Source organism: Anoplophora glabripennis, unplaced genomic scaffold (assembly GCF_000390285.2).
Source record: "Anoplophora glabripennis isolate ALB-LARVAE unplaced genomic scaffold, Agla_2.0 scaffold113, whole genome shotgun sequence".
Lineage (NCBI taxonomy): Eukaryota > Metazoa > Arthropoda > Insecta > Coleoptera > Cerambycidae > Anoplophora > Anoplophora glabripennis.
In genome coordinates this window covers 39,384-111,472 of record NW_019416240.1, presented here as the reverse complement: position 1 = coordinate 111,472, position 72,089 = coordinate 39,384, and the positions used below count along the sequence as shown (strand labels likewise).

At 31.7% G+C, this 72,089-nt stretch overlaps 5 protein-coding genes across 7 annotated transcripts in view; 2 read left to right on the top strand and 3 right to left on the bottom strand.

Moving 5' to 3' along the window:
• The window catches only part of LOC108905965 (rab11 family-interacting protein 4), a gene marked incomplete at its 3' end in the record, with an annotated part of 22,091 nt that extends 9,408 nt beyond the window's left edge, over nt 1-12,683 (bottom strand). Inside the window, 5 exon segments of the mRNA XM_018709055.1 lie at nt 439-483; nt 537-614; nt 1,631-1,850; nt 12,432-12,556; nt 12,626-12,683. Coding sequence (XP_018564571.1) covers nt 439-483; nt 537-614; nt 1,631-1,845 — 338 coding nt within the window.
• Nucleotides 12,684-18,211: 5,528 nt separating this feature from the next.
• Nucleotides 18,212-31,982, bottom strand: LOC108905972 (protein lifeguard 1). Of its 3 annotated transcripts, none has more exons than XM_018709081.1 (4): nt 31,784-31,982; nt 30,745-30,784; nt 26,623-26,835; nt 18,212-19,460 (listed from the first exon to the last, which is right to left on the bottom strand). In XM_018709081.1, the coding sequence occupies exons 2-4, from the start codon at nt 30,776-30,778 to the stop codon at nt 18,748-18,750; spliced, it is 960 nt and encodes a 319-aa protein (XP_018564597.1). In that variant the 5' UTR covers nt 30,779-30,784; nt 31,784-31,982; the 3' UTR covers nt 18,212-18,747. The 3 variants fall into 3 exon arrangements, with proteins under 3 accessions (XP_018564597.1, XP_018564598.1, XP_018564599.1); XM_018709082.1 differs by having other exon boundaries at nt 26,653-26,835; XM_018709083.1 differs by lacking the exon at nt 26,623-26,835.
• A 752-nt stretch (nt 31,983-32,734) lies between these two features.
• On the top strand, nt 32,735-37,011 carry LOC108905960 (ras-related protein Rab-10). The gene is made up of 4 exons (XM_018709046.2): nt 32,735-32,861; nt 32,995-33,194; nt 33,749-33,838; nt 36,287-37,011. Exons 1-4 carry the CDS (start codon nt 32,735-32,737, stop codon nt 36,476-36,478), a joined length of 609 nt encoding a protein of 202 aa, XP_018564562.1. The 3' UTR covers nt 36,479-37,011.
• Nucleotides 37,012-40,376: 3,365 nt separating this feature from the next.
• On the bottom strand, nt 40,377-50,280 carry LOC108905958 (intracellular protein transport protein USO1-like). Its single transcript, XM_018709044.1, has 6 exons — nt 49,611-50,280; nt 46,776-47,388; nt 44,241-44,695; nt 43,411-43,643; nt 42,022-42,612; nt 40,377-40,488 (listed from the first exon to the last, which is right to left on the bottom strand). Exons 1-6 carry the CDS (start codon nt 50,278-50,280, stop codon nt 40,405-40,407), a joined length of 2,646 nt encoding a protein of 881 aa, XP_018564560.1. The 3' UTR covers nt 40,377-40,404.
• A 5,507-nt stretch (nt 50,281-55,787) lies between these two features.
• On the top strand, nt 55,788-70,953 carry LOC108905975 (myophilin). The gene is made up of 4 exons (XM_018709085.2): nt 55,788-56,047; nt 63,571-63,707; nt 70,419-70,623; nt 70,673-70,953. The coding sequence occupies exons 1-4, from the start codon at nt 55,994-55,996 to the stop codon at nt 70,841-70,843; spliced, it is 567 nt and encodes a 188-aa protein (XP_018564601.1). The 5' UTR covers nt 55,788-55,993; the 3' UTR covers nt 70,844-70,953.
• Nucleotides 70,954-72,089: the final 1,136 nt, after the last annotated feature.

Below are 72,089 nucleotides of genomic sequence, written 5' to 3'. Positions count from 1 at the left end.
CAAATACATGTGTCATTCCAAATATCTAGATGAAAATGAATTAAGTGCTCTAGAAAGTCCGGCTAAATTTAATAAGGTATTTGTTCAACCACATATTTCACATTTAAAAGAAACATATACATATAATTGAATTATGTTAAAAATCTAACAGATGTAGAAGGTCCCAACAGTTGTGACACAATTTTTTTATAAATACCTATAAGATCGATTTAGAAACTTTCCATATTTCTGTTAATAAAAATGTTAAAATATTTGTAAATTCAATAAATTTTAAGTTAGTTACATGACACAACACATATAGAAATCTAAAAGACAGTGACATGGGATAGGAGGCTCTATGTGCCCAAACTTCCCATGGAAAGCAATCTCTGATGTATATTTTTTGTAAAAGCAATAGTAATAATAAATAATAATAACAATAAAGACATAGCTACTCACTGTCTGAAAGATCCCCATCTCCTAGAGTTCAGATTATCCTGATGGCTAGAGAAAAAATAAATATAAAGTAACTATCAATAAATTTAATTTTTACTTACTTTGGTGACCTTCGTAGACTTGTCCTTAACCAAGAATTTCTATTTATTCCGTTAGGGGGACTTGTAGGTTGAAGAGCGCTAAAAATTAAATGTTTTATAGGCGTAAGTTACATAATAATGCTGGCAACATAACTATATTTTGTATAATCGTACTTCAAAACATAGTTTATAATTATTTTTATTCCAGCTCCAACCTTTAGAAAGGAAGAACAAATAGTTACAGTAAAAGTAACAGCGAGAGTAACAAGTCCTAATAAAAATAATGTGCAATGTTTTACGGTCTAGAAAATACATATGTATACATAAGTAGGTACAGAAACATTTTTAAAATATGTACATATTTAAATATTATTTTTGTTCCAGAAAATTATTCGGCAGGATTAAATAGCAATTCACAAGACATTATTAACTAAAACATTAAAAATAGCAGGTGAAATCGTTGTTGTGTTTCGGAAAAAGCATCACAAATTTAGGAACCTAAAGTTTATCAAAAAATAATATTAAAGGGCCATTCTTTGATACCTTGTATTTCAAAAACAAAAAACCATGGTCCTTATGAAAATATAGCTTATTTTTTATATTCTATCAGTATCTCTGAATGTATGGTACGTTTTTCAAAAACACCCTGTACATAGCAACAGTGTTTATATTTTATTCAAGCAGACAATATTCATGTTTAATTCTAAGGAAAATCTACCTATTATGACTTTTCGACATTACAAACAGTCAAAAATAAAAAAACGCCTTGTATCTTTTAAATGAACCAGATGCTGTTATCACGATTCAATTTTTTTCGAAAATCGAACCCGAAATATCTAAATTACTGTTTGTCTATCTCCGGGAAAATGAGAAACCTCTCAAAGAGGTAAAAATTGGCCATTTAAAAGTAGTTTCTACTAGGACGAAACAATGATCAAGCATGATACACGCTTGATAAAGACTTGCTTATTGTTTACGTCGTTGGAATATGTAAAGTAAACGTAGTATAAGCAAGCAGATATAAGATCTAAAATACATGGTGAAGTAAAAAAATTGTGCTTCTGACAATAAACACTCATCTTAATGTTGAAAGTAGTAACTATGAATTTACATACTTGTTATTTCCATTAACACTGGCGCTAGTATCTGGATCTACGTCAGTATTCTCTCCTGCCCATTCGTAATTTTCAGCATCCGAAAGAGAAGAGCATTGACTTTTGTTTTGATCAACAGTTCGTAAAACATCAACAGGCGATATCACAAAACTGGGGTTGTGGCTGGCGGTACTATTTTCTGTTACTGTTTCTGCTGTTGTTGTTGGTGTCATCATAGTCTCTGTAAATATAAGTGCATGTTCTAATGAATTGTTAATATTATAATACAAACATTATTAATTATGCATTTTTTGTTTCGCTATATTCTTATTCATTTGCAGTTATGGTGGTTTATCTGTGACTACAGCTTATATAACCAATGGCAAAATCATTAGTTTTACAGGATAAGAGAGTCTGGAGTCTGTCTAATTCTTGACATTGTTCCACAGTTTCAGGGAAGCTTAGGAGGCTGATTCAGTTAGTTCACTGTCATTGTTAGAAGGTAATAATGGAGAAATACGTAATTTGGCAGATCTGAAGGTGTCCATCGCACTGCTCTCTTTGTATTTTTCTATAAGTTTTTTAATATTTTAATATATATTTTCCATAATGCGAAAACAGACTAAAATAAGTTAATATCGTTAAAATAACTCGCTCACTGAGATTGAGATCTAGTGATTTTAAAAGCAAATTATTTATTTGTTTTTCGAGAACTATACATTCAAATTTCCATCTTATTAATATACATTATTGTTATAATGCAACAGTCGTCAATGATGATATATGTATACGCAAAGAACTTTTTAAAATATACCGCGTTATTCTAGAGCAGAAATAAATGAGATTTCACATTCGAGTTCCTACAATTCATCTATAGCCTAGCCATATATCAAGTGGGAACAAAGGAAATCTACATAAATTTTATATATTTGCATGTTGTTTTATGACTGACAAGTAATAAAATATGTTTGACTTTCTTAGTAGAAGCCTGAGAAATGACCATCACACTCAAGGAAAAAGACGCCGAGCGCATAATTTACTCAGTGGCAGCACTCAGAAGGCCTTAAATGTTTGTATGTAATATTATTACAATTTTTATATTTTAAAAATATTTTCATGAAAATAAATCATCCCTATCAAGTTTTTTTCTTCCAGACTTGTCATACTGTAACTGTACAGAGTATCAATGTATTTTTATTGGTATTACAATTATATGAGGATAACCTTGAATGAAAAAAAATATTTTCATGTCAACAGCAAATTATTTAAAGTAAAACATTAGCTGCCATTAGCTGGAAAGAGAAATCATTCTAAAAATATGTTTAAATGTGTTTGATGGAATTATATTTAACTGTTTATAGATAATGATAAGAAATAATTTTAGTATTAATTTTGATAGGTTAAATGTGAAACATATCATAGGAATGACTAATTTCTAAATAGTTTGGTGTATAACCGGGTTAAAGACAGATATCTCTTTCTCCGTGTTAAAACCAACTGTTGCATCGAGAATTTTCAAATGTTTTTAGATAAAAATATTTTCACTTCGTTAAATTAATAATTCGTATTACGTAGATTAATATTTTGGACTTTAATTCAGGCCTATTCTATAGTGATAACTTTTCTTAGCATGGAGATAGGCCAAACCACTAGATTTTTTATTAAATAATCCTTAAATATTATACTTTTGCAGTTCACTGCAGAAAATAAGCAGGGATAGATATAAACATAATACACGCCTAAGAAAGTAAACAGTAATATTTGTTACATCCAATTATCTAGATACTATGTATACATAGTGATTCACAACTTATCCAAAAAAATTTGGGAATAGAAATGGAGTCAATATCGTAAAAAAATTTTTTTGTAAACTCCTTATAGTTTCCGAGAAAAAAATTATTGTAGTCTGTAATCTCTAGCGTCATTTGCAATGCGCATGGAGAGCCTCGTAGCCTCAGCGACTCCGAATACTCAAATCCGATTTTACAATCGTTGTTGCGATAGTGTTAACAATAGTTTATTTGTAGTTAGTGTCAAAAATTGCTTGCGTGTATAGCAACTCGGTGTTGATGGATATCGTTTTAATTTATGGTGAAGCATTTGTGTTATGGTGAAGCAAGATGACATTTGTGTCAGTTCGTAGAAACTGAGTAAAACTGAACCTAATGTGCTTATACGTCGGTGGACAACATTTTGAACAGTTGTAACATGAGATATGTCAAATTATTTTATTATTTAAAACCACAAATTAATTTTATTAATTAATAATAATAATGGCAAAAGCAGTAGAATTTGTCGATATAAAATAGGTGCTGTAAAATTCTATTTATTTCTTTCCTTGTGAAATTCTTTCAAGTTGTGCAAGGTCAGGTTTTACAGTGGACCAGTTTCCAGTGCCGTGCAGAAGTGTATTTTTAAATCATTTTCGAACTGCCCTTTTTGATATTTTCTTTACAAAATTGCTTTTGTAAGCAATGAGTAATGTAATGTATGGGTCCTCTGTACATCCAATTTCTTTTTTTTTCTGAATCATCCTGTATAGTACTTTATATAAAACTATTGAACCGCAAACCACATACTCCTAAATCTGATGTACATATCCATTTTAGGGTTTATGGGTTTTGGTGTTTTGGGATTTATGCGTTTTAAGGATTTGAGGTTTATTTGTCTTCGGGTTTATGGATGTTAGGGATTATGGATTATGAGGTTTGTGTTTTAGGGTTTACGGGGTTTTAGGGGTTATGGGTTTTGGGGTTTATGGGGGTTTGGGATTTATGGGCTTTAGGGTTTATAAGTTGGGTTTATAGGTTTTTCAGGTTTATTTTACTTGTTTGATTTCGGGATTATGGATTTCTGGATTAATTATTTAATCATCAGATTTTGGCATTTATGGGTTTCGGTATTTATAAGTTGTCGATTCATGGATTTAGTATATACATATTTTTGAAAAATCGATGAAAAAATTTTTTCCCGACAACGAAGTTTCCTCTTCTTTTAGGATCTTTTTCAAAATGACGCTAACGCTTATATTTTTCGAGTTATTTGCAAAAAGTGAAACCCTTTTTTAAATCTTTTGTTTATAACTTGTGCAATTGCTTATGTGCGAATACGATATTTATGCACATTTTTCTAGACGTCATACCGAATCGAATGAGCCCCTCAACCATCCCTCGAATTATCAGTATTTTTCACGATTTTGAAGACGTTAGCCTAGTTACTAGGCTGCCCATCATCTTCAAAGTAGGCCCTAGTAGAAAAATATTTTTTAAGTCAATGATAAAAGTACAAAAAAATTAAATCAATTTGACTTACGCAACAGATGAAATACCTACACAATATTCTTACGGAATATAATAAATTAAAGAAGCCTACAAAATACATTGCGTTTTAAGCAACAAGATGAAGAAGCCTTAGGAATGTTAGAATTATTAGAAACCCATGAACGACAATGAATTATATTAATTAATTATATTATAGCAAGGCTATTAATAAAGACAACTTTGCTTTAGGATCCATTTGTCAGATACGTGGAGTAAATTGCTCTTCGTAGTGAGCTTTCATTTAATTGCCTTTCTTTTCCCACTGGTCAAATGTCGTTAGACAAAAATATGTATTAGAATTGAAATATAAATGACAACAGTTTAGAAAAGTTATCCCAAAAAAAACATGCATGTGATCTGTGAGCCTTTTTCCAAATTGCGAGCGGATATTAAATTTTCGCTCAACTTTCCAATCGGAACCATGAAGCTGTCTCCAACCTCTGTTCCCAATCCTAATAGAGACCATGTTCCAGGAGGCTCAAATTACTCCCCACGAGAAGCAGTTCCGAATTGCAATGATTCTAATGGACGCAAAACTACGAAATCTGTGGTGGAATTCAGATCAGACGACATTCCAGGAACGCTGCTCTAACTGCTGCACACATAGAGACATTAGCTATATAAACTGAATGTCTAGATTCAAGTGTCAACATTATCACTGCAGCAGGTCTAAACATTTTTGTATACACTTAATGTCCAGGTCTAGATGTAATTATAATAAGTAGCCTTAACGGCTAATTATACTTACTATTACTATTTATTTGAAGTCTGTTGTTACAGTTATAATTTTTATAATACATTAGTTATCACCGAACATGGATCGCGTGATTCAACTGATTATACAAAAAAAAAATAGAAAATTCAATTCTCCGGAAATGAAAGGGTATTAATTTATATGGACGTTTTTTCACGCATTTTTGAATTTATACAGCGGAAATTAAGTTATTTAAATAGCATGACATACAAGGCCATCTAAGAAATTATTTAAATATATATTTTATACTAGTTGCTTGCTTGTATTATTAGAATAATCAGTCAGAATGACGTTCACTGATATTGTTATATGTATTAGTATCGCCAACTAAATAGTGTAGATCTAAATGTAAAACCTAGTGGCGGGAAGAATATTATGATTTTTGTCGTACACCGCACCGTACGAAACCGGTAATAACGGCAGTTATTGGCTTCGCGTTTGCTTCGTGTATACGTGTTTTAATATTTTAATAATGTCGAAAGCGCCAAGGGGTAAAAAACGACCTATCGCTGATAAAATACGCAAATGTATTTATTTTATTTATACATACCCTTTTATTTATTTGTTTACGACGAACACGACTATGACTGGCCGACGAAAACCCTGAGCTTTACATATTAGTAAATACTATATTGTGGCAGCATCATTTTTAACCCAAATATGAGGAAATTCTGATTCTATCTAGCAAATTCATATCTATATAAACCATTTCTTCAGCAATATTGCTTGTTTCAAAAAATTAAATTCATAATTAAAGCGTTACTAAATGATAAGTATACTATGTACATTCGCAACAAATACTTTAACAGCATCATACTACTATGGGTCCCCAAACAATTTGTAAGTCATATTAATCTAACTCTATATCTCTATATGGTTTATGTTCTGTGGTCTGTCCTTATATTTCTTTTTTGTGACAATTAGTCACAGTTAATAAAAGTGCTGTTACCTTTTGTTGATGTGTTACTATTACCTAATACTGCGGAGGTGGATACGTTTAAATAATGTTAAATTAGCTTAATTTATTGTGTCATTACAATGTTTACAGAAGTTAGTAAGCACGAAAATGTAACAATTTTAGAATTAAGTTAACTTTTAATTAAGACAGCATTAAGTATGACGCTGATTGATTCAATTATTATTACTGTTTTTTTAACAATAAAAATACGTTATAAAGAGTAAGTATGATTTACCTACTCTTACTTTTTACTTGTCATGGATGGCAGCTGCCAATTTATATAAAAAATGTTAACGTTAATTTAAATTTTTAATACAAATGTTAGTGATTCGTTGATGAACATTCATTTTTGTTGTTTAATTCCAACATTCCTTCCTTTTTCACAATACACATAATAATTATATATGAATGTAAATAAAGTTCATAAATTTATTTTCGTGAATACTAATTTAAATACTTAATGAATACGAAATTTTTGTTCGGCTTCAATTTAATTTCACAATTTTTTTTATGTGATCCCCATAATAAGGTTTGCAAAATTGTTTGTGTACTCATAAATGAGGTTTACTTATTAAAATTCAGTTTTGCAACACAGAGAAAACTAATGTGCGGAGGCTCTTATGCGGGGTAGTTCATTAGAATGGCAACGTGCAATAGCTCTGCTATCAGGTACTCGAGAAAAAACGTTCAAATTTTTTTAACAAAATTTGTAGAGGATTGAACAGAGATTATGAAAAGTATATTTACGACATTGTATGCGAGATATTTGGAAATACTGATGATTTTTGTACTTGAACCTATAAATATTTATACATAATTATATTATATAACACATTTTTTTTTGCCATATTTATTAAGAGTACAGTTATTTTTTATGTTTTATTCGTCCTGAAATTATTGGAAGACAATTTAACACCTTGTATAATGGACATTTATTATTCTATACCATTTAAAAACCGACAATTATTGTATTAATAGGTAATCACCATTTAGAATCTACTACAAAGTTGACGAGTTTAATACTTACTATTTATATATTCGAATTCACATTGACTATATTAGAAAACAAGCACATATTACATAAATCCGACCGCAAACTATTAACAAGCAACCATTAAACACTAATAGCGGGTTTGATTTATTCACGAAAATTTCAGCTCGAAACAAAATAAGCGTAATAGGATATTGATATAAAACTTCATAATTTTGACCTCATATTTATATTTTCTTGGTTTATTTCTTATTACCATGCTAATGTAACAGACCACCGACATATGAGGAAGCTAATACGTTTGCGCATATGAAATATTGTCCCTGGTAACACCTCTAAAAACTGTTTTACATTTTCATAAAACACTTCTGTGAAGAGGCGGTTGACGACCAGTATCCAATGACAACTTTTTAATATGTGATGGTACTGATAATGATGCATGACGACCATATTTCAGCTAACCGAGTGAATAATTTCAGGAGTAATTTAGTGTGCAGGCTTGAGTAATACATCTGTAATATTTGGGTATTAATACAATTATTCAAGTTATATTTACGATTCGCGCATGCGCCATTTCCCCCTCGCCTCGGTCTCTCTATTGGTTGAGTAATACTTGAGTAAATAAATAATTAGAAAAGTATTTTAGTGTACAAATTTTAGCCAGAGGTTTCCCCCTCGAAACTAACCCTCTCAGAACAGGATATAGGAGAATTATTAGAGCAAGGTCTGGAATACATATCAATCGACATTGACATCTGGAAGTCAAAGGCGGGGAAAGAAATTTTTATAACGTATTTGGATGAGGATAATAATTTTAAAAAGTTTCCACTTTTGGTTTCTTCGATTTAAAACATATTTTTAATGACTGTATACAACGCAAAACTTATAATTCTATTCTGGGCAATTGGGAGAAGGGTTGGTATAGGGGGTGCGGATGAGTTGACAATATGCTCGTGAGCTTCATCTCATTTGAAAATGGGTGATGAAGTAGATGTGGCCGATGCAGTAAGTTAGGTTAAGTAATATTCGGGGCAGTTTTTGGCCCGTTTTGCATCGGAATCCAATGAACATATACATATTTATAAACACTTTAAAATACTTTAACTTACCAGAATGACAAAAGGTCATAAAATAGGACGTTAGCTCCAAAATATAATAAAAAAAAAAATGTGAGTTAGGACGTTTTAAACAAGGACAGTAAAAATTTACGCCAAATACGTACAGTGTTAAACACAATACTATAACAAGTTTATATATTTTTTAGTTTCTGTTTTCAAATTGATACGTTTCCGGAACTTATATACGGGGTGGCCAAATGAAAACGAAACAGAGCCATTTTCAGGAGTTGCATCAAGATTATAGAAAAACGCTCAGACCCGTCGAATTTAGATTGAAGGGGGACATTCTTTGCTGGTATCTTTGACTCCGTCACTTTCACCCCCAAGCAAGGGTAAGCATCACCCCAAAATATTTAAATGGCATTGGGGGTCGAGTAATATTTGTTTTGAAAGCTCTTACAATTATCTTTATAACAGACTTTAAATTTTATAATTTCGCTCAATACATATTAAGAATTTTGATTTTAAAGTTGAAACTTATGTACAAACAATTAGTAACGGTAAAAATGTCAGTCATTCGTGTTAAGTACGCCAATGGTATAAATTTAGTATTTCTTGTGTTACATTGGATTTTGGCGATTTGTTATCACTGTGGTAAAAAAAACACAATTGTAAAAACAGAAAAAAAATGCTTACACGCACAATGAACGTAAAATTAGTGGATTCCAAATTATTTTCTAGTATTATTTGGAAGCGTTGGTTTGGTAGTTTATTTAATTGTGTTTTTGAAAATTAAACGCTATGGTTTATTCCATTGGGGAAAGGGTAGATATCATTTCGCTTTACTTTATGAACAATAAATGTGCGAATAGAACAGCTCAGCTATTTAATGAACAACATCAAGATCGACATGTCAGGAGGAAGTATGTTCTAGAGTTAGTAAAAAAATTTCAAGAGACAGGGAACGTAGCCAATAAAAAACGAGAAATTGAAAAACCTATAGTTAATGAAGCTAGTGAAGTTGCAGTTTTGGGACAAGTTCATCTTGATCCTACATTAAGTACGAGGCAGCTGGCATCTGTGTCTGGGATCAATCGAACTAGCATACAAACCATTTTGAAGAAGAATAAATTCCATCCATACAAAATACATTTAGTCCAGGAACTTCATGAGGATGATTATGACCGCCGTTTGCAATTTTGCGAAATAATGAGTGAGCGAGCAGGGAACGATCCACAGTTCCTTTTTAACATCTGTTTTTCTGATGAATGCAGTTTTTTCTTGAACGGGACGGTAAATCGTCACAATTGCCGCTATTGGTCCGATTCAAACCCAAGAGTTTTTCACGAGGTGCATACACAGCAACCGGAAAAATTAAATGTATGGGCTGGAATTTTCGGTGACCGGCTGGTGGGTCCTTTTTTTCTACCTGGTAATTTGACTGGCCAAATGTATTTGCAATTACTGGAAGACGCTATTGACCCTGCCTTGACTGATATTATTGAAAATGTTCCAGAGTATGATGAAGATCATTTGATTTTTCAACAGGACAGTGCTCCTCCGCATTATGCGTTAATTGTCCGTCAGTATTTGGACTAACGTTTTCTACGGAATTGGATTGGGAGAAGAGACAACATTGAGTGGCCTCCACGATTACCGGATTTAATTGTAATTGTAAGAGCTTTCAAAAGAAATATTACTTAACCCCCAATGCCATTTAAATATTTTCGGGTGATGCTTACCCTAGCTTGGGGGTGAAAGTGGCGATCAAAAATACCAGCAAAGAATGTCCCCTTTTAATCTAAAATCGACGGGTCTGAGCGTTTTTCTACAATCTTGACGCAGTTCCTGAAAATGGCTCTGTTTCGTTTTCATTTGGCCACCCTGTATATGCTTTTCTATACATCAAAATTATCGTTAATATACAAGGTGTTAAGTAAGTACGTCAACGACTTCTCGTGAGTTATTTTAAGCGCAAAAGGTTATACAAACATTGATCGTAAACACTGAAATTAAAAAAGAAATTACTTTTTCTGAAAGATATCTAAAGACGTTTGATATAGAAGACGAAATTTACGCTAAGGATTTATCCAATTAAAGGGATTTTGGGTATAAATACGTTATACCTGCGGCGGGGGTACCGACAATTATATTTTAGAAAAGGTTTTAATTCAATACCTAACTATCCTATATCTCGAAAATTATCGATTTGGAAACGTACGTCTTTATAACCTTTTTGGCTTAAAACACCCTGTAAATACCTGGATATACACTCCAGGATATACCTATTCTTTCTATTTATCTATAGCGACATTATTGTTTGTTTGCATCTACGAAATTATTGAAAAATTAAGACATACTGAACTCACTATTTTGTTCAATAAATACTCTCTAATCGAAGTAAATTGACAATAATTAAGTAATTGACAATAACTATTAGCACGGAAACTGGGATATTTTCTGTGAAGAAACAACAAAAATAGTATTACCACATTAAATTTCTAAGCCTTTTAGTAAACAGTACTATTATAGGATAATGGATATTTTACCTAAACAGAAAAAGTAAAAGAAATCATGCAGACAGCAAAAGTACGTATCCTGTATATTCGATTACTTAAATAGTTCTGTAGTTTAAATTAATAACATATCAATGGCTTCTTAACTTTGATCGGTAAATATCTTAAGATTCAATTTTAATAATAGTTCTATTGGCCTTAATAATTCATCATTCGTTGAATGTAGAACAGAATTGAAAAATTTGTTTCCTACTGTTTGTATATAACAGAAAGTAATAATATAGGTACCTAATTGATATATCTTGTACTTAATTCTTTTTTAACATTTTTGTATATTGCATTAATTCCTTAAAAATACAATCCTAATTGTTTTTCAAATTTTCAAATAATTGGATTGGAATTCAATTCTTCTGCTACCGGAATTTTAAAACAATAGGGTATTAACTGACGTCGACATTGCAACATTTCTCGAATAAACAATGTCCCAACAAGTTAAAATAAAATTTGCAACATTGGTATACAGAGGACAGAGGTGCACATTCGTTAATGTCAAATGCAACCTGCGTACAAGAATGTATTGGGCTTCCGCCCTTGCTCATTGTCATGACAAGGTGAACAAAAGAGATTTAGTGGAAATATTAAACTGAATTGTTGTAATTTGATCTTTGACCTTCTCCACTACAGGTAAGTAAGTACCTGTGTGTACCTTGGTACCTGCCTACTATCTGTGACTTAAAGGTATTGCTTAGAAACAAAAAAGGTGATTTGTTAAGGCGTAAGCCCGGCCCTGTTCATAATAAGTGAAATATATTTATAAAAGTTGGTGCTTAATTAATGTATTTTTTTAATTGGTAAATAGTGCGACTTTCCACTAACCTACAAATAATAAAGAACATACTAAACTAGCAAAATTTCGCAGATTTGTAAAGTCCATATCCATAATTGGTACCTGCTCAAATTTACGATAAATAATAGTACCTACACTTGAAAACTAATAACATAATTACTGTGGGTACCTATGTAAGATATTCAATATGGAATAATTAACCATGACTTCATGTTTCCATTTCATTTGGATTAACCTTTTTACTTAAAAGATAGGTACCTACCTAGGTATGAAATTACCATTGGTTTTATAAGCTGTATATCTAATGAAATTACATAAATTCTTGATACAGTTAAACAAACACCTAATTAGATGAACATATATAGTGTTGTAACTTACCTTTTGAACTAAATAAACATCCATCAATAACTTAATAGTTATTGGCTAATGTTTAAACAACAGAGAAGGTGAAATATGGAGTTGGTTCCCACATAAAAGTCTGTTCCACTAATCATCGCACAGCCCTATTGTACGTTATAAGAAATAAATATAAAACATTTAACAATATTTCCAAGCACTCACGACAATCGCACCTGACGTAAGATAGAAGAGAAACTACCTGAAACAACAAATAACATAACCATGCACAAGCCTTACGAGCCCGAACGGAAAAGAAGGCAATGATAAAGTGAGAGCGAAATACTTACTAGTTGATGTTCCGTTGCGCAGGTTGGTATTTCACCTGTATCTACAGTGATTCTAAAAATATTTGTAGATAGTGCAGACGGGGAGCTTCGCCAGCGAAGCATGAGTACGAATTGTATCAGGGGTGGACTTATCCTTTGAAATAGATAGTAACCTCAATAAGGACGCATACTTAAATCCTGATAATGAAAGTCATAAGCTTTAAGTAAAATAGTATACAGGGTGTCCATTTTTCAATCCATATCATTGGGAACTCAGTTATCTTAAGAGATACAATGTCGGTTCAACTTACCGTAGAGAAATTTGACATACCTTTTTTTTCGTTTTGAAGTTATTGGAAACACTGAAAATTATGATGTATGTTCGTTTTAAATTTTTAATTGAAAACGGAAAGAGATTTAAGGCCAACTATTGTTAGGGCACTTTTTTGTGTGGATTTCAAATATGAATAAGTTGTATTAAAATAAAAGCGGTCATATATTGACAATTAATTATGGGACACATACAATTTTTTAGATTATTTCAACTTTCACATAGATAACTTTTATGATGAAAAAACTTCGAATAAAATTTCCGGTGCGTGCGAAAAGGGTTTATTATATACAGGGGGTCGCGCTTAAATATGACACAAGCTTGTAAGTAGCTTCTTTGTTTTTTGACCGATTTCAAAATTTTTTTTTAGAATGTAGGATAAAAAGAACTTTATCTAACTGTAATGCTGCTGTTTTTATTAATGCAATTCACGGCCAACTAGGACGCGCTTTTTTTTACATCAAAACAACTAATTGGTGTTAGCGATTTTTTTTCCAAAAAAACAGGTAACGTATATTCTCATTCAGCATCCCTTAAAATGTCTTATCGCCAAGTTTCATCAAATTCGATACATCTTCAGACGAGCACTAGTTGGCCGTGTATTAATAAAAAACAGCAGTATCACAGTCAGATAGTTTTTTACCCTACATTTCATAAAAAAAAGTTTTTAGTCGACCAAAAAATAAAGAAGTTACAGGCTTGTATTACATTTCGCGACACTATCAAGTCGCATGAGGCCTCCGTAGAGCACCTGTAAGCTTTAGGGGCTTTTTCACTGCGCCTCGTAGGAGGGTTAGTTTATAGTACACAAGCTGAGTCATTAATAATGGCACACAGCTTAATAGCAGATTGTTAACGTCAAAATATGATGATTGAGTCAAACATACCTCAGTCAATTGTTGCTCCTTTTCGTTCTACAGGGTGATAAAGTTGAAAAAATATTTTCTATTTTTTGTTATATTTTAAGTATGTAGGTATAGGCTGAAAGTTTTGAAAATTTATGGTTTTACGTTTTTTGATGTGGCAAATACGAAAATGCAAACTGTATTGGGGTCACGTTTAGAGGGCGCTAGTTATACTGTCCCATCAATGTAAAAATTTGTCAAACTTTTTGTATTTAATAATTTTGAATTTTTTTACTAGAAATTATTGAACCACATTCAATTCTAAATAAAAATGGTTTACTTGTTACAAATCGATAAACTCAACCATTTTCGAGATACAGACGTTTTAAGTTTTTGAGATTCGGCGGGAATAAAATTGGAAAATTATTTTTTCCAAAGTAGTAGGCATTGACATAATAAATTGACAACACATTATACCCCAGAAATAAGAGAATATCCTAAAAGAAATTTCCCGCACCGTTGAATTGGACGCAGTAGCGATGTAGGTACCTCTACGTAACCCCGATTTAAATCCGCTGGATTTTTACTTTTGGGGTTATCTTAAATCTCCAGTTTACAAAGACGCTATTAATAATAGTGAAGAACAACTGTGGACAAATTTCAAGAATCAGTTCATATTATCAAACAACATAGACCTTTATTTCACGTCAGAAAAAATGTAAATACCTAAAAGGCTAAGAAAGTGACAATGGATTGGGTTGACATTCATTCACATGTAAGGGCATCTCCGCTGGTGGCTCTTGTTGCGTGGTCCGGTTCAGTCGGCATCATTTCCACTAATCGTTTTCGCCTACCTTTCCATTTCTGGGATTCTGGAACCAGATCATTCTTACTTACGTTGTTAGATTTCCTAGAGCGGCTTCGTCTCCTTTATTTCACGCCGTTGTAGACTGCTGCGACGGAGCGATTCTGGGCTGTTTGGAGTGGTTTTCGGCGCAACGGCGTAAATTTTGGAAAGATCGGTAAAATTTTCTAATCTCGCACCGCGTCGTCCTGGGAATCTACATTGATGCCATCGTCACTAGCAACGTTGGCTTGAGTGCGATGACGAAATCTTCAAAGATTTCGCGCCGCGCTGGGACGCAGTATCGATTCGGAAGGCGAGTAAATTTTTGAAATCCACTTCAGACCTGTATTACCACATGTGCTATTTGGGCTAGTAAAATTCTCCAAACGTACATAAAAGAAATCATCTTGTTCCAATTTAACATATGTTTCGAAGTAATAGTTCAATAATTAAAAGATTATTTGCAGTATGTATAGGGATAGTCACTATAATATGACAAGTTATTGTGAGTTTATTATTGGAATTACAAAAAAGTTTTTAATACAAATGTTTTAGATTTTTTATGAATTTTTATAGTATTGTATTAGAAAAAACAATTGAGTAATGGAAATCACTAAATTAGAGAGAGAAAAATTTTAATGGAACACTCAATATATTAGTGTATACTTAGCTTCGTAAAATTTTTCTCTTTTCAAAAATATATAATATGTTACTGTTTGATTCGGAAGTTTTCAACATATTTCAGTTTAAAACTATTTTTCAAAAAACAGGAGGGCACGCGGCCACACGGAACAAACAAATGACTTTGCAAGCAGTTTATTTATCATCATTAATTTATTTCCTATAACCAACTATTTTAACAAAGAAATAAAGTGAGAACGAAAAATTTGAAGTTTTTACAAGAATAATAATAAAGTGAATCGTTTGCATCCCGGGTTTCCAATTCCATCTCGAGCTGCATTTTACGGCATTGAGCGACGCTTTATAGAAACAAAATCTCTTGGAAGACAGAAACGAAGTGTTATCCCAAATGAAGAATTAAAACCAACTAAGTATATTACTATATTTTTAAGGTAAGCAAATATTCATTCGAGGTTTACCGAAAATTATTAGAACATTACATAAATATAAATAAAACCATGCCGGTCCAAAAACTCGCCAAAATCAAAAAATTCAGCAAGTAGAGTACTGCAGAGAAATACTGCGCTTGAAAAATGTCGACCTAAACTATTTTTAAAAGATTTTATGAATTGATGAGGATGAGGCGACTTTTGCAACAGCTGGCAGTTATAATAGAAAAATACTGGGCAAAGACAAATCCTCAATGTAATAGGGAAATTTCAAGTCAAGGAAGCAACTTCGTTTAATGTTTGGTGCAGTATATTGAGAAATAAAATCATTGGCCCATTTTATGAAGGTGCTTTGACTGGAGAAAGATACCTGCATTTTCTTGAAAATCAAATAGAAAACAAATTGGAAGAAGAGCAGTACGAAATTATTTACATAATAGGTTTGATTTGTGGATTGGTAACGGAGGAACTGTTCGATGCCTTCAAGTAGCCCATACCTTACACCCTTGGGCAGTTTTCTGATTAGGTATACTTAAAAAAGTAGGTTTATAAGGAAACTAGTGTAAACTTAGATGAACTAAGACATAAAGTTAATCAACGTATACAAAATTTAAGTGAATTTAATTCCCATTTCATACTAAATGCAGTTCTGAAAATGAATGAGGATTATACGAAGTGCATCAATGTGGCGGTCACATTGGGCATCTGTGACCATTTGTTTTAGTTGGTTTTTATTAATTAGGTATTAAAATTCTGTTCAAGTTAAGAATTTTTATTATTACTTATTATAAAATAAACGGATAACAACATTTTTCGTTCTTATTAAACATTATTTCTTTGTTAATAATTTATTATAGGAAATAAATTAATGATAAATAAACTTCGGTCAAAGTCATTTGTTTGTTCTGCGTGTATCGTCCATAGCCACTGCAATCCGTCAGACATAAATGTGCCTCCTGTTTTTTCAAAAATGGTTTTAAACTGAAATATGTCGAAAAGTCCTGAATCAAACAGTAGCATATTACATATTTTTGAAAAGAGAAAAATTTAACGAAGCTAAGTATACACTAATATATAGGGTGTTTCATTAAAAAAAATTCTTTAATTTAGTGATTTCCATTATTTTAATTGCTTTTTCTAATACTGTATAAAAATTCATAAAAAAAACTAAAAAGCTTTTGTAGTCAAAACTTTTTTGAATTTTCAATAATAAACTCATAATACGTTGTTATATTATAGTGACTAACCGTGTACATACTGCACATCTTTTAATTATTGAACTATTACGTCGAAACATGTGTTAAATTGAAACAGGATTTCTTTTATGTACGTTTGGAGGATTTTACTAGCCCAAATAGCACATGTTGTAATACAGGTCTGAAGTGGATTTCAAAAATTCACTCGCCTTCCGAATCCGCTCCGCTCCAGACAGCCTAGCCAACGTTGCTAGTGAAGATGCCGTCAATGGAGATTCCCAGGACAACGCAGTGCGGGATTAGAAAAATTTACTGATCTTTCCAAAATTTTCGCCGTTGCGCCGAAAACCACTCCAAACTCCTTCGCAGCAATCTACAACGACACGAAATAAAGGAGACGAAGCCGTTCCAGGAAACCTAACAACGCAAGTAAGAATTATCTAGTTCCAGAATCCCAGAAATGGAAAGGTAGACGAAAACGATTAGTGGAAATGATGCCGAACTGAACCGGACCACGCTATAGAGCCAGCGGAGATGCTGTTACATGTGAACGATTGTCAACCCAATCCATCGGCAGCTCAGTAACCAGGGTCGGAGATAAAACAAATTAAAACTTTTATATTAAAAACGTTTTTATAATTTCAATAATAAACACAATAAGTTCAGATTATAGTGACTAACCCTATACATTTGTTTCAAAATTATTTTCTTGTCAAATTTTAACAAAACTACGTATTTTTGTTTTAAAACAAACTTTTAGTTACCTTTGATTAAAACATTAAAATAGTTAAATGTTTATATACAATACAATACAAACATAATAATGTTTGTATTGTATTGTCCAAATGCACAATTTGCAAAAATGTTTTCAGTTTGTAACTTTAGAGGTCTGTAACTTTACTAAATTTACTAAGAATGTTCCTATGACAAATGAATATGAAATTACATCATTAAACATTGTTGCCATCAATCATTTTAAAAAAAGTAATAGAAACCTACACCAAAAACGTCTTAAGTTCTATACTTAGGTAATCACTCTTTATGATTGTTGACGATATTAATTTTAGTATAGTGTTTTAGAATTTGTTTATTGATTTTGTGCCGCGGCAAATAATTTCCACAACATATTTTATAGAATTTATTATTAATATAGGTACAACACAGAAATATTTACAGATTTTTATGATACAATAATTTAAAATTATTTTATCCACTATGGGTCTACAAACAATATAAAAAACTGAAAAGGAACTAAAAATTATCTTTAAATATTGAAGAAAATCTTATGAATTTTCTCATAAAACAGTAATTATTGATAACATGAGGCGGGGATCTATCTAGGTGGTAAAGACGTCCAATAGGTTTAAATATATTATGACTAACATCTAACATACATGTATACTATGACTATGGTCTACCAGAGTGCCTTCTCTTAACAATTGTGTACATAATATAAATATAAATATTAAATCTTTATATACTCTACCTTAATGATTACAAAAGTAGGTAAATACTTATTTAGAATTAACTTTTATTTAATTTAATACGCTTGTTATGTTTTTTATAAATTTTGCATTTCAGGAGCTTATATATTTTCCTTGTTATACATAGCAGAGTTAATAATACAATTTTCGTACTCACGACAGAAATCTACATTTATAATTTTGAACAAATTAACTCGCACATAAGTAATTGGTTTTAAATAAAAGAAACGAAGCAACAAAAACGAAAGAGTTATTCCTAGTCTCGAGATGTCCCTATGATAGTCAAAATGTACATGAAAATGTTAACAATATCAATGTAAAGATTCAAAGCAGCAAATATGTATTCCTCTGGGGAAATAGAGTACTTGTGTTTTCCTCCCAACATTAGTTGTGTGTCATAGACCAAGTAAATAGAAAATATCAAAGCACCTAGAGAGGCGTATACCAGTTTAACAATTCTATTGTGGACGAAAATCGCGACGATACCGAAAACGAACAATATTATTACAGCAACAAATAAAATGCCGCCCATCATAGTGAAATCCCATTTTGTTTGAAATGCGAATAAGGTCAGACCCAGACAAACAGCCGCTGTAATACCTACGGCCATTATCACTTCTTCTGACTCATAAGTCGAGGAACTTACAGCTAGAATGAAAGCTTCCGCGAATGTGAAAATGAACAAGAATATGAAATTCATAGGTGCCTTCCGGCGTACCTCTCCGCAACATGCTAGAGTAATAAGAGCAACTATTATTACGATCAAGGCTATAATGAACAGAGCTGGATGGCTTTGCACATATTTTCGCGTTGGAGTATGATATAGGAACCAAGCTATGAATCCCAAAGTAATTGACAACTGGACACACAAAATCGAATAAACTTTTCGGATAAATCCCCTTCTTATACTTGCATCGCTGAAGTCAAATCCTTTCACTTCAGGATCTTCACCGCTGTAGTTCGCAACTCCTGAAATAAAAAAAAATACGTTTCTATAATGAAGTTTAAAATACTCTGATTTCCTTTCTTAATTAAACTAATAATTTACAAATATTCATTTCATACTGACAAAGATTGTTATAATAATATTTTATATTTTTTTATTTCATAATACAGAATCGGTAATACTGGAAAGGTTCAGAATTTTTTCGGCAATCTTATTTGTTTTGAAAATTACACTCTTCTCAATAATAATCATAATAAATAAAAACATGGATTTACGTAGGATTCAATTCCCGAGATACAATACAGTTGTATTTTTTTTTAAATATGACTCATGGACAGGTTCAGGCTTTCAAGGTAGTTGAAAATTACTGAATAATTAATGGGCTGGTTGTCACGAGTTTTCGAGACATATCGCTCTCCAGACAAAATCATGGTTTGGTAAAAATCGACGTTACAGGCTAGAGATTTGAAATCACGCACGGGAACAATATACAGGGTCGGAAAGTCCCCATGGTTCATCGGCCGTTACGTGAGAGCGATAAAGAAAGACATAGAAATCCATGCGATAAAGATGGCTATAATGAGGGCGTCTAATAGTCACCGCCCATTTCGCCCTTCTACAAATAAGATCCACTTCTTATTTGTGGAAGGGCGAAATGGGCGGTGACTATTAGACGCCTTCATTATAGCCATCTTTATCGCATGGATTTCTATGTCTTTCTTTATCGCTCTCACGTAACGGCCGATGAACCATGGGAACTTTCCGACCCTGTAGACTAACGCACACAGCAAATATAAATACCAACCAGAGGACGTAATGTTTATTTTTGGAGTATGGTCTTCAACTCCAATTTCCGAGTTTCTTCCGAAGAAGACAGCAGTTATATCTCCCGAAATATCAAAAAGATTTAATAAAAAAGTGTAAGATCTCGGAAAGGGTTCCACATATACGTGTAATATACCTTATTCTTCATAATCAACCGACAGATACAAATAGGCATTTTTTGGCAAAATTAAGCTTTGTAATTATGCCTATTTAAATTTTAATTTGATATAAACATCTTTCAAACTTCATAATGCTGTAACTTCACGAAAAATGAAAATTTTGAGATAATTAAAACAGGCAAAGTGTGATTTGGAAACTGAATATTCAATTACTACTACATTTCGAGTTTAGTTAAAAAAAATTTTGTAGCTGCCAATAAAAAAGTATACTACTATACCTAATATAACAAAGTTTACAGTTCAAGTCAACATTTTGCTTGGAGTAATAGCTGAATGTTTTCTTTTCAAAGCATACCGAAATATTTTTTAGTTGGTGTGGATTTAATTTGCATACAGAGTGTACCAATTGAAACAGTCCACCTGAGATATTTTCAATGTAACAGGTTTTTCCGGAAAACTCCGAAACAGTTCGATTTTGCTTTCAAGGGGGATATTTTTTGATCATAAATTGATTGATGTAAAATTGGAACAAAACTACATGAAAAATTCTAAAACCCATGACCTTATCAAGACTTCGATGATAAACCTCAGGCAGAACAAAAAAAAATCAGCATGTTCGTAAAGAGTATTGAAATACCTTTAAAATGTGCCGCTTAACCCCCTCCCCCGTGTCATTTAAGATTTTTTAAGGGGTTCCCACCCCGTTTAGGGGGATGACCCTACATCTATGAATTTATGGTCAAAAGATGTCCCCCTTGAAAGCAAAACCGACCTGTTTCGGGGTTATCCGGAAAAACCTGTTGCAGTGAAAATATTTCAGATGGACTGTTTTAATTGGGCCACCCTGTATATTTCTTTCCAATGATCAAAATATTTTATTTTAAAATGTTGCTTCTCATTATAAAACTTTATAGGTACTTTATCCTCACCATTTCACCCTATTTAGGGGACATTTTAGCTTTTTACTAAAAAACGCCCTGGTAAATCGGATTCATCATCAAAAAATACACAAGATATCTGGTACAGACCTCTTTTGTGGGGTTGTGTTATCTACAAGATAATAATGAACTAATTTTTAAATATGGAACAAACCAACAACCCCTAGATTACTTTTGTCAAAATAATAGAGACTCTGAATTGACCGAACAAGGCAATTTATTGAAAGCTGATTCTAATTCGTAGTGTAGGTAGGTATAGTATAGTTTCAATACAGGGTGTTTCTAAATAAGTGCGAAATATTTTAGGGGGTGATTGCCGAATTTATTTTGTGAAAAAAAGTTCATATTAATGTAGGTTGAAATATGCTTCTTTTCGGAGATACATAGTGTTTAAATTTAATTTTTTTTATTTATTTTTATTAATTATTTCAGTTTTAGATATTAACTTGAAATTTGAAAAACGCTTTGGAGGGATAAATGCGCATTTTTTCTTTGGAGTGATCCGAATATTTCTACATACTTACAAAAGTGGCGTTCGTACGAGAATACCACATCACAACCATTTTTAATAAAAAAAATTGGTACGCCATTGACGTTTTCCGTTTTTTTTTTGAAATCCGCCATCAATTCTGAATGAAATTGGTCTCTCCAATTTTTTTGGCATGATGCACCGTTTTCGAGGGAAAAATAAAACATATTTATTGCAAGTTGTGTATTTTTAATTTATTTTGATACAATATTTAGTAGGCTGCTTTCTATGTTTCTAAATAAAACAGAACCATCAAATTTCGCTGTTTAAGATTATTGAATCTCATCAGTATGGAAAGATGAAACGACGACAAACGAGTTAGCTGTTAAAAGTCGTGTTGTCATATTCGTTAGTATTAAACTTTAATTATAGTAGGCATAATATTTTCAACCTCAGTAATGTGTCTAAATGGTAACAAGTCTAAAACAAAATTTAATTAGAATAAATTTGTTGGACTAAAAATTATCATCACTTCGAAAGCAAAATGATTATTTATTGTATTTGTTGTACTAATCCCTAGAGATATGACATTTTTATTTTGTTTAATATTCAATAGTGCCTGTCACGTGGTCTTTACATAAATTGCTAATAAAACCGAATTTCCGATTGTAACAGCAAAATAGTATGATTTCTTTTTTGTTTATATCAAGTGTTTTATTATCAATGAAACAAACACAAACAAAATGATTTTATATAAATTTTCGAAGTATATAGAAAACAGAGTTCTTTTTGTCACAGTAATTAAAATAAAGACAAAAATGGGGAACGATATTTTAATATAAATACTACATTTAGATATAGTCTTTCCGATCTCAATTGGAGACCAAAGAGCTAGGCAGTATGTACCAAGTTCGGTCGCTACGCAGCAACTCGGCATTGAAATATTTGAAAAACTTGTTCCCATATTTATTTAGCCATACCCATATACAGGTCTGGTCGAACTAAACGTGGAGGTGGTAGAAACGTATACGCCCAGTTGATGAAGGCGCGCGCGGGCAATCAGCGCACAAACACAGCCGCACTGGGCGACTGGCCATAAATTTCAATTGTTAACAAACTGCCTAGCAGTGCAGTGCAGCAATGTCGAGCAGTAATATCTTTTAATGAAAATGTAAATATTTTTGATATGTCATAAGCAAAATTTACCATCTATAATAAAATTGTTTGAGGACATAAATAATTAAAATATGTTGTTGGAACATATAATAGAAATTTTCTACAAATTATATACAAATTATTATTTTTTTACCTTTAGCAGAAAACTTTATTAGAGACGCCTATGAAACTCGTTAAATTTTATTGCTAGGCGTTTTTATACAAGTTCAACTGACTTCGGAAAGACTATATATTAAAAGTCCATCCTATTTTCACTATTAAAGAATTTAAAACGACTATCTACATAGCAATTTGTTAGTTCCACAAACCCATTGAAAACAAGAAAAATGGAGATTACTTTTCATAAAGGCAATATGAAAAAAGGTACTTTCATAACAATATCTCTTTCAGAATCTCGTGGGTTACATTACGTGTTGTATTTCGTCTCCCTGGAAATATCCTTTGTAATCGTATACTATACATACATATATCATATACTACAGATAAATGTAGCAAAGAACACAATTTTATAAATTGAATAGATGTCAGATTTATTTGCAAGTTTAAAATGTACTTTTCACGGCTAATATTTTGGGCGATTGGATCGTGAACAAAATTTTTGGTGATGTCTACTCGAAAGTCTAATCACTTGATCAGTTAACCAAATCAAAATATTGGATCTTTTACAAAAGCAAAATCTGGATTGACAAAGATTAAACTTAATGATTTCTTATGTAATGAATCCATAAGAAGTCATTTTTCTCAAAAACCAAGCATTTAATTTAAAAATAGTAAAATGTTTTTTTGCTAGAGAATAAACCACAATGTAAAAAAAAATATATTCATTTTGAAATATTTCCAGTGGCGTAGAAATTATATTAAAAATAGGGGTTATCAGAGAGAGCCCCTTACGGACGCCTATGATCGCTCTATTTTCACAATAATTTGTAAAATTGATAGGGTTTTTCATTCGTACACTTCATACTAAATAAAAAACAAATAGCCTTCAGTTTAAGAAAAAATAAATAAAAACCAAAAAATGTTTTTCAAGAGATTATGTCTCTAACAGGAAGCCTTTGAAAGACAAAGTGTTTACTTCAAAATTACATTATTTTGACGAGATCTATCGACGGTTAAGTCTTAATCATAAAAAACAAATCACCCTGTAGAGGAATTACCTCTTGAAGTTGAGTTGAAAATCGATTTTCGTTGTATTTTTTTTTTATTAAATAGTTGAATAAAAGCCGTGATAATTGAAACTATTTTTATAAATGTATTCAATTTACCAACAGCTGCTGTGCTCTACAGTTCCCTCCCCCCAAAAAAAAATTTTCAATTTTTATAGCCGTTTCTAACAATTTCATACTTTTTTAAGTAAAACAAATATACTTGTTTGTTATCCGTACAACGAACCCTTTTCAAGATAAACGCGTTGAATGATAAAGATAACATGTACAATTTCCAACATATCTTGAAAATCACAATTAGTTCTTTATGTAGCAAAGTAAATGTATAATGTCAAATAGCATTTGAGAATTTTGTTGTACAAATGTTCTATATATTTTTTTAACTTATAAAAGGACAAAAATCTTAAAAACGATGATAAAAATTAAAAAAAAGTAACGGTACAAATTTTTTTGAGAGACCAAAACTGTCGAGGGCGCTCTGCTCCTTAGCCCTCAATGTATGGTAGTTATTAGTAAATTAGGCAATTTTAAATGCGCGCACAAGCAATTTGGCCATCGGGATCTTACCAATACTAACATTAATAAGTAATATTTATTTAATGTCATATTTAGTTTTCTTGATTTCTACCTTCTATAAGTATAAATATAATACTTTACCATTGGCGATTATCAAGGTCAATATAAAGACCTGGTATCTAAAGTTACTTAGAGATTTTTGGTGATATTGGGTCCTTAAACAACTGAAGCAAAAAAAATATACAAAATAACAGCAAAGCATAGAGTTAATTTCCAAATTAAAATAAATTTAATAAATTGTGAAAAGCAGCAGTGTGTGTGCGTGTATGTGTGTGTTAAGCAAAAGCAGTTGAAAATATTTATGTTAATAGTTTTGTTCTCACGTATACTTTTAAGTGCAGTTAAATTTTATAACTGATAACAACTTGCCGCTCTATAAATATTTTCACGATAGTGTTAAAAATAAGTACTTAGAACCTACAGTGGAATAGGCAACTAGACTACCAATATAACTGTTTCACTCTACTATTTTACCTTTTCTAAGTACGCGGTTGTAACTTAATTATACAATTTTTAAAAAACTTCGATAAATTAAGGAATGAAACTTTTCAACGTTAAACATACAGGGTCGGAAAGTCCCCATGGTTCATCGGCCGTTACGTGAGAGCGATAAAGAAAGTCATAGAAAATAATGAAGGCGTTCCATAGTCACCGCCCATTTCGCCCTTCCACAAATAAGAAGTGGATCTTATTTGTGGAAGGGCGAAATTATCATTATAGCCATCTTTCTCTATCGCACGGATTTCTATGACTTTTTTTATCGCTCTCACGTAACGGCCGATGAACCATGGGGACTTTCCGACCCTGTATAATAATTGTTAGTAAAAAAAAATAAAAAACCTGTGCAAATTGTAACTGGAAATTTTAAAAATAAAATCTTGCTGCCTACCGTGCTGCTTTAATTCAGAAAACTACTATTCGGAATATTAAACAATTTGCTTCTGAAAACTATTAATAACGTATTACAAACGATTGCAAAAAATATATTTTTTGTCATTTCAAAATAAGATATCCGAAGAAAAACTTAAACAACGTTGTTTAGGCGTCCGTAGGGGGCTCTGATAAGCCCTATTTTTAATATACTTTCTACACCATTGGAAAATTTTCAAATTGAATATATATTTGTTTACAATGCGGTTTATTGAGAAAAATGGCTTCTTATGAATTCATTACATGTGAAATGGTTAAATTTTTCAAACAAAGTAATACAGAATAAAATATTTAAACGAATAGAAACAACAATTAACAATAGAGAACAAAGGAAAAAGTATCACAACAAATGTTCGAAATGTCCTCAAACCTTAATGCATTTCTCACATTGCATAATTAAGCTTTGAACCGATCTAATCATATCGGGATTGTGTTTAAGAGTTTCACAATTATTTTCAATTCTTTATTTCAAGAATACAGACTGGTGAACTATACACTATTTCTTCTAGGCACCTTCTATTAATCATTCATATTACAATTGCGAACGGGAGCAATAAGAGAGATATTTTGTTTGCTAATATTATTACAACATGGCATTTGGAGACCTTTTGAAACGGAACAAAACGAAACTTACCATCAATATAATAAAATTGTTTGAGGACATAAATAATTAAAATATGCTGTTGGTCAAATGAACATATAATATAGATTTTCTACACATTATATACAAATTATTATAATTTTTTACCTTTAGCAGAATGAAACTCAATAAATTTTTTTGCTAGGCATTTTTATACATATTCAACTGACTTCGAAAAGACTATCCATATTTTGTATAAAAATAATTATGGGAAACGACCCTATTTTCAAAATACTGACGGTCGGAAGTTTTCAAACTGACATAGTGTAACCTACAAAACATATATTCCTACTAAGTAGTTTTCTGAATAGTCTTTAATATTCCCATATTAAAAGTGAAAACGAACCAGCATTATTAGAGAAGGGTGTTTGTTCACCTGCACTATATGGGTCATTTGGTGCATAGGGTGGTGGCTGAAATCCAGGCCCAGGTGGGTACCCCGCTGGAGCTGCACCAGGGTAACCACTGGGTGGAGCAGTTGGATAGCCCCCAGCAGGTGGGTAAGCACCAGGTTGTGGAGGATATCCCGGTTGACCAGCATAATATGCTTGATTGGGATCTATAAAAGATAACAAATTGTTTAGTAACAAAGAAAAAAACACGAAAAACAAAACCATTACAGAGAGTACATGTTTATTATTTTCAGTACACAGGGTGTCCGTTAATCCGACTGCTAAACTTCTTCATGGTGTTGTTTGGATAAAACTAGCGCAAAAAGATGAGTGAACTAGGAATTCCGACTCCCTGCCAAATTGAAGACCTATAGACGATGCTTTTTGATACTCGTTTTTTAGTCTCAAAAATCCGCAACATTGGTTTATTAGTCAATTCTTCAGTAACTGTCTCGCCGGTTCACATTTTACCGACCAATGAAACACTTTTTCTTTAACAAGACAGTTATAAGCGTTGTAAGTACCAAAAATTGTTCGATCAACGGAGGAAAATAACTAGCCACATTCATAAAAGCACGTAGGTACTTTACGCGGACTAGTAGTGTTCCATCACTAAGAACTACACCAAAATATTGTTTAAAAGTAAAGTTAAACGTCGTAGACATGGGCGTAGCTATAAGTTTTACTTGGGGTGGGCTCAGGACTGCAAGATATATGGAGGTCTCAAAAAACACTCTGGAAATTAGCAACTTACCGATATAAAAAGTCACGCAGTCACCGACTTACCAATATGACAAAGGTGATAATACTATTAATTACACCCCTGCCCCTCCCCCTAGCTACGCCCATGCTCGTAGTTTAGGCGGAACCCAGCTATAGATGAAGTTAAACATTTTCTAAATGTTTAACGACTTCGTCTAGTTTTCGCTGAGATAAGAACGTCGTTCATATAAACCAGGATTAAGCCTTCCCTTCAATCTTGCATATGTTTTATCAATGACCATTTGGTAAGTTGCAGGCAAGTTAATAAAACCAAAAGGCATCCCATTGTACTCGTGCAAACGTCAGGAGAAATGAGAGATGTGAAATGTTTTGACACCTCTTCGACTTCCGTCTATTGAAAACTGGATTCCATATCTGATTTGATCAGGATTAGCGGTAAAGGACAACGTTCTTTAACTGCATTTTTATTAATGTCACTGTAACAAATATGGTCAAATTTTTGTCGAAAATGTGATTCTGTCGTCGTCGAGTCAATATGAACACTTTTCCAAATATACGAACGGAATTTCCGGATACCCTGCATACTAGGTTGAATTAAAAGTTAAAAGTATAGGTTACTCAATTATTAAGTAATTACTCGTATGTCGCGTCGCGTTCTCAATGTCACAGTTCATAATCGCCTGCAACAACTACACTTATTTTACTTTACATGAAGTAAATGAGGTCAAATAAGTTCAATTCAATACATGCGTTAACTCGACATAAGCTATAATAGAATTTCTCAAAAAAATTCGAGAGTAATCATTAAAAATTACTATGAACACCGAATGCAGAATTCATATAATTTTTGCAAAGTGATAACAAGTAAATTAACAATTAAATTAAATGTACACACACACACACACTTTTTTTTAGAACAAAATATGGAGAATTTTTCTACACACCGGCCTAAATTATTTTTAAATGTATATGTTTTAAATAAAAAGAAAGCTATATAAATATATATTTATTTGTATTTTATTATAAATTTTCATGATATGAGATTTGATATATAGTAAACATCTACTTCGTCGTTATACATGATAGAGATAGGTTAAGAAAAACAAACTAATTGGAGGTTAAGTTGATAAACAAACACAGGTATCATCTGTTAAAATCCAAAATTGGCCATCCATCCATGCTAGCAGGACTTAGAGCTAAGTACAGCGCTAGTTAGCTCTAATTTTGCATGTGACGTTGAACACACGCATATTGATTTAACGACTTTGACTTCGAAGGTACGAAGTTAAATCCGACCGTCTTCAAATTAAGTAATTTTACCATAGTGTCAAAATAGCATGGTGTACCTACGCGCATGTGATGACGTCACTTGTGAGAAAGACTGGCAAAATCGTGTCATATGTTGGAATGAAAATGTTAATTTTCTCTCCTTTTTCTGATAATTTACAGCTGTTGCAGCCGTACATCTTCGCATCAATCAACTTATTATGCAATCTCGGTAACGTTTCTTGAAAATTTTACACAATATTTAAAATTACGTTCACGTTTCAACTCGTAGATCTAATTAGTCCCTATTAGATCTATGTTTCAACTGTTCAAATACGATTCGTAGCATACTTACGTATATATGGAAATTAAAAGTTTTGATTTCAAATTTTCGCTTGCCTTTTCAATCGGAACCACGAAGCCGTCTCTAACCACACTACGCAGTGTCAATCGCAGACAAAATAAAAAACTAAGTCCAAGGTGACCCAAATTACTTTCATGAGAAGCAGAAAACGCGGCGCGAAAAATAATATTTTTAATAATATACTAAAGTCGCAGTAAAAGACATCGCCAGAGGCCGATGCTGCCGGCGTTTAACGTTTTTGTTGAAGTTTTATAACTTTCTATTTAATATTTTTTCAGGAGGTCCAGGTTTTGTAGGTTAGGTTTAGTGATGTATGTATAATAAAATATGTAAACAAATCCTACAATTTTACAGAAAAATCATTGGCGTAGGTAACGACTTTAACTTCGAAAGCCCAACAATCAAATCCGACCGTCTTGCACAATCATCCGATAGGTCAGACCGACTTTTACCAGCCCGACCGTCCACTTAACGCAGCCAAATAGCACTGCGCCAACTTCACGTAAGCAATTTTTTGAAAAAAATTAAACTTGCTCCTAAATATGCACATAAATTTTGCATTGTCTGTAAACACGGATTGAAGTGATTTTTGTTCTCCTGTTTCAATATAGTTCTGATATAAAGTATAATAAATTTCCTCTGTTTTTTAATTTTAGTAACATAAATATTACTCATAAATATACACCTGAGAAAAATCCAATTTTAGGGGATTTACGTTATCACGGAAACTTTTATAACAAACATCCTACAGATAAGGAAAACTTAACTACCACGTATTATCAAGTAGATCTAAGTAATCAGATTTTTAGGAAAACGTCCAGTCATTGGATATGAATAATAAAGGCATTCATAGTATTCTTCTATTTATCAACTACCAAGCTGGTAAATAGAGTTGATATAAAAAAATATGTTTGTTTTTTAATGAATGTGATAAAATCAATAAAAAAATTGGTTAATTTAGTAATGGTTACTTTTAACAATCAATCATAATTAGTGGAAGCTAAAGCAATGTCTCTTTGTCATTTGTAAAATAAAATTTTATTCTCAATTGTATTATGAAAACAGTAAATATTCACTGGAAACACCTATTTATCAATCCAATATACCCTCAAGAGTAGAATTCTATAATAAAAGTAAACCTGTTTACATCAAGTTACCTTGTAGTATAATTTTGCTTTGTTATAATAATGTTACAAGACTTCAAAGAATTTGGTTTTATTTAATTTATATAGGATCTCTTATTTTTTGGGATATTTCAGAGAAATTTTATCAGCTGGATATTTGCTTTTTACCTAAAACATAAAAGTCCTAAGGAACACCCTTGGTAATATAAGTTTTTTTCGTCATATTTTTTGTTGCTAATGTCAAAGAAAGTTCCTAATGCATGCATGCTACATTATTGGTTATTTAGTCTACGAACACACATTACCCAGGTTGGCTGAAATATAATCATTTCCATGAATTTTCCCACTAAATGACATATTTAAGCATAATTAATGGTAATGGAGTACCAAAAATGTGATTGTGCTTATTTTTCATATGATACTAAGGCAGCAAATTCTGGTTCAGATTTGAATGGCCTGATAGGGTTAGCATCAAATAATAAAAATTGCAAATTTTTAAATAGGTAATATAAATTCTGGTAGTGCCACAGTTTTATTTTTTACTTGAGACGTTATTTGCGCATATAGTTAATACCTATATATGGGTATAACTTACTTACCTTGTGCATAAGGTCCGTTATTCCACTGCGACATGGTAACCTAAAATTAAAAAAGTAATATTAGAAATAGTAAACTGTAAGTTTAGCTAATTTTCTTTTACTACTATGTTAAAATCGATATCAAATTAAGGTTGAACCATGGATAGCTTTATAAACTTTGGATAAAATAGAATTTATTTTTACATAACATAGTATATCTTTATATTTTTTGTTCACTTTGGTTTTAGTATAAAATAAATTGTATTTTAGGTTATTGTTAATAAAGAATTTGTTTTGTAATTGTTATTAATCTTTTTAAAAAACCTGTTTTCAAAGTACAAGTATCAAGAACGATGTTATTAGCCAAATTCTTGTTCCCGAGGCAATTTTATACAGGAAGTTCAGAAATCATGAGCAAAAAGTTTATAGAAGGATTCTACTTAATTTGTTTGTACACAATTCACATAAGTACGTTCAAAAAATGATAAGTGAAATTTATAGAAGTTCAACAACTGAAAAAAAATATATAAATAGAGATGTAAAGGTTTGTTTCATAATGAAATAACAAAATTATTTCAAATATGTACATCGCTTAAAAATAAATAATTAAATAACTTGCAAAAAATGATAAATAGGAAATACCTATTAATAGATAATATGCAGTTTTTACAACGATATGCATTATAATGGATTAGAAATACAAAATTAAAACGTTATCTTCGTTTATACTTAACTTATCTAATTGTTAACTATTAATATTTGGGTATTAATAAAGTAATATACCTAAACACTAATATTTACATGAAAAGTAATCTACAAATGGTAAGTACCTCTAATTTAATATTGTAGCCTTGCTATATATTACTGTTATTTTGTAAACTGCATGAAAGCACCAGCATCTACGCATTTTTATATAAAAGGAAAACTATAAATGGTCCATTAATATGTATGTGTGGAACACAAATTGTACAAGCTTGTAAAACTGTCAACAAATGACTATTTCGCCGATTTAAAATCAAAATTTAGACAGAATATATTTTAAAATTGAAATATGTCTTACCTAAATAATTATCAAGTCCAATTATTTCTCAAATCAATGTGAACAGTTAACGATTAACCAAACGCACCCTTATTATTCGATGTTTCTACGTTATTCTGGAGAATCGTAGTTTTCCCTTGAAATTCTGTCATATGTCGTCACTCGCACACTCGCAGTACCATTAGCCACTGCTATGACTCACGTCGCACTCTCAACCCTTGACCAATTGACAACAGATTGAAATGAAATGAACGGAACATAACTGATCCGCTTACTGAGCTCTACTGAAGCTAATTACGGAACGTTCCCCATGATATAAAATTCCATATGAGTAACTAAATAGTCATATGTAAAATTCTATTTCTAAAAGTATTTGCGATGTATAAGTATAACATAATAAGTAGAATATAAGTAATGATAGACTATTTTTAAAAATCCCCAAATATCTAGAAACTATAATTTCAGGATTGGAAATAGCAAATTTTTTATTATTATTTTATTTCAATTCCAGTGACATCACACAACACCATGGAGACCTTACACACTTTTGAATGTCCCTCTAGGATTACTTTTGTCAGTTATTAAATAATAATTTTACGAAAAATGTGAATGTAAAACTGTAAATTGAAAAAGAGTAAAATGAATCAAACATAAACTTATATTAAAATTAATTAAAATATTACAATAATTGTTACGTTTTAAAATTGTACAAAACATGACGTTGCTGAATTTCAGATTATTATTCACAAACCCTGTAGGGGTCTATCAATATTAAATCGTAGTGATCTAGACATAGTATTCTCGCTTTCTAAAACCATAAGAGTGACAAGGATAAACATGGTAACCTGAGCTAAATACCCGGAGTGAATTTTCGTTAACCCTACCCCCTAGTATTATTCTTGGCTTTGGGTTGGTATGAATATGAAGTTATTTTTGATTAATAATTATTAAGCGTCAAAAATATAAACGAAAATGGCAAAAAAGACATATGATCTGTTATTTAAATTGTTGTTAATTGGTGATTCAGGGGTAGGCAAAACTTGTATTTTATTCAGATTTTCAGATGATGCGTTTACAACAACTTTTATATCAACTATAGGTATGTCCTTTTTATTATGATAACATTGTTTTATAATTATATTTTTTGGTATTTACTTAATATTCTATCATGTGATTTGCAGACTATTTACTTTTAAAGTTATAGAAACGTTAAAAATCTGTAAATTTTTTAGGTATAGATTTTAAAATAAAGACTGTCGAATTACGAGGTAAAAAAATCAAACTACAGATATGGGACACCGCTGGACAAGAAAGATTCCACACAATTACAACTTCATACTACAGAGGCGCAATGGGAATAATGCTTGTATATGATATAACCAACGAGAAAAGTTTTGAAAATATAGTGAAATGGTTACGAAACATAGATGAGGTACCTATCTTTTAGATTGAGTTTTCAGAATGAGTGTCACAATTGTTAATTGTATGATTTATTCTCGGGTTGTGTGAAGTGATCCACAAATCCACAATTTATGCTGATCCTATTGAAACTAATTTACAACAAGATATATACCAAGTAATTTCTTTCATTTTGTAAGTGTAACAGGCCTGTAAATATTACATACAATATTTTAACTCTGTTCGCAAAAAGCAAAGACATTTTTTGTCATTTTAAAGGTAGCTAATTCAAATTAAAAAAATGGTCTAAATCTTATCAAATAAATTTTTAATTTGTTCGAACTAGCTTAATAGACTAGAATAAATGTGTAAGTTGATACTTAAATATGTTTAAAAGCAAAGAAGTATTAGATCATATCTTAAAATAACTAATTTAGAAGTTACACAATGGGCAGGGAATACAGTGTTTATGTTGTCTTTTGCAATAAGATCTGTACAAAGTAAGGATGGAAATTTGTGGATAACTTCAAATATGTAAAATAAGAATGTTCGTATTTTACTAGTACATGTTGAACTTGTTTATTTTAGCATGCCAATGAAGATGTAGAAAAAATGATTTTAGGAAATAAATGTGATATGACTGACAAGAGAATAGTTAGTAAAGAAAGGGGAGAAACGGTGAGTATATTTAACAGTTTATTAATGAATATCAATTTTTTGACTAAGTTGTTATTAATTTTATCTAAATTATACAGATACAGAGTAAGATAAGGTTAAGCAATATTCTCATAAACTAATTGTATAGGTATTTCCTGCAATTTTATATTTTTGGAAATACTAGTGCTATTTCAAAGTTCTACTCGTGGGTTTATAACAAGTCCAGGAAGCTTTATGCCTATGTTTATATTAATTTCAAAGCTAGTGTCAATAATCGATTACTGAGTGACAACCTCCATGAAACAGAAATATACAGGATGCTAGAATATATTTGAAATTCAAAGTACGCAGCACTCTTAACCTGAGCCGATATCGTGTGATATTGCTGTTGTGGCATATGCTATAAATTATCAAAATTAGTTTTGCAGTTTGTTATCCTCTTATTATGATTTTTGATTCAATAAGTGTTTTGGCAAACTATGATCAATTTCACACTTGAAGCTTTCAAGGCATACCTGGAAATGGTAGCAAAACGAGTACAGGATGCATTTCAGCATTCAATGATAACTGTAGGGTTTGTAGCGGCCGGGAAAACCGGGAATACTAGGAAAAGTCAGGGAATTTGTTATTCTTCATAAAAAACGGAATAGTCAGGGAATTTTAAATATGTTCATGAATGTCGGGGAATTTGATGTTTGCAACTGGAAATTTTGTGAAAGCCGGCCCTGGGTTCTTGAAAGAGAAAACTATTTGTGGTTTTGAAACCTTTATAAGAGGTGTTGTTAGGGTATAAAAAAGAATAAGGAGTCCAGTAAAGAAAAAATTTAATGCATAAACACCAATTAGTATGTAAAACTTAGCTACAAGTGACCTGAATTTTTTTTAAGTCGGAAAACCTGGAAAAGTCGGGGAATTCTTTATTACTTTTGAACTATGAACCCTGAACTGTGAAGTATAACGAAGAGTTGAAGGAAGTCTAAAAGAGGCTCTTGAAGAGGGCACTGTAAGAATCTTGAAGAAAAGGAAGAATTCTATCTAAGGGATCTCAAAGTTCAACTTTGGAAAAAGAGGGAGGCGAATTTACAAAAATTAGCGTACTTTCGATCGTTTCGGGCGACTTTTAAGGGCATTTTTAGCATATTTCCATCACTCCGACGAAAATCCGAGATATACAAATTGGAGATTTTGTCGTCTACTTTCAGATGCCGTTTTCAGAATTTAAATCGGACCATTTTTGATAAATCGCCACGCTGTGCAAAAAAAAACCTAATTTGTTTATAACGCAATTGTGCAAAAACTATGTATCAGACAGAAACCATCTTGCGCACAATTAAACTACATATTATTATCTGTCATTTTCGGCAAGATTGTTTTTTCAGCTTCAAAAAGTGACCGCAAAAATCGCCCGTTTTTTCACAATTCGCAGAAATCTAAAAATATGTTTTTGGTCTCAAATTACTCATCATAAAAAATTTAAATGAGCATAGCTTTTAGTTTTTTGAAAATTTTCAAAAATCACCCCTATTTAGGGGTTGAAAAAACGCCCAAAATGAATTGAATATTACCAATAAATATAAAAACTATTAGCATGTGAATTTTTCTATCGAATGATTCTTGATACAAAGAAAGATTTATTCTCATGACTGAAATAAGCATGTTGAATTAGAAAATCCACCCTTAAGCGTGCTCATTAATCATCCTCAAAAATAGAGAATATCAGAAATAATTGTAAAATTCCAAAAAAAAATGTATTAAGATAATTCACATGCTAATAGTTTTTATATCAATTGGTAATATTCAAATTCTTTATTTTTGGCATTTTTTCAACCTTTAAATAGGGGTGATTTTTAAAATTCTCAAAATACTAAAAGCTATACTCATTTCAGTTTTTTACGACAAGTAATTTGCGACCAAAAACATATTTTTATGTATTTTTTTTTTAATTCTCTGCGAATTGTGAAAAAACGGGCGAAAATCACAGGTTTTTTGCGGTCACTGACGGATTTTATGAATTTTTGAAAAAAGGTCTATTTTAGAGGGTTTTCCGGATTTTCTCTGTAAAAAATGAACCAATCGGGTCGCACAAACAACCATTTTATAGGTTTTTTATTCTCTACAAAAGTCCTATTGAGAGTAAGACGATTCCGTCATTATTTTTCAAGATGTTATAAAAGAAACAAAACAATGTCATTTTTTGCAGTCTTTATTGTTTAAAAAAAAATTATTCAAGACTTTGCTGGGGAAATCACTTGTAGTGTGCGTCTCTCAGGCTTCAGCAGATCTTATTGCTGACATATCTGGCTGAAGAGAAACACTTTCCTACCTACCTGGAAAACCTGGAAATATCCGAATTTTTTTATATTAAAATTTGGTATCTTCCGCGAGTTATTATCCGATGTTGTACTTTTCTAGCTGGAAAAATTTGTTTTCCCTTTAGTCTGGGTTCTGCTAAACACGGTTTGTTTACAGATCGCTCGAGAACATGGTATAAGATTTATGGAAACCTCTGCTAAAGCCAATATAAATATCGAAAGAGCATTTAATGAACTCGCAGAAGCAATTCTGGACAAAACCGCTGGAAGAGAGCCTGGAGATCATATTGACAGGGTCATGGTAGATCGAAGGCAACAATCCAGCACCTCAAAGTCATGTTGTAATTAGTCAAGTCATATTATTTTATGTTAAGGTATATGCATGTGAACTGATTTCTGTTAAGTAAAATGCTCATAACTTAATGTTATATTTTAATGCGAACAAATAAGTTTTTGTTAAATTGTACCAAATTTCTTTGTCATTTAAGCTATCACATAAATTCATATTTATAAGAATAACATAGTTTTTCTAAAGAAATTGAGGCTTTCTAATTTTTTTTTCTGTAATTTGTTATTGTTTTTTTTTTCTTGTAATTGTTGACTAATCCATATATAAATATTTATGTAAAAGCTTTAAATGCTAACTTTTTTGTTTTAAGAGAACTTCAGCCCTAGTGAATTCATCTGCCCTAGTTATAAATTATTTTTCAATTAGAAATCAGGTATAAAATGTTGTGTAAAATTTATTATAAAAAATATCTCATTTAGTAGCTTTATTTGTTTATTTTTTTAATAGGAATTTAATTGCACAATTTGTAGAGTATGCTTTATTAATTTCGATTTGTGTAACTACGGTTGTTATTAAAATTTTTAATATATCTATATATACTTTTTATTAATTAAAAACACACCTCTAATTTTTACAGACTTCTGTGGCAGTTGTCATCGACGTTTGTACAATGTTCGGACGATTGCCACATTGTCGATTTATATTTTGACTACTCTGCTTAAAGAATACATCGTAATGATTTTTAGAAATTGCAAAAGTCGGACGTCAAATAAAAAGCGGAAATATACAATAAAAGAATAAGGTTAAAATACGCGAAATTATTTCGTTTTTTACAAATAAAAAAAAATCAGAAGTCCAGACTTTGTGCTAAAAGCAGGAATTTTTAATAAATACAAAATTAAATACTGCCAGATTTTTTTTTTTTTCATAAATAAAAAAATGAGAAGCCCAGACTTCAGGTTAACAGCGAGGATTTTTAATTATTAAAAAATTGGTAAAATTCTGTGATTTAATATTTTTTCACAAATAAAAGAAAATCATACAATAGGGTCGTTTCACACATATTTTTTTTATTTATTTGAATTCAGTATGTTTCAAACTTAATATAGCTTTTTTCAGAAATTTGCTTTTACTAATATTAACCGAGATATACAACTTTAAAATAGGTATGAACATTTTCCATCCTTTTCTATAAGGCGTTGTGACGTCAACTATGTCGCATGCGCATTACGCTTTAAATTTAAGTTGGTACAACAAGTTAAGTTGGCTATTCTGACATAGCTGGAACAGTTACATTTTCTTGTCATTTACATTTACACATTTACCATTTACTATTTTTTGTTCTGTTGGTAACTGGTTGTGTTTTTGTTGATTATAATTTTAATTAACATGGAGAATATGGAAAATTACAATATACTTATCAATTATCACTGCCACACTCACTATATAATAATAAATAATAGATCTAGTAGGTTTTTGTGATATTAACCTCAAATTATAAAGTATCAAAACTGTCATGAACCGATGTCAAATCGTTTTCTGTGTATTTTGTTTATATCTCGATTGCGCATCTATACGAGTTGACGACACAGCGAGAGAGACAATAAGTTTATATAGAACAGAAAATGTTTAAATTTTATTTTGATATTGTTCCTTTGTGATCCATTTTTTCTGAAAAGTAAATTAATGAAAGTAAATATATAAGCTACTGAAAAATAATAACAAATTCAATCTAAGATAACGACCCTATTGTGACTTCGGGTTAAAAGCGGGGATTTTTTATAAATAAAATATAAAATCAATTTCGCGAGATTGTAATTTTTTTCACTAATAAATAAAAAAATTCAGAAACTTGGACTTCGAGTGAGGGTTTGAAAATTTTAAATGAGCAAAATTAGCGTTTTAATTTTTTTTTTAATAGAAATTTAGAAAGTTTTTATTTGATAATAAAATAAAACAATCAATAGAAATTATTCTGTTTTGATGCCCTTGACGTTCTCCATGGTGATAGGGCTAGCGCGCTACTGCGATACCCCGCTCGTCTCTTTACTGACGGGGACAGTACCATCCTTCCGCGATTCAGAATTCCCTTAAAACGTGCTGCTGATTGGGTACTCCTATAGTAGGATCATATTCGATGCAAAGTAATAAATCATTGCCTGTCAAGGGATCCAATGCAGTACGCTTTTAAGGGTTTTAGAGATTGAATAATTTCTTTATACATTATGAAGGGACGGGGGGATCAGATCACGTCTGGCACCCTTGTTCCTACAAAAATTCCTTTATTCTCATAAACTGTTTATTTTAAATGTAATTTATTATAAATCCAATTTGTTTTTTAAATTCCACATATGTACTACATTTTACCTCTGTACGCGCCACTGTTTACTTGTTTTTTGGAGGCGCTCTCTGATATACGAACAAGCTCGCCAGGTTAGTATTTAACGTATAACCGACCACTTCGTACACTCGATGCACCTGGGCAATTACAGCTACTACCAGAACACAGTGCGTATGCAGCGGTATTTCAGATTTTACATTCGATTTCATTTTAAATTTGAAATAGTTCATCTTACGCCTCCTAAAAATGATAACACGATTTTCCTTTGATAAAAGACCGACAATTTTTTGCTCTACTTTGCATCGAATACTATCCTACTATATATATGCCTATGTCTATTTGTGGGACACCCGGTACTTATACCAATATAATTCAATTGGTATCGAAACATTTCCTGCTACCATACACAGGGTGTCCGGTAAATACACGTACAGCGTAAGTCCAGACAATTTTTGTATATTTATTTGCTAATAAAAATTTTGAATGCTGCCAGAAGTTGATACATGTTCAATTAGAATGACTCCAAGGCAAACAGCGTACAGGACATATCAAAAAATGAAAAAAAATTAAATATTACGGTGACCTTGTTTTTAAAAATTTGTAAAAATATTAAGAAAAGTTTTTAGAATTAAAAGATTTGTCCGAATTTCTTCGGATGAATCCCATATGCATTATCAACGGCTTATTTTTATTATTTAGATTTATGATTATTATTATTTGTAGGTTATGTCTTGTTCAGTTATCTTGTTCACTTATTAACCGCCATTATTCTATGGCTAGAAATTGGCCTCAATGATTTGGGATCGAGGGGGATTATCCCTCTTTATCCTGCCTCATCTCGTGTAGGCCTGGACAGCCTTCGTAGGTGGGCCCCATCCGTCGTCTACCCCGACCGCAAATGCGGCCGGTGTAGGCGCTTTGTGGGACCTCCTTTTGTCCTGGCTGGGCCCTGCCGGCTAGGGCCCTTTCTTCTGGCGCTCTTCTTGCTTCGCCGACTCGTCTGTGTAAACCCCGGGGGTAGTGTCATGTTTATGTGTGGTATGGTTGGGTAGGGCAGTGCGGCTATGCAGCCTTGGATGCGCTTTGCTAAGGTGGCCCTTAGGCTAGCGCGGGAGGGGAGGGGTAAGGAGGGTATGGGGGGTGTGTATGTGTGTGTATGTGTGTGTGTGTCGTTGTCTTCATTTCTTGATCCTGGCTGTCTCTGAAACAGAAAAGGTTAGCGGGCGGGGACTTATTAACCACGATATTAGGCTAGGTTAGATCTGAAAGGGGGGAACGGATTTTGGTTTGTTCACTTGTTTAAAAAAAACGAACTTGGACAGAACTCTACTGAAAGTGAATTAACCAAAGTGACCAAGTGACATTATTTTACATCCCTTGGTATTGCTTATCGCAACTCCTTTTTCATTTATTAAAACTTAATATTTCAAGAAAAAGTGCAAACCTTTATGCAGAAGTGTCACCTTTTTTGTATTATCTGTGACAAAAATAAAGATATTTTGTGGTGCATTATTTAATCGAGCAGTTAAGTAAATAAATATTGTTTTTTTATTAGTAAAAGTAATAGACCTTTCTATAAATAAGTCGATTTATTAAAACATTGAAATATTTGGCAGATTTGGATCTTATGATAAAACTGAAAACTTTAATTTTCTTCTTTGCTAACCTCGCTGCTTTTTTCATCTTCAATGGCATCCAGTCGAAACCTAATACCACTCGTATCTGACATCTGAAAATAATATGTTAACTTATAATACAATTGTCTTTTTTGCACATATAAATAATAATAATTTATAACTAAGGCTGTAGAGAGAGCCGCAATTCAATGGCGTGCAAAGCGGGTCAACCGAGACACGCGTGAACCGCCATTATTCTATGGCTAGAAATTGGCCTCAATGATTTGGGATCGAGGGGGATTATCCCTCTTTATCCTGCCTCATCTCGTGTAGGCCTGGACAGCCTTCGTAGGTGGGCCCCATCCGTCGTCTACCCCGACCGCAAATGCGGCCGGTGTAGGCGCTTTGTGGGACCTCCTTTTGTCCTGGCTGGGCCCCGCCGGCTAGGGCCCTTTCTTCTGGCGCTCTTCTTGCTTCGCCGGCTCGTCTGTGTGCTGCCTCCGAATACTTTCCACGTTAGTATACTGCTGCTTTATTATCGTGCGGATGTTGCGTAATTAATTCTTATATGGTGGTGTATTGTAGACAATTTAATTTGTCACTTTTTAGTAAATAATGGGTACGCCTATGTCCCGCGGCTCAGTTCTGACAGCCCTATTTATAAATTGTGATAAGATAACAGTTTAACTAAAATAGGTTATAAAGCCACAAAAACTAACAAATTTGTCAGGGATGGACGAGGTATAAAACATTAATAAGAAAACAATAGAAACTATAGTAAAAAATTTATAAAATTCTCTAAATTGACGGCTCTTTTGTGCAACGAATATATTATTAAATAAACAAAACACCATTACCAACTCATTAACTATAAAATGAAATGAAATTTAATATTTCTATATCCATAATTTTACACATAAACTAATGCAAAAAATTAAAGGGTCAAAAGAATTTCCGAAACTTTTCCGTGATTTTTGACAGACTGTATTTAAGTGAGAAATGGTCGTAACGGGAATTAAAAAAAGCATTTTGAAGCTCTAAGATTGTAGTTTTTAGATCATTCGGTCGAAATTTTTTAGGAGTTACGGTTATTATGCAGACAGCGCGACAAAAAAATTTTGCAATTTTTTTTTTCCGAGTCCACGGAATTTTTTCCAACTAAGCAATTGCATGGACCAGATGGCTTGTTTACTCAGCTTCAATTTCCTTTTTTTTAATTTTCGATACGGCCATTTTTCATCGAAATATCGGACTTTTAATGGAAAAGGATCCTTTTGTTTTCAGTCATCGATATCTTGGCGACAAATGGTCGTATAGAGAATTGAAGGGCAGTTTCGAAAACTGGAATAAATTTCCTATAACATGCTGTCGCAACTTTTCGAAGTGTAAGAAAATGTATTGGAAAAGAAGTTTAATATTTCCTAATTTTGAATTGTGAATAATTTTTCGAATTAACTTTTTTCTATAGGTTATACGTGCCCAAAAAAAATGTAATTTTTAACATGTTAGAATCAATTTTTTAGTTGTTAAAGACTCAGGAACAATTGCCAATAACGTTTTTTTTTAATTTCAATATTAAAAAATATTCTCATAAGTTGCAAACTTTTTGGCCGCCCCTGTAGAAGTATTGAAGACATTATACCCACCTTTAAGTTTGGCAAATTATCTTCTATGTAATAATTACCATTATGAATTGGTAAATCATTTCCTTTACACAATGCACAGTTCTTAGTTTGTTTGATTGTCGTATATAAAGCTAATCTTTCCTTTGACAGCAATACTTTTTCTTCAGCTAACTTCTTTTCTCTGTCAGCTAATGACGCCCACTGATTCTGCAACTCCTGTAGGCGCTCTTTATACTTAGTTTCCAATTTTTTCGCTTCGTTAATTATTTTCTTATCATCGTTAATTTTTCTCTGGGTGTTCTCAATTAGGTATTCTAAATTGATTTCTTTGTCTTGCAACTCCCTTTCACGGTCGTTCAATTCTCTCTTTAGAGCTTCAATATCACTTTTTTGACGAAATAAGAACTCCCGTTCTTGGCTAACCTTTTGAGAGATATCCTTAGCCACTTGAATAGCCATCTCGGCTTCCGCTTTAATCTTTTCAGATTCATAGTTGTTGGATAATTTATTTGAGGTTTCGATTCGCGCCTTTTCTGCCGATAATTTTAATTTTTCTTCTGTAAGTTGTACAATGATTTTTTCCTGTTCCGCTAATAGAGATGTTTTTAATGTCTGAAAAATTAGAAAAGCATGAAAGATTACCGTCTGCAAAAGTAAATAATTTAATTTCAAATACGACTGTTAAAAATTCCACGATTCAGGATCTTAACATAGCGGTAAAAGGTATCTTCCTTTAAAACCTAAAAATACCTGCGTAAAAATTTAAAGTGAGAGTTCTTGAAATAAACTTCTAAATAATTTGGTTTTAATAATGATTTTTTTTTATTCGAAGTAGGTAATTGTGACACGCATTTTTTATCAATACATAAAAAAATACACCTAATATTTTTGCATAAATATTGGTTAAGTATAATAAATATGTAGGTACCTTATTGGAAAAGATTTTTTACTCAGATTTAAAAAATTGGAAGATATATTTAGATTCGTGATATACAGGGTGTCCCAGAGTATGTGGGCAATCTCTCAGATTTGTACAGGGGACGTTAAAATAACATGACAAGTTCCTATAAATATTTTCCCTAGAGGAGATACAGGCATACAGATGTAATATACGCTAAGGGCAGTTTAATAACCTCTTTTTATGGAAACAAAAGAAAATCACTAATGAAAACTCGACAACTTAAAAAATGGCAAAAAAAATTAAAAAACGCCGTAAATCTCTGAAACAAATCAAGATAGATACTGAGATACGATTTTCCCAATGTTCAATTTTTCTCGAAAATCGAGTGAGAAATGCGAATTAATAAGGATCTGTCAAAAGTTTCAAAATTAGTCCAGTCTAATCTTATATCTTAAAGCGTTACATTCGACACAACAGCAGTTGAAATCATCTCAAATTAATTTGCATACCTTTAACTGTTCTCGTTCTCTTTCATTGATAGTCCTGTTATATTCCACTTCTCTCTCTAAAGCTGCCGATTTAGCTACCAATGTCGCAGAAGCTTGCTGCAATGCCCATCTATCCTCCTGCGCATTGACATTTTGTTCTGCAATTTTCATTTCTAAGCTCCTAATCAGGGCCAGTAGCTGAGACCTTTCATTTTCAGCGGCTTCTCTAGACTTTTCCAAGGTGTTACGCATAACTAAATTACAATAGATTTATTAGCAATCTTGCACATATTCGTAGATGGGCATGATGTTGTTTGGCAGAGTTAATAGAGAAATGGGAAAATGTTTTAACATATTTTTCCTAGGTTCATCACATATTTCACAGTCATCGCATATTTCACATTCACCAGATTACATATTTCACATTCATCATATCACATACGTCATCGTATCACATACATATTTCACATTCATTATATCACATACATATTTCACAATCATCACATCACATATTTCACATTCATCATATTTGTAGTAAGTAGGTGGTTCAGAACTTATTCAAAATAACTATGTGGATGTCATTATTAACAATTTTTGATAAAAAAAAAACTCATATCTACTGAGCAATAGCGTGGCAATAAAACGGAAATGTGGATTTCATACATCTACTAAAAACTTTAAATTTAACAGGAAATTTAAGGTTGCCAATTTATTTTGTAATTTTAAAACCCAATGGTATAGAAACATTAACCTCCAAGGCATTCCTTGGAAATTTCTTTATTCGAATCATAACTTTAATGTTATTGTTATGAAATTATTTTTTTTCGTGGATTATATTATTTTATACTTACGAATAATTTCCTTTTCCCTTGATTCGATGGAACTCTGTCTAGCAACTGATATAGCGTCAGAATCATTGTTAATTTTCTCTTGAACTCCTTGTAGAAGTTTAGTGTTATCAGTAAGCATTTCAATGCTGGTATTTAATTTCTGTGAAAAAAATTGGCCACTGGCTAATAGCTCAGTTTCCCTTTTATTAAATTGCTTTAAATATTCAATCTGCGTTACATGATCTTCCTTTAGTTCCTCTAAAACTTTAGCATGATGTTCTTTTATTAATTCGATATTTTTGCTGTTTTGCTCCTCCGTTGTACTTATCTTCTGCTTATAGTACGAAATTTCTTCATTATAGTTTTTATTGATATTATTAATTTTATCTTCATACATATTGGTAACATAATTTACTTCATTTTTTAATCTTTCTTCCAATGTCTCAGAGGATTTCTCTATAAGAGAAATTTGCTTTCTGTAAATGAATAAACACATATGCATCGCGTTATTGGTTATGTGCACATGTTATCGCATTTTAACTTTCTTATTTTGAAGTTTAGAAATAATGTTAAATAACAAAATTGTAGCTATCAGGTAGAGATCTATTACGGTAATATTGAAACTTATATAGGCTTAAAACGCTATAATACCTTATACAGTAACTTATACAATATATTTATCTCCAAATTCTTTAAATACAAAAAAAAAAAATTAAATAAACGAAGTCACTGTTTTTAATGACACCATTGATTCAACTGGTTTACAATTTAGGACGGATATTTTTATAATTTTTAAATTAATTTTACTTCCAAAAAGCGCAACTTACCGAAATAATACAGGGAACACCTTTTTACTATAAAATTCTCAAATTATTAAAGAATGTAAAAGCCTACATGCAAAAAAGTTATAACATTTTTATCCATAACTCTACACGGAATATATACACTAAATATATACAGAGTGACCTGAATTAGATAGACCATATTTTATTTCTTCTCAAAATAAGAGAAAACGTTATTCTGAACATGGATCTGGAAATGCTAAATTTCCGTAATTGAAATAAATGAAAATTTAAGTTATCTTGCTTCTCATTCAGTAAGTGGCAGATGAAACCGATTATCTGTGTAAATGTTCACTTGTTTATCTTTAGATATATAAAAAAATACATTGTATGAATGGCATACGGCTACAGCATAGCTCGGACATGACCTGCTTAATATATGGTGTAATAATATCAGGCTTTCCTTCTTAAAATGCTTATAAATGTACCTAAAGTAATGTCTTTTTATCATAAAAGTAAATACTTTCGATTTTGCGGTATTTTAAATTAAACTGGAAACTTTAAATGGAAAAATGCATACCGGGGACTTTTTGAAATTTATTTCACGTAATAGTAAATAGCTTAAAAATATATATGTGTGCTACGAAAATTAGTTAATAGTGTTGGTATGGTATGGTCCGAGTTTTATGCAGGAAACTTCGAGGGCAGATAGATCTCTTTCAAATGATAGGTATTTTATAAACATAGGTCTGAACGGCCCCGTTTTAGAGATACAGGGTGTTGAAGTTGTTAAAAAAATTGATTTTTTGTTTATATCTCAGGAATCTATTAACTGATCTCAATAAAATTTGGTACAGATAATGTATGGTAGTAGGCCTTGCATATGAGCTTTAAAGGTAACCAAATTTTATTGAGATCGGTTAATAGGCGAAGCAAGAAGAGCGCCAGAAGAAAGGGCCCTAGCCGGCGGGGCCCAGCCAGGACAAAAGGAGGTCCCACAAAGCGCCTACACCGGCCGCATTTGCGGTCGGGGTAGACGACGGATGGGGCCCACCTACGAAGGCTGTCCAGGCCTACACGAGATGAGGCAGGATAAAGAGGGATAATCCCCCTCGATCCCAAATCATTGAGGCCAATTTCTAGCCATGGAATAATGGCGCGCGGTTAATAGATTCCTGAGATAAAAACAAAAAATCAATTTTTTTTAACAACTTCGACACCGTGTACCTCCAACACGAGACCGTTCCAGACCTATGTTTATAAGGGAAACACCTATTATTTTAAAGAGATCTATCTGCCCTCGAAGTTTCCTGCATAAAAGTCGGACCACCCTGTATAACTACCATGTAACGTAAGAGAAGGCTCACAGAAAAGATTTTTAATTAAACCAGCAAGTTTTATATTGGGCGTGATTTACCCAGCTAGAGGGTTTTCCCAAAATGAATTATGGAATGATTTTCATAATATGGTCTAATAATTTATTTTTTGTACCATATTCTCGCACTATCATCATTAGATATACAGGACAAGAGCATCCATCTAATTGTTGTCATTGTACACAATTTTAATGTAGTTTATTTACCCTGTTATTTTTTTCCTGTTGGTTGAATTAAAATTAAACTAAATAGATAAATCGCGAACACCCTGTATCTAAAAGCATTTACCGATCCATGTTTATGCGAACTTGTTTCTTGTTTTGGGGAGTTCTGTCGCCAGGCCTATTCAAGTCGGGATACCCTATATATTTCTGACACATTATTCAGATTATACTTACTTGTACGACTCCTCCATTATAAAAAGTTCTTCGTTATGTTTTTCTCTAAGAGAACGCATAATATTTTCCATGTCACTTTTGTTAAGATATGGGTTTTTTATTGTTTCACCCTCACCCGAATCTTCCTTGTTGCCATCATTGAACGGTTGAGAAATCAGTAGCTGCACATGATTATTCAGTCTTTCTTGTTGCATCCTTATATTATTTTCAATCATCTGTTGCCTTACCGCGTATTTATCGAGAATGGAATCGTACCGCTTCTCCTGTTTCTCCAATATTTCTCGTTGTTGGCGTTTAATGGACTCTAAATTTTCCTCGTACTTTTTCAACTGAAGTGAAATTAACAGAAACGTTTCCTGTTGCTGTAAGGACGAATAGGTGTTTTGCAAATCTAAACTGATCTGCTGTTGTTTTAAAGAAAGTGATGAGTCGTATTCTTTTGGTTTTTCGGAAATATTCGGTGTAACATTTTGTTTATCCTGTTCTTCTGGCGCACTACTTCGTCCTTCAGTAACATCACCTTTGTCTTTAACGTACTCCTCTGACTTTTTAGTAAATCCAGAATCTGATTTAACTGAAGTAGTTGCTGAACCTCCAAGCCAATCAGGAATGCCTAAACAATAAATAAAGCCGTGTATTATTTTTAATGTTATTTTTTAGTCTACTCTAATTTTTTATATGGTAGTAGGTGGTGGAAGTAATTCAGTAACGAACAGAGTAAGCTTTTCAGAATTTAATTTCATAGCTTGTGCAATGAAAGTCTTCATTGGCTTGGATATGTGAAGTGACAATAGCAATTTTCCTAATACTGGTATCCAGATTCAAAATTATTTTCTTTAAGACAGAACTGATTAGACTTTCGAGCTTACAAGTGGTTAGGTTACAAAAAAGTTGCATGAGGATAGGTGAAAAAAGTAGCTGTCAAAAAAATCAACAAATGTTTTTCTATGTTTAACCAAATACAACAAGGACTTTTAAAAAATATATATTTTAACATATTAAAACAATATTTGTTATAAATTCCTAAATACCACAAAAACGTTTTATCTTTAAACAAAGCTTTGCCTGTTTAGAGATCTACAGAATATACAATGCCGCAGAATATACAATCTCTTATTTTTTCCAACACCTTTTTTCTTGACATAACATTTTTTGCTTTTTTATTCTCTCACCTTAATAATAGGACAGGTACCTTCCGGACAATAATTTTATTTAGGTCTGGTAAATATATTTATTTAATAAGGGCTTTACATTATATTTTTATATATTGACAAAATTACCTGAATTTTACCCTATTTATACCTATTTCAAAGTAATGACTATGGACAATACAGTTTATTTACTAACAGTTAATACATTTACAATCTAAAATTACAAATTGATACAAAATTCTGAAAATAGGTAAATAGACCTAGAGGTTAGAGAAGATTAAAATTTGTAATGTATTAGTTTCTCTTGTAAGTAAATATAATTCATAAGAATAAAATAATAAGCTAAACTTTCATTGTCGTTAGTATCAGAATGAAAGATGTTACTTTCACCATCCGAATCATCATTATCTTGAAGGATTATAATAATTTGATCGATATCCAGGTCGAGCACAAGTCCTAAAGTTATTAACTACATTTTAATTTATTGGCATGTTGGTAGCGATTATTCCATTCTTGTGGTTGTAAATGTGTCGAATTTCTTTTGTAATTTTAGTCATTCATATCATCATAACTTGGTTTTTAACTTAAAAACTAATTTCGCGATTGGTCTAAAACCATTTTCCCATTCAGCACAAATGGTAATAATGGCAGTAAATTTTCAAAAACGTTCTTATTTTGTATACACAAAGTATTGCTCATGTTTAGGCGATCGTGAATTTTTCAACTTAATCCGTTGAGCGGTTTTCAAACTATATGTCAGTCATGTCAGTCATGTCAGCCGGCTTGGCGCTACTTCCAGATGAATTTCTGCATTCTATAGAATGTTTTAGCGTTTGTGCATATTAAATTTAACAAATGCAACCAAATTTCGTAAAAGCAAATTCTTCTAATTTACCAGAAGTAAGTTTGTTCACGCTTATGGATTTTTTAAATAAAAACCACTACTTAAAAAATAATAAATGACTTGTAGGCGATATAAAATTATAATTTTTTGCAGAGTACCTTAAAATTGTAATATCTTTCCGTTAAGCAAATAAAAAAAAAGCTGAATGAGCCCATCCAACATTGTCCTCTGGTTCCGTTGATACAAGTCTCCGGATCCTTTTATTGCTATCATCACACCAAGAATTTTTATGGGGGCGCAAAGAATAAATGTGGAAAAATAAGATGGGTCTTTCATATTAAAAAATCTTATTTGAACATCCCCTGTAAAGAAACAACCGCTTAAAGAGGGTGCCAAAAAGTAGTTAATTTTTTTTCTGAAATACCACAAAAGTGACAGAGATGGGAATTAAGTAGACATTTCCTGCTATCGAGAAGGCACTCAGCAAACTATTGTTTTATTTTCCTGTACGGTTGCAAGGGGTAGAAATAGCCACCCCTAAGACTTGTTTCATACGTAAGTTTTTTTCTTATTACTAAAATACCATTTAAAAATTCATTTCAAATAGTACCCTGATTCATTCTAAGCAAAAAAGGTCTTTTGTTATAATTTTAGGTAAAATGAGCGATTTCTGAGCAAAAAAATTATTTAGAATCAATAAATTTGGTTGAAATTTTATCTAACTGTATTTATCTAGTAGGCGGCAACACGTTAATATTTTGTAATGGCAACTTAGTTCTTGTTAGTAAGGTTACAGTTATTGTTATAACATAATAAATGCCTATCAGAGAATTGTTTTACCTTTTTCTGTGGTGTACACAGGCTTGAACTGAACATCTGTAGCAACTTTCGAAGTAACTGGGTTCGTTTCCTTGATGTGAGAATCTCCCGAGTGATAACCATCTCCAAATAATCCTAAAGCATCCTCCAAGCCGCTTGAAGAACCTTTTCTCGGCCTTCTTCTTTCTCTAGAAGTATTTGATAGCAGACCAAAGTTTGATAAAACTTCGGTAGGGGCAGAAATATCCTGCGCAGGACCTGAAGATTTAAGCTGTGTACTAGATTGGCTGCTTCTCTGTGTACCTTCAGATGTAACTTTTTTTTCTTTGGGAGATGTAGGACGCCCATAGAGTAAGTCTTCCAGAAAGTCAGTCCTTTTTGTTTTTTTGTCATGTACACTGTCAGATTCTCCCAACCAATCTTCGCTAGTTTTCTTCCGAACCTTGGTATCTAGTTTTGGAAATTCGTCTTGTTTGATGGTGGACTCGTCAAATGTAACGACACTTCGAGTTTTTTGAGAAGTCTCTACGTTTCTGTTACTATCTACATTTTCTTTTACATCTGCGAGGTTGAATACATTTTCTATTGACTTTTTTTCGACGGGTTTTGTACTTGCTAGCTTACTTAAAGCCTTTGGCTCTTCAAAAAAACTATCATCGCTTCCTAAGGGATCGTCTAAATCGAAATTCATTATTAACGAACCTAACACTACAACAGATAACACTTATTTAATTGATGTCAGTGTTTTATGTGAAATGAGGTTGCTTAGCAACGGCCAGCCGCCTTACAGTTCGATTTTAGCTTCCCCGTCGCCATATAAAGCTTAGTCTTCGTTGAAACTAACTTTATATGGCTTGTGTTTAACTGTTTACCAATTTAAAGCAAGTATGCCCGCAAAAAAATACTTTCATTCTCTAAATACCTACATATAAATTTTCTTCAAAATTTAGTGGCAAAATGCCTTTTCTGAACACAAGAGATCATTAAATTAGAACAAAAGCAGTAATAATTAAATATAGTGAGATAGCAGATCTACCTCATCGAATGCTGAAAACTATTTTTTTGAAAATCTGCCCATCCGTACTGCTCAAAATGGAACGCGCTGTAATGTATACATTCATATTATAATTTATGAGCAAATAATAATAATAACTGATCAGTTTTCACGAGAGAATAATCTTAATAAAAAAAATTGTATTTACTGGGTAATAACAATAACAGTTTCTGTATAAGATAAGATACCAGGAACAAAGGAAAAGAAACAAATACCTGAACACACTCAGTCACAATAACCTTGAAGTGCAACATCTTCATTGGAAAGTTAAATAAAAATTAAAATAATAATAATAAGGAATCTGTAGTTTTTTGTGAAAGAAATGAATAATAAATTCGAATTGATGTAATATTAGGTAAACTTTCATCTTAATAAATAAATATTAAATTTAGAAAATGTCACTGGATCGTTTAGTAAATATTATATGTGAAACGTAATCCGATATGCGTATCTCTCATAAAAAGAAGTCAAAATATGTGTCATGGAGTACTTGCTGAACATGTGCAGTGAAAGTTTGATCTGGGTCACATGTAATGATTCAACGATAGCATTAACTGTTTTTGTTTATAGATGTGCAAAATGTAAATATATGAAATAAGAAAGTTAAAAATAAGTAATGATTAAAGTCGAACAATTAGAAATTTTTATTTACATTCAATACAGAATAGTTTTTATTTTTAAAAAAGAAAAACTTTGTCGATTTTAAATAAATCAGTTTCTTTGGTTTTGTTTGCGTACTAACTGCAAACTTCAAAGAAACTACACAAAATTAATGAAAATTGCTTGTGCTGAAAATTAATGGGCCATCCTATCGCCATGTATTTTGACCGTTCGTCACGAATCTGAAGTCAATTTCCACTTATCCGGTCATAAACTTGGCAAAATAGCATTAAACCACACATTTTGTGTTAAAAACATAACGGAACTGGCTTTGGACTAAAAAGTCATATACTACTCTTCCACTATAGGTATATTTTGATATGAAGTCAGTTTCCAGTGATCAGGTGATGGTTTATTCCTAATCTCAAAAATTCGTCTGTAACTTGCACATTTTTGGGTTAGAACAGGACTGACTGAAAAACTTGTGATTTGAAACTTTTTGGTCCACTGGATCAGGATCTATCCATGAATTGTCAAAATGCTCGATGAAACTAAATACTTCAACATTTTCTGACCCATTATGCCCAGACCAATGATTTGTTTCAGCTTTTTTGGTCAGAAAAACAGATTCAACTTTCTATGTTTGCATTACAAAAAAGAAATGTTTAATTTATCTGTTACGTTGTCTCTTACTTTCAAAAGACATGTGGAGTGGATTCCCCTTGCATTTTATTTTTCTCCGGTGCCGAAGGGCATTCAATTTTGCATTCACTTAATATGGGTTATTCCATTTGAAAAAAAAAGTTTTTCAACTCGAAATATTATTAAATTAAAGTCTCAGTATTTCCGAGTCTGAATATGTTCACATTTTGCTCGCAGATGACAAAATAGAGTAATGTATGCCAAAACGAACTGTGGAAACTGCACGTTTCTAACTCTTACTGTTTAGACGCTATCTAGTCTCATTTAGAGAGCTAAAATCGTGATTATTTAAAAAACAGCTGATTATCTCTAAAACGATAAGTTTTAAACACCATGTACATTTAATAAACTCTACCTAATATTAACCAAGGAACTCAAAAACGCAATAATATACAGGGTGTTCCATTTAAAATAACAAAGTTATGTAGCGCCACGCGAAATGGAACAAAAGCTAAGAATTTTCTTTTCATAGACCACATGATTCCAGACAACTTTTATTCAAACCATTTTTTTATAAATTTGACAGCTACAGAAGAATCCCTCTTAGGTGGAACACCCTGTATATACTCCATTTCTTCTTTGTCTTAGTAGTAACATTAAAATCTTTGAGAATCGACCCAATGAGAATGCCTTATTTTTTTTATCAGAAATTACTTTTCTTGTGATCCTTATTCTTGTAGTTATCAACAATTTCTTGAAAGTTAAGGTATACTGCATCGGTTTTCCCAAGTATTCGAAGCATTTTCCATCATTATCCAGAGCTTTCTAGAATTAGAAATGAAGTTCAAGCCATCAAAGAACCAAGAAAATGAAGAAATTATACTCCCGCCCGTGAAAGGATATGCAACTCTCATCTTGGAAGCAGCAGATCCAATCAAAGTGGAAAACATACTATAGGACCCGGTGTATAAGATCAGGAACAACCTAATTAAGAAAGTTGAAAAGATACCTCTGCGATTTTTCTTAGCTAAGTGAAAGGTAGGTAATTTTGTAACTGGCTAAAATTGTTATTTTTGCGATTTTCAAAAGTAAGATTTCAACAAATCATTTTGGAACTAAGGTAAGTTGAATTAAATTCAACTGTTTTACCTCAGGAAACTGTAGTCACTATTTTCTGGAACATCCTGTTTATTCATCTGTTTTATAACGTGGGTTCAATACATTTATATCATTAGCATTTGGGATATTGTAATATTGCAAGTGAAACTATCTCCGTTTGCATAATTCCAAACAACTTGCCAGAGTCTGAGTTGAATTTACTTTTCTCAAAGAAATTTCTCTGAAATTTTTGATTTTTATCTCTTAATAGGGTGCGTTAATGAGGCAATGTTTAATGTTTATTTTTTACAATGACAGTTGCTATAATATCCTGAATGATGACCCAAAACTTCTAAATGTATTTAATCTTTGAAGTCGTATGTCTATATATAAGATAGTTTTCATTATTTACTGTTCATAAATCCATTGTCTATTTAATTCCTTATATATTCTATCTATAAATACAGAGTGATTCAGAATTTATCCGAGAAAAATAGGAGTGTGTACAGTGTGGGACTGGCTACGTTTAGGACCCCTTGCTGAATTCCGCAGAAGAACACTTTTTAAGGAACTAAAAAGAAACGAAAATCAAGAACATATTTTATTGTTGTGATAGTTGAGACAAATGCATCCACAAAATGTTACTGTCAGGAGTGTCAGGCAACAACAGTTTTTGGTGGTGGCTGTCGCGACATGATAAGCCAGTTTTTTGTAGCTAAATCGCAGAAAATTACATTCTCAAATAATACAATTATTCAGAAAAACATCCTATATTCTTGCTTTCACTTTTGACTTTTTACTTGGGATTGTTTCATCAAAGTTCTAAAATCAATTGTTTATTTAAATTATTTAATAGTAGATTTTAATTAATTAGTGCCATATACTAAAGAGTAGTGTAGTTTATTTTTTTTGTGTTGAGCATTGTATTTTCTGTTTGTGGATGAACAATTTCAATAGTTTTTCAAAATTTTATAGTAGTTACAATTTTTTAAATTTTCTTTGATGTATTGAATTGAATTACTCTGTATAGGTACCTAATTAAGTAATAAATAATGATACACTGATACACTGAATTTTTAACTGATGCCGTGTTATTTTTTGTTTCACCCTTCAGTGAAAAAAAGTTCTACAAAAATTGATTGAATCATATCGTGTTATATTCCTAACAGACTGACCCGACAGACTTTTTTGCTCTCACTGTAACTAATCAGTACATTTCTCGAACTACTCCATATACGGACAAATAACTTATTTATGCACACAAATGGACAGAAAATGTAGTAACACGCTTTTATGGGTGTTTATAAATAATTGTTACGACATAGCTTTTGTAAATATCTGTTAATGTCGAATCCACATGGTCTGAAACATTTGATTTTTATCCTGTTAGGAAATTATCAGTACAACAAATTTGGCCTTGCAAATTAAAAATACCTAATTGTAACTATATTTTTTGATATTTTGAAGAATAAACCTATTGCAAAGCTTGATATATACTATAACAGCTGTAAGTTACCATTGCAGAAAGTTTGTAATAATATAAATATAAATTAGCAAGAACATACTAGGTGATCGTAAATTTTTTATTTGAAATAATTTCTCCAAAAGATGTGAGTATATTTTAATATGTATGGTCAGTTTAAATTTTCTATTGGTCAGTTCACAGTGTCTCAGAAATAACTGACAATACTTTAACAACGCTGCAACTCGGCAAAGCAACAACTTTTGTATAATATTTCTTTTTTCTAGACCCAACTTTAATATTTTTGTTGTTTGCCACTGAATGTACCAGCAAGAGTTCTGATCTGAAGCTTTGCATCGATCAATTTATTCTATATGTATCTAGCGACACCTTAATGCCTGCCCTGTAGGCCTGGCGTGCCGGTAAACAATCAATATTTTTTGCCGAGGGACGTTGGCCGTCTATTTCATTGTCGTTTATTGCGTGTGTCAGTGAGTTTGACGCTTTGTTTGGTCAAGCGTATGGCACTCGTTTTTGTGGCAGTCAGTAGCATTGTGTATTGTGAGCATAGAGCGGCACATGGATTGTACACAAATTTACAATACAACAATATCGGATATGTCATTCAAATCGTACGCAGGCCCGGATCCAGAGACTGGTTTTGGGGGTGGCGCAAAGCACTTCTTTATTATTGTTATTATTATTATTATTATTATTATTATTATTATTATTATTATTATTATTATTATTATTATTATTATTATTATTATTATTATTATTATTATTATTGTTGTTGTTGTTGTTGTTGTTGTTGTTGTTGTTGTTATTTTTTTGATGACGTAAGGTGTAGGTTAGGAAGGGGGACTTGCATTAATATCGACTAACTGCCTGTTGTCGTTTGGAGAAATTGAAGGTCTTTAAAAAATGTTGTGCTTTGGGGGTGGCGATCGCCACATCGCCACCCCCTCTGGATCCGGGCCTGATCGTACGTCGCAAAAAAGATTAGCGTAAACTCAAATAATTATATCCAAAAAATATGAATAATACTTTATTAAGTATATTCATGAAACATACATTATTTATGTACTTAAGGTTCGCTGTTTTTTTAATGTCGATTTCTTAGCATCCTGTATCTGTTACCGGGGAATTTAACAGATCTGCGAGTGACATAACAGTTAGAAATAGAACTTGAATGATGACGAATGATATTCATGATTTTCTTAATACATTATATTATCTGAACCTTATTTAAAGGCGATATAGATAAACTGATATTGAGGATATTTTACTGATTCCAGAAAATTCCTCAGAAAAAATAAAACTGCCGGCATATTGCTTTGTGCTAACAAAACTTTTTTCGTTTAACCGGTTCTTTTACGAGTATGCGTCAATTCAACCATTCAATAAGGTGGAGTGAGCAAGTCAGCTAGCAACCGAGTCGGAGCAACAGAAACGTGAATATCCGATTCGCCGTTCGAGGTTTTAGTTTGGTACAGTGTTAGGACAAGTAAGGTGTTGTTTTCTGCTTTTCCGATCTTTTCTGTTAAGATGGCAACAAACAGAGCTACAAAAAGTGGATTTGCCGCCGAGGCACAAAGAAAGGTAAGTTTATAATTCGATATATCAGTCGGTAGGAAGTAGTTTCAGTAATTATTATCGTTTACTTTTATTCAGAATGAGCAGGTGTTTTTTTTTAGTCGTGTTTTACATATTTTGTTGTATATTACCACGTCGCTTACATTAAAATTTTTGCTTAGTCAGTTTAAAATAATTTCTTATGTATTTGTTGATGTTATTAACGACTCTCGACGAAGGAGTTTTCTAAAACATTTTTAATTGTCCTAATCAACGGCAATAAAGACGGTTGGTGCATGCTTGTCTCGACGTAATTAATCTGGGCCATAATATGCATAGGTCAATAAATGCAGGGTGTTGTTCAAAACATCGGTTAATTTTTAAGCGATTGTTCAATACAGAAAAGGACTTTTTTATTTACTAAAACCATTTTGGGCGTGGAACGTAGGAATATTTGACGATCCATATAGCATCTGTTGTGTCATGCCTTCTATTTTATTACTCTTCTGGAGGAAAATAGGTATACTCAATGCCTGTCTACCTGCTACAACCAATCAAGGTCATTGGGTAAAAAAGTCATTTCTTAGTGGGTACCCTAGGTAGTATACCGGCACCAAAATTTGGATTACCTACTTGATCATTTAATCATAATTTTACCTTGTTTTTAGAGACACTGTTATTTTTCTTTGTAAAATATAGTTTTGCATAAAATAAAAACATTTCATAAAGATAACCAGTAAAATGTCTTCCCCAAAAGGAGATAAAAGTTAAGAATAGTCACTTTGGTGATAAAAAGACGGATTTTTTTCTTATTAGTAATTTGTGATTAGATATACTCTCGGATTTTCCCCGACAAACTCTGCAGGGCGGGCATGGCCCTTTGGCACATTCCATGGGCGTGCCGATCCAAAGAGGAAATCGAATAGTTACGGTTTTAAATTTGGATTTTAGGAAGAATTAAGTTTAAAACATAATAAAAAAAGCATTTATAACCACAAACGAAATTAATAAAAAACAAAAATCACAAAAAGAATTATTTTATTTTCGACGACGGATCGAAAACCTGGGGTGGGGTCCCTGGTTGTGTAACTGGACCAACCAATTTGTTTACTATGTCATCACCGTTTGGAATATTTTTGAGGGTCAACATTAATTAGTACGCCTACTTTAATCATATCATTACAAATATTTTTTTCATTGCATCTTTAACGATATGGTACGTGTGTTTTGATAGAATTACTTGTTAGTATTCATATGGCGTTCATTCGGACAAATACTTCCTTTCGACCATAAATAAGTAGGAGGAAATCAATCCGATTAAACAAATATTACATTATTATTTCAATTAGGTACACTGAGCATACGTTTTAATTAATATTTATTATTAAATATTTGAATAATCGGAACTATTGAAACTTATATTTAATTATATTATAGTCTTAAAATTCATCCATTCTTAATAAATTTGTAATATAGTATTTATAGGAATATAAAAATATTATCTTTTTATACTTAAGCGCTTATTGAGAATGATATATCGGTAAGTAATAAAAAAATATAAATAAATAGACTGTAATAGTCTATGATAAAATTATAATTTTATTATCGAAGATAATATGTCGTAATATGAGACAAACAATATATATCTGGTACCTACTTATTTCTGCAGATAAATTTATTTGATAACACAACCACACAAAAAAAAGTTGTCTTCTGTACTTTTCATATGACATATGTTATCCGTAGTATTTTTGCCTCTTTATCACGAATTCGGTATCAGAATCACATCACAGGAATTTCCTAACCTCAAAAAAAATAGCAAAAATTCACGAAAAAGCGTTAGGAAAAATACAAACAATTTTTTTTTTCAATATTCAAATGTTCATTTATATGGTTAAGGCCCCGCCGAACGTAAATCCGCGGTCAGAATTGACGGTTCTTTTTCTAACCTCAAAAAAAAACGGGCCAATTAAAGTAAGATATCACGAATTTTCAAAAAATAACAGATTCGCGCTAAATTTGATATACCGAGGTTTTCGGGGTTGCTGATCACGGATCCGAGGTCAATTTTGCAAAATTCAAGATGGCGGATCCAAGATGGCCGACCTAATTTTCAAAAAATAACACATTCGCATCAAATTTGGGATAGGGAGGTTTTCGAAGTCGCTGATTACGAATTCGAGGTCAGAAAACTTATACCAGATATTACATCATTCTCACTTAATTAGTTTTCTTATTGGAATAAGTTGTCGACTTAGTTGCGTATATTGACAATATGGCTGGTCATTTTAACTAACATGCCGAAACGTTGTTTGCGAACGACGGTACTTATAGTTAACTAACCATGTCAATGTGGAAGCGGGGTGAGAAATTGTTTCCTTATCAATGATTGCATCTTACGAGAATATATGAGTATTCAATTAAAATGTGGTTAAACTACCAGAAACAACTTCTTGATATACTTCAAGTATACGGTTTTTGTTATCGCACTCTCAATATTCACATTTGATTAGTGGATTGCATCACCATTTCCTGTACAATTCTCCGTTGATCGTGACTTCATCGGCAATATTTACAACACTGGCATTTTATCTATTTGTCACGTTTAAAAATACTGTTGACTACCAACTTATCTTCTGGAAAAATTAAGAAATCTCTACCCTTTATTTTATTTCGTAATTATTCGTGTTCCGACACAGAAATAATTTCTTTAAATAGAAGTGACATCGAAGAGATATTAATAAATTATTAAAATCATTTGTTATTTTCCACAAGCATTGTACAGGGTGATTCACTGTATTTTGACCCCTCCTCCCCTTTAACGTTTTTGTTTTAAGAGTTATAAATAAATATGAAATACAAAAGTTGCACAAGTTTTCGAAAATGATAGTAGAAAATCAAATGAAGTCCAAACAAAATGGCCGCGGATGTTAACATGTTATTAGGAATTAAAATATAGCATGGAGAATAACTTACTCTATGTATTTTAATTCCTATATGTATTTCAATTTTCTACTTCTGTGTAACCCATTTTAATTAAATAATAATACAAACTGTCAAACAATAACAATGTTGTCATGACATTACCTGTCACTGTCGCGGCCTACCATATAACATTGTTCATGATCATGAGTAAATAGGCCTCGCACGGCCTAATTAGTGAGATTTAGTTAAAACACCTATACGCATTTTGACCTATATCAATGTCCGACATGTCAAAATATATTACAACTAAATCTAAATCCTTACTTAATTGGAAAAAGGCAGAAATGCCCGAAAGAGGTCTAACAATTCCAAAATGTCTTTTATTTTCTTTATAAAAAACTTTCTCTTCGTTTTTTAATATTATCTCACTTATTGTTAGAGATGGACCCAACAAACCCTATATGATTATGCTCGACAGGCAACGTTCTATCCAAATATGTAATAATATACAGGGCATTCCATTTCAATTAACAAAGTTAACATCGGCAGCTGTTTTGTTTGGACTTCATTTGCTTCCCTACTATCAATTTCAAAAACTTCATAAAAAATAGTGCAACTTTTGTATTTTACATTTTTTTATAACTATTAAAACAAAAAAGTTAATAGGAGTGTCAAAATATAGTGAATCATCGTGTACATTCCAACGAAAATGCATTATAATAATGAATGCTTTAGAGCCCATTTTAAATCAGTATAAATATTTATTTCCAACTAGTTTTAGTTCTATGTCACCGTTAGGTTAAAAAAATAACAATCGTATGGAAAAGAATGGCTTCATTTAATCATTGATAAGATTACTTAAAAAATAATATAGATAGTTTCAATATTTTACAAAAAATTGTTTTATAATTTAATTTTAATGAAGTAATTGTTTTCCATGAGATTGTTAGTTTTCCCTGATGATAGCGTATAGCCGAAACTAGGTAAATATATAATTGATTTATATTGAATTTACTCGAATTTCACATGAAATAAATTTTGGTTCTAGGTATACGAATTTTGTTCGGCAAAGCTGGTCAACGGAATTATGGTTCAGTCTTTCTTGAATTACATACATAACGAATATGCATCGATTAATCATATGTTTGTACATGAGGTTAATAATTTTATAAATAGATAAGGCCTAGTTAGGAATTTTATAGAATGAAAGGATTCGCGGAAAACTATTTATAATGAATAATCGAAGGCACGGTTTTGTTTTGAGATAAACGAATAATTCTAGAAATCCGTTACTCTAATCTAATATGTTCTACATATTTGCCACTGGTGATATTTTTACGTTAAATAGTCTAGGGGTGTGACAAATAAACGTTAAAATTCTCAATAATGCAATTAGTAAACTGAGGATAAAACCATATAGTCCTGAATTAGAATTAAAATTAAGGAAAGGTTAAATAAAATTTTGTGCAGACATTCAAATCTTTCTACGTGGGTGATAGATCTGAGTGAATTCAAAGAAAATATCGAGGTCTAGAAAAATTTTAAAAAACTCTGGGAGCGTCTCACAATATTTTGCTGGTTTATCTAATACAGATGTTAAATGCAAGGTAGTCATTTCATATTACAGTAGGCACATAACAGCACTTGAAGACTCGAAGACTTTTTTGTGACGGATTTACAGTTCTAAATGAAACACATGTATTTCGATGAAAGGCTACACACATCCTTCCGGCGTTGTAGCGGTGCTATGCGTCGATCCTCTATGCATTTCTCGCCGTTGTGGTCTTTTTATACAAGTTTCTTATATTTTTATTTTATTATTATAGATACCATAAACCAGTTCAAATAATTTTTTAATACATTTTAATAAATAAATAATAAATCTTTCCTAAAAAAATGAAAAAACATTATCATCATTGTGTCCATCCGCGCTAATTAGTGTCTAGCGTCTGTGTGCAGAAGTTTGGTTGTATCTCGCCCTCACGACGTCGCCATTGCTTAGTGGGGCCAATATGCAGGAAAACCTTGATGGCGCCCACGAATATTTAGTTTTTAAAAAACTTTTGCTGTTACATTAAAATAAAAAACAAATAGGAACAAACAACAGTCTATTTAGAATTAATAATCATTATCAATCTAAAACCGTTGTTGGACAAAATCTCTTTAAATTTCTTGCAAGTTGGAGAGGAACATTCGTCTGTTTGGTTTCTTGGTTACGATGGTTTTGCGGTGCATCAAGATAGTTTCTGGTCATTCTACGGATTTTGCCTTCTACCAACAGTAGACTGGATTCTTTGGATGATCTTGACATTAAATGGTTTCTTCAACCTAAATCTACATTTTGTAATAAGTATAGCTACTCTAAAGAGGTGTTGAAATAATAGTATCACGTTCGCTTTTGGTCTTACAATTAAATAATTTTGCAATATTCAAAGAAAGTCGTGGTTAAAGCATTGTATGATTCGAAAGTACATATTCCTTCAACATGTTCAAACTTAAACAACAAGTGTTACGTGCATATTTCTTTACGATGAGAATTATATGAAATAAAAAATATTTATAACATAATCTTTAGAAACAGTACCGTAAGGTTAAAGACTTCTCCATAAGTGTTTGATTTTATAAAAAGTTTAAAATTGAAACGCAGAGTTTATTATAATTTACCCCACACCAGTTTTCATTTAACGGCTGGCCTACCTAAAATATAAATTGCTTTTAATGTTGACATTTGACAATAGTTGTTAGTTTACTCAACACATACACAGATTCTTGTGGATGATTTTCAAAATTTTGATTAGTAGGTATAGTGAGCCGTATAATATGGTTTCCCATTGGATTTTATTTGCACTAGTTTTATACTATTTGATTAATTTCTCACATGCAACTAACGTTTTTGTTTATTGCTATAGTTTTTCGTTTCAATTTGACAAAGATATGTGTTTCAGTACAAATATCATTGGTTTTATAAGCTAGGCTAGCATATCTTCATATAATCCTCATTAATTTTCAGAACTGCATTTAGTATGAAATGGGAATTAAATTCACTTAATTTTGTATATATTGATTACATTATGTCTTTGTTCATCCAAGTTTACACTAGTTTCCTTATAAACCTCGTTTTTTAAATAACCCTACAGAAAACTGTCCAAGAGTGCAAGGTCTGGGCTATTTGAAGGTCATTGAATATTTTCTCCATTACTAATCCACAAATCAAACCTATTATTTAAATAATTTCGTACTGCTCTGGTTCTATGCGGAGGCGCTCCATCTTAGTGCCAAATTAAATTGGTATAATCGATCAACGGCAGGTCTTCCAATTTGTTTTCTATTTGATTTTCAAGAAAATGCAGGTATCTTCTCCAGTCACAGCACCTTCATAAAATAGTGGGGCAATGATTTTATTTCTCAATATACGGCACTAAACATTGAACGATGTGCGTCTTTGACTTGGAATTTCATTTGCCCAGGTTATGAGTATTTTTTATTCTAAATGTCAGCTAAAAGTCGCCTCATCCATAAAATCTTTTCAAAATGGTTTAGGTAGCCATTTTTCAAACGCAGCATTTCTCTGCAGTACTCTATTCGCAGATTTTTTTGATTTTGGGTGAGATTTTGGACCGTCATAGTTTTCTAGGGGCGGTATTTATGTAACGTTTTAATAATTTTACTTTGGCTTATTTCTAACTGTCTTGAAGCATTTACTGTGGACTCTTGTGGCCTTTCTACAATAATTTAATATTTGAATTTACCATAGTAAACCTCGAATGAATATTTGCTTACCTTGAAAATATATTAAGTAATATACTTAGTTAGTTCTAATTCTTAATTTGGAATAATTCTTTGTTTCTGTCTTCCAAGAGATTCACATTATTATTATTCTTGTAAGATAGTCGGACAACTTTTTCGTTCTCACTAAACATTATTTCTTTGCTAAATAGTTTGTTAGGTATAGGAAATAAATTAATGATGATAAATAAAGTTCTGTCAAAGTATTTTGTTTGTTCCGCGTGAATCGTCCATAGCCACTGCGATCCGTCAGACATAAATTTTCCTTCCGTTTTTTCAAAAATAGTTTAAACTGAAATATATCGAAAAGTCCTTAATCAAACAGTAACATAATATATATTTTTGAAAAGAGAACAATTTAACGAAGCCAAGTATGCACTAATATACAGGGTGCCTCATTAACAAAATTTTTTTTCTTTAATTTAGTGATTTCCATTATTCAACTATTTTTTCTAATACTGTATTATAAAAATTCGTAAAAAGAATCTAGAACTTTTGTATTAAAAACTTTTGTGTAATTTCAATAATAAACACAATAAGTTGTCAGATTATAGTGACTAACACTGTACATTATACAACCCGTCAGTTTTAAATAAAAAAATTAAAATACAATAATCTGAAAAAGTATTATCGGTTAGTCTTTTCGAAGTGATACAAACTTTTTTGCTAATTTTTTTTTATTTTCAATTTTACAAAAATAATTGTTGCTGTCTGTAAGCATAGTTTTAGTTGCGTACATTTCCTAGAGATCTTCTATTAGTTCTGTTACTCCGCCTGTGTAGGTGCATTTTTAAAACCATTCGGTAACCATATTTGTACCATGGACTTTATTTTTTCAGGTCAACGCCAAATATAGTGAGGATTTAGCGAAGGAAAGTTTAGAATGGATTGCTTCGATCACCGGCGATGGAATAAACACTGGCGGCGACATGGACAACTTCTATGAAGTATTGAAAGATGGAACGCTGTTATGCAAGTAAGTCTACATACCGAATGACTCACATCTCCTTTATTATATACGTACATATTTCTGTTGGACGTTAAACCGAACCATGACATCATTTAATCATTAACGAGTCTTTAGTAACTGAACTTGCGTTAATGATAAATTTTATCGCATGACGTGTTATTTTTCAATGGATAAAACTGATTTTAAAAATGTTTTTAAACCAGTTAAACACGGTGGAATAAGAGAGAAAGGTTTTGGTGTCTTATTCACATTTTTATACGTTAAGTGACATCCTTACAGTGAGATAAATATAGAAATCGGAGCAAAAATTATGTAATATTATATCTTTTCTTTTTCTCGGTATTACTCCTATCAGAAACCTTGTAGCTATTTCCTGTTCATCAAAATTGACGTAACCGTAACCCATTTTCTAACACATGAGTGTTCTTTCGTTATACAAATGACATCTGAAAATTAGATAAGTCAATTAAAAAAGTATTCGTGTGGTTCATTATTAAATTTTAAGGAATATCTAAAAAAATAGTTGTTATATTAATAAAAAATATAGAGAATCGCGTTTCATTGTGATGTGATACGGAACAATGCTGGGTTATTGTGGCGGATACAGCGGTCCTCAATTCGTCGTCTCCGTGAGTGTATCAGACTTCACCCATGTTGAACCCTCTTATGAAGTTTTTCAATGATTTCGTTAAGGTGCCTCCTAGGACGCCACTGCGTTTTTTTATTTTGTATTTTTTTTTTTGATTGAACATCTTAAAATGAAACTTTCCTGTCGTTTGAATGACTTTCGTATCGCACTTTGTTGTCGAGAAAAAATCACGGCCCTTTTTATTAAAAATAAAACATGAATTCGTTTATTATTCTTTTTCTCGTAAACTGATCATTTTATCGACAATAAACAATACCTTTTTTTAGTCTAAGGTTGAAACTACCCAGATTTATTATTTTAAAGTCTTTATCATACAGGGTGTTAAACATTTAGGCATAAGTTGTAAAGCTTAGCCCGCCCCAGGTAAACTAAAAAAGCTAAATATGTTTCAAGGGCACTATTTTAAGACTATTTATTTTTTCATGTTGTATCTGCACCCGAGAGATTTCTTACATTTTCCTGGACACCCTGTATACTAAATTTTAAATCAGCCTGCTGTAAATTCGTACATAATATTATTTTTAAAATAGTATAATCTCTAATCTGAAGAGATATGCTTATATGATTGACTGAGACAGTTTTTATTGATTTTCCCCTTATACGTTAATATCTAATAATAAAAAAAAATCCAGTGACAACCATGTTCGGTGTGTACTTAACTGTAAATTAGATAAAGTAAACCAGCTGGAGATCAAGGAAGTGGTTTTAAACAAAGATTGCTTTACGGTCCTCAAGTCGGTATACAATCATGACCATAAGTAAACGATGAAATATACACAAGTAATCGAAAATAAAATATTAATTTTTACAACAGACTATCAACCATTATTTATAACAGACACACAAGTAACAATAAATTGTTTCGATTTAATTACACACATACCGTACAGGGTTATTCTAAATTATCTCTATATTATTAGGACGAATATTACATCAGTAAATGGTAGTATTTTTTATATAAACTTTCTTCTGAACTTGGACAGTAAAGGACTTTCCGGATATTCTATTCGGCTGAACGAGGACGGCTTGTTTATTTTCTGCAACCGAACTTATTTGTTCAAAATTGGCAACTAATCTTTTCAGTTGTTTCATTCAGGCGTCCCTTCTACCGAAAACTCGAAGCATAATCTCAGCTACACACTCTCCATACTTGTAATGAATTTTCACAATCTTCACTAGCTCATCTGTCGTATAGCGCTCCATTTTGACTAAACCGCAACCTGTTCACTACAATATGTGACTGCACAATGCTGCCAACACTTCGGAACGAAAATGGCGCACAATTCAAATCTTGCGTTAGCTTTGGGACAACCTTTATATTGTAGAGATCGAAATAGTAACAATAAAGACTACTCCTTACGTAAGATGGAATTTGGACATACAATAGTTTTTCAGAGGATAAAGAATTGTGACATTTTCATAAATAATGCTGCAGTTATTAAAAGTAGATCTAAAGAAGTAAATATATCAGGAACCACCATTCTATAGTCGTACTGATTTGAGTGTGTACCCAAATTCTAAGTTTAAAAAATAAATTAGGTGTATTCAGACTGCTAAAGATTTCACACAAAATATGGTGTCCGTCATCTGCCTTTAATTTTAATATACAGGGTGATCGGTGTATGTTGAGAACTTTTTCTTAAACGTGACTGACAACGCCAGATATTTAGTTGCATGTTCACATTATCCGGAAGCGCTTTGGTATTTTTTTTCTCTGAATCATACCCCTGCTACTAGAAAGAACTTTTTCAATATTTTCAACTGTTTCAACAAACATCATTAATTATGTTACGCAAATCTGAGCCACTCTGTTAGAAATATAATCACGGCTTTTACTCGAGTTGATATGTTAACTTTAATTGCTATAATAACTAATATATTGATAATTTTGGGATTAATCTATCTATATAATAATTCAATTGGATCAGATATCTATAAATTACATTACAAAGGTCGAGTGCGTCGAATATTGTTTAAATTTATAAAAACCATATCGTTATTATCAGTAAAATGTAAAATTTCAAGTCTTTTCATGACAGGTACCTAGGTACTTTTATAAAAAATAGTAATTATTTGAGAAAAATTATATAATTGCAAAAATATTTATAATTTCACTGCAGGAATATATAGATTGATTTGATTTGATTTTATTATAAAACCTATACTTTGCGGACTTCTTTGCTAAAAGTTCGGTAATAATTCGACAAGCATTTTTATACAATTTTCCCTTTTATCTTATCAATAAATAACAATACCTATTTATAGCAAAATAATGTATAGTATATTACAGAAATGTCTGGAGAGATGATAATTAGGACACTGATAAAATTTTACTGATTTTTTTGAGAACCGCCTCCAACACAATAATTTACCATTTGTAAAACCACCGGGTATATTGCACCACACTTACTATGTCATTATTAAATTTAATTGACTATTCGAATTCAAGGTCAAGTCTGAGACAGAAATAGAATTTAATAAAATATCTGTTAACATTAATCAACTAACCTCTGACGGTTACTAAAGTCGTTTGCACACAATTGTTTTTAGTTTTTCAGTTAAGGATATTAAAAAATTTTCTTTTAATACCTATGGGTTTTAAAAAGGAACCTAGACTGTACTGATTTTTCCGTTTCGGTCGTTTATCTACGTGTCGCTTATCCTCAATGACCGGAAGATTATAAAATATGCTCGTATATATTTTAATTCTACAATCAGTGGCCAGTATTTTGAAGGTTGGTTAAAAAAATTTCATATACATTTATTTTGCGCACTGAAAGTGGGTATACCGGGAGATTCAGTTTGGTATTCGCGGCCCTGTATCTCTTATTTTAACAAATACCTATAACAAACACTATATATTTTTAAATCGCCACTCAAACTCTATCAAATGACATTATTAGATCGTCTCCATGGTAGCATATGTCAAGATTGCTACAGTCAACTGTTTTTCTTCAAATGGCACACTATATATTGTTTTATCAATTCTTGAAGATATTTTTTTTCTGCGTTCAACTATGTAAGGAAGTCTATAGTTTCATTAGAAATATTGCTAGAAAAACAGCAAAAAAGATGAACCCTACTTTTCGTAGCTTTATTCTGATAAAGATAATGAAAGTAGGGTTCATCCTTTTTGCTGTTTTTCTAGCAATATTTCTAATAAAACTATAGACTTCCTTATATAGCTGAATGCAGAAAAAAAATATCTTCCAGAATTAATAAAAAAATATAGTGTGCCATTTGAAGAAAAACAATTGACTGTAGCCATTTTGACACATGTTACTATGGTGACGATCTGATGTCATTTGATAGAGTTTGAGCGGCGATTTAAAGAATTATAGGGTTTGTTATAGCTATTTGTTAAAATAAAAGAGATACGAGGCCGCGAATATCAAACTGAATCACCCGGTATATGGATGAAAACGAAATGAAAAATAGTTTTACTTAACATCACTATTTTTATAAAATATACTGACATTAAATAAACTTTCTTTAGTCAAACGATCGCATTGGTTCTAATATAAAATAATGTCGATAAAATAAATCTGTCTAAAAAACAAGATTATCTCAATTATCGAAGTTATTGTAGAGTTATTCTTCTTGGAAGTGGAATGTCAGTAATTTCTTGTATGATATCATTATTTTATCAACGTGTTTGCCACTACACAATTATTTTCTTATCTGAAATATAGGTACTTTAAAAATTAAACGATTTGACGTAAAAAATGCTTCCTTTGGTTTGTAATCTGCTTACGTTTGTGAACAATAGATGCATGGTTGCACAGTGATCGATATATCTTGGGAAATGCGTTTTTCTCGAAAATTCTAAAAACTGTCGCTAAAATATAAAATTAAAAAAAATGTATACGTTTACACCGCTCTGATACTTATTTTCTTGGAAATATGCCCCTGTTTTGATGCTAATTAGCGTTTATATATACATATACTGTCAACTGTTTTCGAGATATTAACAGGCGATTATCACTTTCCTGAAATTATCTTTCTTGATACATAGTTTGTTAGATATTCAATGTTTGTATTTTTTGTTAATGTTTTTACGTTAAAAAATGGATGTCCTCAAACAATTTTATTATATTGATGGTAAATTTCGTTTTGTTCCGTTTCAAAACGTCTCCAAAATGCCATTTTGTAATAATATTATTTCTCCCTTTCGCAATTGTAATATAAATCATTGATAGAAGGTGCCTATAAAAAATTAAAATTACCTAAATCACACCAAATTCCACATTGCTGCACTACACTGTGGGCAATTTGTCAAAAGCTGAGATTTATTGTCCAGTGGCCCAATGTACTTGTGTTAGATTTCGTTCGCCTGCGTTCTCATACTTCAACTGGGCGTATACATTTCTACCACCTCCCTGTTTAGTTCGACCAGATTTGTATATGGGTATGGTTAAATAAATATGGGAACAAGTTTTTCAAATATTTCAATGCCGAACCTGGTACATACCGTCAACGTCTTGGTTCTTCAATTGATATCGGAAAGACATCCATAATTTTGTTTTTCTTTCAGTTTTTGCTTCGTTTATATTGCAAGAGCGCTAAATTTTTGTTTTTAAGAGTTGCCAAACATTTTTGTTTTTTCCTGAAAACGGTTAATATTGTCGAGTTAGACAAAAACATTTGTTTGTAAATTTTTTTTGTATGTTGACTAATTTTTTTAAATACAGAAAAGATTTTCTAGCATTTTAAAGTCATAACTTTCATGAAATTTTTTTTCATAGGTTCAGTTTGTTACTAGTAATTATAGAAACAAATTTGAAAAAATAGACTTACTGAAAGAGGGTTACATACGGCAAAATATTAATTAAAAACATAACTAAGGTTATGTAATTCTGTTAATATCGAATTTTCAAGAAACGATCATGGAAATTATACAAGAAATTATATCACTATTTTTATGAATAGGATCATTTATCATAATGGAGAATTTAGCCCTAACCTAGCCTTAAGTCTACCTTAATCTTATGCCTTAGTATTAATCTAAACTTTAATATGTTTATCCTCGTTTTTATCTTGTTTACAAAAATCTGTTTGTAACTGAATTCACAGATTACTTAATTTTGTCTGTAAATAAAGAAGCTCTCTGCACTCACAGAAAATTTGTCCCGGAGATTCGGCGCCTATGAACACTTGCTAATCTCATGTAATAAAAATAATGTTTTAAATCAACATGTTCAACATAAATGGATTGAATGAAGGAAGCCCCTTAATCTCTTGATCTACATAATAAAATCTGACTTTCTCTTGTGCGGATATAATAAAATTTATTCTTCGCCTTCCACTACAATTGAAGATATGCGTAATCGAAAAGCCTAGTTTTCAAAGCTATTACACGTGGGATTCTTGATAATGCAGATGGGAACTTTAAGAAACGTAGTCGATTAAGATATTTAATATTTTAGAGGGAGCAAACTCCAATTAATAAAAATCACCATTACGATACGTTTTAGGTCCAGTATCTGTCTGTCAAAGTAAATGGGACACTCTGTATGTTCTCATCGTAGCCAACATCAATATAAGTTTGCGTTTCTGTGGAACATTTATATGGTTTCAAAATAATTCATTTCCTTGAATTACCAGATGTATGGAGTGTCCTAATGTCGTGTTAAATAGAGCTAGTACAGATTTTTGAGACCAAAATAAGACAAATTTACTTACGAAATCAAAATCTTGCCTTTATCTAATGTCAATTCGTATATCCATTCGTATGTAAATTTTTCGTACAAATGTGTTGGTTAAAAATACAAAAAATATCTTTGTTATAAATAAAAAATTCAGTTGTATTTATCTAATTGCTTATGATTGCCGTTATTTTTCTTTTCTGTAAATGTTATTTCAATCGAATTTGAATGTTAATTGAAAAAGAAAATAACTTTTTTGGCAAGTATGCCACCTTCCAGTGGTTACAAAAAGCAATTTTTGGTAGAAGTGGGTTTAGTTTAATCGACCTTTATGATCTCAATAATATGTACACAAGATATAAACACCTTGTATAAACCAGCAACATGTCATACATGGACATATACATGTTATATTATTTTTAGATTAGTCAACAACATACAACCAGGTATGGTAAAAAAGGTTAACACCAGCTCAATGGCTTTCAAATGTATGGAAAACATAAATGCATTTTTGGAAGCTGCCAAGCAGTTGGGAGTTCCACCACAGGAGACGTTCCAAACCGTAGACCTTTGGGAAAGACAAAATCTTAACTCAGTTGTGATTTGCTTGCAGTCACTGGGAAGAAAGGTAAGATAAGATTAAAAAATATATAAAAGTTATTAATCATTCGTTTTAGGCTGGCAATTTTGGTAAACCAAGTATTGGACCAAAAGAAGCCGAGAAAAACGAAAGGACATTCTCAGAAGAAAAGCTTAAAGCCGGTCAAACAATCATCGGACTTCAAATGGGAAGTAACAAAGGTGCCAATCAATCTGGAATCAATTTTGGAAATACAAGACACATGTAATTGTAGTTTTTTTTTACCATCCTTTTCATTATTATAATAAGTCTACCATTATTAATTTATATTCCATAGGTTAATCTTTGTTAAACGAACGAAAATTATAACTATTTTCTGAAAAAAAAAAAATTATATTAAAGTTGTATATTGAATATGTATTGAACATTCCTGTTAATTTACGCAAGACCAATAAATAAGTTTATATATATTGCGTTTGTTATTAATCTTCAACTAATACATTTTTTATTGACCAAATTACCGCATATTAAGTGGTGATATTGTTCATAAAATAATAAAATTGTCACGTAGGTGTATCAGATATATATTTCTGATTTTATTTCTGCATTGTTGCAAATGTACGGTGTGGATAAAAAAAGGATACAAATTTCATTTACTCGTAGTGCTCATTGAAATAAAAATAAGTTGTTATGAAAATGTTTAGTAAAAAAGTTAGAATGTAATAAATTTGTACTACCCAAAAAGGAATTTTCTGTTAAATAACTAGATAATGGTTTAAAAAGTATTAATAGTGGAGATTCCATCTCGCGGATGAATAGCTTTGTCTTCATATGTAATATAGAGATAGAGTGAAATTAAAATTAAAGACTTAAAGTAAAAAAAAAAAGTTATTCATGTTGGAATCATACTTAAAACAAAACAAAATTTGAGAGATAATCAAATGGATATTCATTTCTGGAAAAAGTAAGTTTTTGAATCAGTGTTCTTATCCTTTTTTTCTTATTTTAATTTAGCAAAATTTCAAATCATATTACAGGAAAACGAAAAGAACAAATGGGAAACCGCAATAGCGGATCTTTACAACCTGATGTACTTAAAATTCAGTCTACAAAAATTCTGGGTTGTTAACCATTGCGCATGGCCCGTTCCTGGCGTTCTGGACATAATGAAGTTTCACTTACAATATCAAAAACAAGCTGTACACATGTGTTACCGACCACCAAATTTGCATCATGTTGAAGTTAATAGTTTAGAGACTAAATAAAAATAACTTTTTAATTTTTACCTTTGACGGCCCGTAACTTGTTAACGAAGGTCCGTATGAAAAAAATATATGAAGAACTGATATTATTTTGACGTCATCCATATGTACCGGGACACCCTGTATATAAATAGACGATTTGACAGTGATACATAAGGTATAAAACGTACAATTTCCAATTTACACGGTACGAAATCGTGTTTCAAAAGTCAGTTTAAGTACTTAAAGTTAAACATGAACATGAATAGTGTG

What these genes read in the sequence shown, in the direction of transcription:
- LOC108905958 (XM_018709044.1), bottom strand. Translation starts at nt 50,280, where the DNA reads ATGAATTTCGATTTAGACGATCCCTTAGGAAGCGATGATAGTTTTTTT. An exon ending in TGTGTACACCACAGAAAAAG is followed by an intron (nt 47,389 to 49,610) that starts GTAAAACAATTC and finishes TTTATTGTTTAG; the next exon opens with GCATTCCTGATTGGCTTGGA. An exon ending in ATAATTTGCCAAACTTAAAG is followed by an intron (nt 40,489 to 42,021) that starts GTGGGTATAATG and finishes TATTATTTTCAG; the next exon opens with ATGTCAGATACGAGTGGTAT.
- LOC108905975 (XM_018709085.2), top strand. Translation starts at nt 55,994, where the DNA reads ATGGCAACAAACAGAGCTACAAAAAGTGGATTTGCCGCCGAGGCACAA. An exon ending in GATGGAACGCTGTTATGCAA is followed by an intron (nt 63,708 to 70,418) that starts GTAAGTCTACAT and finishes TATTATTTTTAG; the next exon opens with ATTAGTCAACAACATACAAC. An exon ending in TGCAGTCACTGGGAAGAAAG is followed by an intron (nt 70,624 to 70,672) that starts GTAAGATAAGAT and finishes CATTCGTTTTAG; the next exon opens with GCTGGCAATTTTGGTAAACC.
- LOC108905972 (XM_018709081.1), bottom strand. Translation starts at nt 30,778, where the DNA reads ATGTCGCAGTGGAATAACGGACCTTATGCACAAG. An exon ending in TAACGGACCTTATGCACAAG is followed by an intron (nt 26,836 to 30,744) that starts GTAAGTAAGTTA and finishes TATCTTTTATAG; the next exon opens with ATCCCAATCAAGCATATTAT. An exon ending in ACCCTTCTCTAATAATGCTG is followed by an intron (nt 19,461 to 26,622) that starts GTTCGTTTTCAC and finishes TTTTTATTTCAG; the next exon opens with GAGTTGCGAACTACAGCGGT.
- LOC108905960 (XM_018709046.2), top strand. Translation starts at nt 32,735, where the DNA reads ATGGCAAAAAAGACATATGATCTGTTATTTAAATTGTTGTTAATTGGT. An exon ending in GGTTACGAAACATAGATGAG is followed by an intron (nt 33,195 to 33,748) that starts GTACCTATCTTT and finishes TGTTTATTTTAG; the next exon opens with CATGCCAATGAAGATGTAGA. An exon ending in GTAAAGAAAGGGGAGAAACG is followed by an intron (nt 33,839 to 36,286) that starts GTGAGTATATTT and finishes GTTTGTTTACAG; the next exon opens with ATCGCTCGAGAACATGGTAT.